This window comes from Megalops cyprinoides, chromosome 1, assembly GCF_013368585.1.
Source record: "Megalops cyprinoides isolate fMegCyp1 chromosome 1, fMegCyp1.pri, whole genome shotgun sequence".
Lineage (NCBI taxonomy): Eukaryota > Metazoa > Chordata > Actinopteri > Elopiformes > Megalopidae > Megalops > Megalops cyprinoides.
Genome location: NC_050583.1, coordinates 64,576,572 through 64,648,660, shown reverse-complemented (window position 1 = coordinate 64,648,660; position 72,089 = coordinate 64,576,572). Strand labels below are relative to the sequence as shown.

At 40.4% G+C, this 72,089-nt stretch overlaps 1 protein-coding gene across 1 annotated transcript; it reads left to right on the top strand.

The window, feature by feature from the left end:
* Positions 1 to 27,554: 27,554 nt before the first annotated feature.
* Positions 27,555 to 47,823, top strand: LOC118783163 (isthmin-1-like). Its single transcript, XM_036536882.1, has 6 exons — positions 27,555 to 28,701; positions 41,409 to 41,603; positions 42,965 to 43,211; positions 45,554 to 45,697; positions 45,991 to 46,080; positions 46,491 to 47,823. The coding sequence occupies exons 1-6, from the start codon at positions 28,564 to 28,566 to the stop codon at positions 47,006 to 47,008; spliced, it is 1,332 nt and encodes a 443-aa protein (XP_036392775.1). The 5' UTR covers positions 27,555 to 28,563; the 3' UTR covers positions 47,009 to 47,823.
* Positions 47,824 to 72,089: the final 24,266 nt, after the last annotated feature.

The following is a 72,089-nucleotide window of genomic DNA, read 5'->3' as shown; positions in this document are numbered from 1 at the left end:
AAATAAATCAGTGTCATTTTCTTTGAGAGCTTTGATGTAAGAATATGCTCATAAAGAGGACATTTATATTTGTTTTAAATCACACACCTTCGGTTGAAATCCTCTTGTGTTCTTTCTCAACTTCAAAATTGGGTGAATTCCTTTGCCATATTCTTTAGATGTGTGTAAATTGTATGCCATTGCTCTAGGTCTAAAACCACACCCAATATTACCATCAGAGGATTTTTTTACACATCAACAGCTTTTCATGACATTCACTCATAAATCACATTTGGCACTTTTTTCAGGCCTTAAACTGTATGTGCACATAATCAACTATTGCCATGGCTATTGGTATCTTGCCTTCTCCCGCCCAATTAATAGATTTGCAAAACAGGGCTTTTTGCTAAACAGTTTTGCTTGATTTTACAGTATTCAGGGTGTCTGTGTCTGCATGACACTGTTTTTGTCAGTCACGGTGAAAAGAGACAGCAGTAAAGTCAAAGCCACATATTACTATCATATATTGCTATTTGTTGACATGCATTCACTTATTCATATTGCATTATGCCTGCCCGGCTTGGTTTCAAGATTTCTGCAAACTTGCTTGCATAATCCCTGGCCACACCGAGCCACATTGTACATGTGGGAAAAACAACAAATTTTATGCATTAAATGTATCACATGCTTTCTTGGTCAAGTACAAATTTTGAACACATATGTTGCAGTAGGTAGATGCACATAGAATACCTTTAACTGCCATAGCTTGCACCTCTGATTCAATGAACCTTGCCTTGCCTCAAATAAAGTGTGTAGATGTGCTGTTGATCGTAGCTTGACTAAGCATGACATTGGCCATTGGACTTGAATGTGTGACTTGGGATGTGTTTTACATCTCTTTAATGATTCAGGGACAAAAAAAAATCAGTTATCCAGTTATTTATTTATTTATTTGTTTGTTTGTTTGTTTGTTCCTGTGTTGGGGGAAATAATTCTATCTTTATGCTAAAATTAATGTTGCCATAGAAAAGAGCTGTTTGTTAAATTCCAAAGACCTTCATGTGTTCTTAATATTCCATTTTGACTTTATGTATCCTTAGCTTAAGCATAACTGTTCAGGTCTTAACCTGTTAAAAACAAAATGATATCCTCATAACAGCCTCTTAAGAACATAAATAGTGTTATTCGTCTTGACAAATGAGCAGTTAGGAATTGTCAGTCCCAGCTAGATCATGCTTTTCCCTGTGCAGCTTTTTATTTGCCTTTTATGTATGAAGATGAAAAAGGCACAGCCATTTGTTTAGCTTTTTTCCATGGCTTCTTGACGCAGATGAATTGTGAATAATTGATCAGTGAAAATAAAATATAGATAAGCACATGTACTGATAATTTAGGATATGTCAGCTTTTACCGTTGTACAGCTGCATTTTTGGGAGGCTGGAAACAGAAATAACTCTCAAAGGGAGATGATAACTGTTTACCTGTCTGAATGTTGTATGCATTTGATTTCAGAGGCCTTTTACACTCTCTGTTTTTGTCTCTCATCTTCTCTCTCACACATACACACACACACACACACATAACACACACACACACACACACACACTCACATAACACACACCCACACACACTCAAATACACACACACACACACACACACACACACTCTCAAATACACACACACTTTGTTACAATAGCGGTAATGCTTGATATTCAGAGTACAGCCAGGCTAAGCTGACCTTATAATTTTCACCCTGAAGGTGGCAGTTTCGCACTTGACCATTCTGTCTCTTTGGCCATAATCATTTCTCCTGCCACCGGCTCCCAAGAATGGGAGAATTTAACATGCAGCACATGAGCCAGCAAAGGGAAAAAAATACTCATTTTCCAAAATATACCACCTTGTTCATGACTGCACTTTCCTAATATAGGGAAGCGTTTGATTAGTAAAGTTCAAGGATGTTCATTGTGTGTACATTATTTATATATATGAAATATGGAAATTGATTTTTGACTTGAGGTCCAAGGAAGATAATGATTACAGAACATAAAGAAAGCCTTATGTTAGGTCTTGTGCAGACTCCTTAATACAAGTTTTCTCACATAATAAATGCACTTTAACATTGTCCCTTCAAGAAGGGAGAAGCCCCCACTTACTTTTCATTGTTATGTATAGTGGTAGACTTGAGGACATATACAATCTTGAGATGGCCAGTTTAACCAGAAATTGTCTGTTTTCTGAAGCAACTGCATAGGCAAGATAAACTGTACTGTATCATTTCATTTTTTGGAAAATATAACCCGATTTCCTTATACAAATAAGGAATAATAAATAATACAAGTTGCAGATCCTGGGTATAAACTTTATTCCCCATCAGGACCCAATGAATAGTCCTTTGCTCACTGCATCAGATCCCTTTTGCTCACTGCATCAGATCCTCCACCATATTGACCATACATGGGTTTTCATGGTAATACCATATAGTACCATGCATTAACTGAAATTACATTGACAGTCATGGTTCTCGAAAACCTGTCAAGTGAAACAATGATCTGGCTGGTAGGAAAAGAGAAGAGTGGTAGTGTAGAAAAGAAAGTAAATTTACTTCTTGATTCGCTGTGAAATAATAACATATTTTTGTTATCAACACACTAAAGCCTAGATGTGTACAATATAATACCAGAAATATTGTTATAATGGACTTACTTTGCTAGCAAGCCAAGACTATCATAATCCAAAGAAAATTGAGCATTGCCATTTGGGCAGTGGGCAGCGTCATTTTTCTGTTATGTAGCTTCTTTACATTGATGAAGGTTTGCTTGAGCAATACTTCAATTCAGTTTTGACCCTTTATGACATAAACCATCTATGGCCCATCTATCCAGTCCGAGCCTTTTACTTTTGCTTCATTTCCCATAACTTAAAGTGAAACGATTTCTTTAAATGTACTGACATTGCATTTTGCAGTGAGCTGGTCCAGGAAATAGAAATACCTGTTCAGCTCTGTAGTGCTAAGTAAACAGGCTTTGGAATGATAGTGGACCTCAGTGAACCTCATTGACTCTCATGGTACTGGGTGTAGATTCATTCTGAGCAGGTAACCTGGATGGTCACAGCAAACTGGAGAACTTGATGAGAATCCTGCTGGGGTCTAGTCATAACATTTGGAATTGGCTTTGATACCAACTGCAGTTTATGAAGATTGCAGCTCTTGTAGGCAAGATGAGGTTGCAAAATGTAAACATGTATATTGTTGTACAGTATTTCAAGAAACCCACATAAAGCTTACATTGCAGGCATTATGTTATTCACAGTACAGTATGCTAATTTATTCTTTAGCTATGTAAATCAAAAAAAGTTTGAAGGTTTACGGAGGCCTAAGGGGCCATGTCCTTTATTTTCTTGCCAGCGTCTGATAATAAATAAATATAATGCATAAACATTAATTAATACATTAATATAAAGAGAGAGGCAGGCTGTAATTAATACATGCATAAAGACAATTAACGCTAGGAGGCTGTGATCTTGGCACCACTGCAGGGCTTGTTTGTTTTACGTCCTGGAAGCTAAACCCCTCGATGTTGACAGATACTACCCCCGTTAAGACAGGAGGCCCACTGGTCACCGTTGGCGATCTGCAACGTCATTGGTCATAAAAGGACCAGACAGAAAAATGAGGTGGCCTGGGGAGGTGGTCCTATGGGATAGGGCAGTCCCCTGGTGATAGGCCACCATCCCCAGGCCTGGGGTCCACACTGGGTCTGGTCTCAGGGAGTTTTTGGTGGACTGGACTGTTGAGGCTTTTTTGCACAGGACTTCTGTGTGAAACCTATTCCATCATGCCAAATTCTGTCTGGCAGCTGCTGTTTCCATAGGGACCAGTCCACCCTCAGGGCATGCTGTGAAAGCTTGTCGGGCCAACTAATGCTGCCGTAGTTCCTCCTACTTGAGCTACATTGCTGGGAGGTGCAGAATAAATGCTAGCCCTAGAATTTGTCCTTATAGATGTATCCTCCTAGATCAGGTGTTCCATAAGTGAATTTCCTGTATTTACATTACTACATGAGAAGAATTCCAGGAGGTAAAGTCTTGTTAAAACCTACTATTCAAGGGTTGCCTGAACCTGAGTGAGTAAAAAATCACACGTCACTCATTGTGTTAGACAGACACCTAACATTCATATACTAATGCAATGACACAGAGGAAAAGCTTTGTGCCTGGGTGCTGGCTGACAGCATGATTGATATAGATCCTACTCAGGTAGCCACCACTTTAGAACATTGACATTTTGGCTCAGAATGGAATTCTGAGTCTATAGTGCAAACATTGTTTTCATTCACCCTAGATCTCACTCCACACTATGACTTACAGTAAACATCTGTTCAATATTGTACAAGATCATATCTTAATAGTCTGAGGATAATCGTGAATGAAAAGCAGGCATCGGATAAAAATTAACAAGAGGTAAATATAGGAATCAATGGGTTGTATGTCCTAAACTGAATTACAACAGCTCCCAAGAAAACCTGCTCAGACATCATAAAAGCCTTCCTCTGTGATACATTAAAGGGATTCAGACAATAAGGAATAAAGAAACAGAGGCTTGAGGATTTGCCTGCCGCAGTCCAAATGTAAATCACTCCTAGAAGCAAGACAAACAGGAATATGTAATTCATAACTCTGCAGTAACAAAGTCTTGTAGAACCAGTTTTGAGCTTTAGGGGGTCTAGTACATTTTAAGTGGCCCCTCTCTTGTTCTTCTTTTGTGCCTACACTATTAGCTGATAGGGTAGACCTCACAATAAGAACCCTGCAAGAAAACCTCAGCCAGAATCAAATGGGAATTTTTCAGCATGGTCACAGAGTAGTGTGCGGCATCTTTTTTTATTCATCTTCATTAATTGCAATAAATCACAGAGCATGAGAGAACTAACACTGCAGGCATGAGTGCTAATTCACAGGAGTGGATTTTTTTGAAAATCAGCAGGAGCTGCAACCATGTCGCTGACTCAGGGACTGCATTCTAGATTCAGTAGATGTGATTTGCTATGTGCTAATGTTGGTCTGTCCTTCTGTCTGTGCAACCCATCAGTTGAGAGGAATTTGATGAAGCAATGTCCCCTTTCAGTTCACTCAGGTATAACATCTGTTGTGACAGAGCATCTGCTCTAGTAGTGCTGGGCGATAACTCTCGCTCCTCCTAATCTGATAGCCGAAACTTTGACCTTGGTTGTTCACGTTGCAGTTTCTTGGCAGGCAACCAAGAAAACAGCAGATACTCTGCTACACACAGTTTTACACATCCTGTAATCCATTTATACAGCTGGATTTTTACTGGAGCAAGTGAAGAACAATCTCATTTTCAAGGGCAAGAAACAGCAGTGCCCCATCAAGGGATTTGAATCCAAGTCACAGGACCAGACTCTAGTGGTCTAACCACAGCTCTGCATTGGTCAGCCGCTCCAGCCAATCGTATTTCTGGCTGCCTATTAAAATACAAGCATGAAAGAAGTGTTTTCAATTTCACTTAGTTAATTCTGTTTAAATGTTATATAATGTGGTGTGTTGCCTAATTTATTGTCAAAGCACTTTGATTTTTTTTTTTTTTTATCAGAAGATGAATGTACAGCTTTGATTAAGTCATTCCTTTGAAAATGTATGTTTTTATGAAGATTAAATCTGAGATCTGGCAGAGCTGTTTATAAAAATAGTGATGCACAGAGGTACAATCTGGTTTTGGCTAAAAAACAGATGAAATTTATCTTGATACCATTTAGATGTTTTTTTGCAGTCTCAAATATTTTGATTGATTAATGTGGAGAGGAAGCTTTTTTGAAAGCTTTAAAGGGATATTTGCACCACAGTTAGCTATAAAAAGTTTAAACAACACACTTGACTGGATTTTATTGATTTCCCTATTTCAAATTTGGACAGCCCCACAGATCATGAGTTTTTTCACAAATCAGTATGTTTTCCCTGATTTTGTAATGTCTATCTTCACATTCCGCCTCTATTATGTTCACAAATACGTCCATGGCGTATTTTTCTTAAATAGTTCATGGGGCTGTAGTCTTTTTACACTGCTTTACGATTCTCTCAGAATGAAGGCTGTCAAACTATTTGTGTCCACCACTTGTCTCAAGCCCCCAGTTCTAAAAACAGGACAGGCAGATTATCTACGTGGGAAGCCATCTTTAAAAATCCATAACAAAATAGGTGCAGGTCTTACATAAGATGAATGTTTTGCCTTAAAATCTAGGTCCTGCTACAGTGCAGAATAGCTTAAGTAGGCCTGTGGCTGGTCTCTCCGTTATGTCATGGTTTTAATAATGGATTTCCATTGACAGAGTTCTAAATAACACTGTTGTCAGCATGGAGACACTCAATTTCCACCCCCATTACAGTTTAGTGAGCTGACTGAGGAAGATGACATGCAAAGGTCCATACTGATCTGCTGAACACATTTAACACGTTAACACAATCATCTATGTTTATTTTTTTATTTATTCATTTTTTTGCTGTTGGTTCTGATGGCATTGTATCTACTGTATGTCAGACTCACTCTCTGTAGTTCAACACTTCCAGTTCAGCAATTCCAGTCAATCCTTTAGTTTCTCTGATCAAATTTCTCTTTCCTGATTCTTCCACTGCTCTATATTTGATAATTCACAAAAGAACAGATTTGTGGAATTATTGACCAGGCAAGCGGATTCAAATGATCCATGGGGAATACAAACGATCTTCAGTGTTTATGCGGGCTCGTTATTTGACCTTGGTCTCGTATTATAAATTATTTTTGTTTATTCATTCCTTTTGGGTTGAATGTAATGACGTGCTCCCTCATTCATTTGTTTTGCATTTTCTTGGAACAATGCGATGCTCCACGCAGACCGTCTCATTGAAGCGTCATACGCTGAACATGCACATCCTATGAGCTTCACAGAAACCATGTGTGATCATTTGCTATTCCATTCATGGTGGGCTAAGCTATCAAACCATTCATGGTGATGAGGCACGGCTTCTCAGCCATTTCACACTTTATATCTTGTTCACTGTCTTCACACCAAGGCTCATTAGCTGCTCCCCACCCTCTCGTATTTCTCCATGTTTTTCGTTGCTATTGGGTCACTTGTACAAACACTTTCAGTTCAACGGTTATTTAATTGTGCCATCTGCTGGAGAACAGTAGTATAACAGGAACTAATTTCAATCAATTTGGTCCTCTCTCCCATGTTTGTGTTTCTTTATTATTCAGCATGTACAGGGCAGAACCATGTCAGTGACAAACCAAGACAGGTTATGTTTAGTGTCTTACTTATACAGATCGACCAAATTGCTGTTTGTTTGTATGATCCTTCAACACCATCATTACAGTGAAGAAAAATGCTGGAAAACAAGGATGTTTTCCTGTTTACCACAACTGCCAGGGGACCCCTTGGCCACTGTTTTGGTCATCCAGAAAATTGTATGTAGGCACACAAATGCAGTATGTGCAAATCCACAAATGAAGGCTTTGCCGTTGTCAGTGGGTTCACAGGCTTGACTCCTGGTTGGCACCAAAGAGCTACGGTTTTCATTGTCACGTACAAGAAGAAGGGTGAGGGAGACCAAAATCCACAGGGAAAAGGCCAAGGAGAAGTCCTGAAATTCTGTCTGGCAGAAGTTTGCATAAGTGTCAATAGTTACTGATAGTATTTGCCTGTATTTGGAATTTGCCAGTATTTAAAATTACATATGTTGATGTTGATTAACATTATGTTCTTTCCTTAAGCATCTGTAGCACTCCCAGGCAGACTTGTGTCAATAATGAGTTCAATGTGTACTGCCTCAACTTTAAAAAACACAAGCTTCATACAGTTGCATTTTAAAGATTAATAATCCAGCTCTTCTACAAGGTCTTGATAGTATGTGCTCAACTGAAGAAAAAACTGTCACAATGTATTACTGTTCTGAAGTCATCTTCGTTATCTTCTTTCATTCTTCTGACACATTGACAGTGCTTCCTTCAACTGTTAAGTTATGGCTAACGCCTTGTTTACTTGCAGGTCATACTTTGTTCAATGTTTTTGTTACCCAAGTCGTCCATTTGACTTTTGCCATCTGTGAGCTGAAGCACCCTGGAGACACCAGATTCCCTGCAAGTGTGTTTTTATTTAATGTGACTTGATATCTGGTTCGAATTAAAGGTGTTGATTGGTGAAACACAGAGCTCTGATTGGTATTTCCTGTTGACAGTGCTTGTTGCTGGCGAATTGAGAGGTGCTCATGTGCTGTCTCCATTTTTGGACTGTGAGCTGGTTTCCTTTGTACCCTCGGATGTATTTACCCTGACACAGATTCTTAGTTTACAGTTTACTGCCATAGTGATTAGGAACTGCATTTACAAGACTGAGAACCAAAAGAGGCATTTCTGATGTGCCCTAGACTAGTGCTCTTACCCTAACTTGCATCAAACAAATCTCCGGATGTAAAGTACTTGCCATGTACATCAGGCTGTGGATGAATGTCTGCTAAGCACATTAAAGAATGCAACATGTTAGGCTTAAATAAATCAGATGATGACTAAGACTGATTGACAATTACAGATAGACAATCTCTGACAATCCCAGGTGCCTGTTAGCAATATCTAGGTTATGTATATTGTATCTTGAAGCCTCATACCAATTCACTGGGGGCTCTGGGAAAAAGTGTTCTTGTTGAACATCATTGTGCTGTGGCTAATGTCCGATTCCTTCTTAATTAACAGCTTTTACAATGTCATACCAAATCACCTCAGACATTGATTAGAGAATACAGATCTTCCTACAGAGCTTTTACAAAACTGACATGGTGATTATGAAACTTTTGCTAATCAGGAAATGTTGGAATCTTGCGGTCTTTAAGCAAAGGAATAGCATTCATTGGCAGCGTATGATCTCCTACATTTAGCCCTCACTTTCTGCTCAATATCCACCAGTACTGGATACCAGAAGGTACTAGATACACTATATAATCAGAAGTATGTGGACACCTGACCATCACACCTATATGAGCTTATTGGACATCCCATTCCAAAACCATGGGCATTAATATGGAGTCCCTCCCCCGCAACTATAACAGCCTCCACTCTTCTGGGAAGGCTTTCCACAAGATTTTGGAGTATGTCTGTGGGAATTTATGCCCATTCAGCCAAAAGGGCATTTGTGAGGTCAGGCTCTGATGTTGGACGAGAAGGCCTGGCTCGCAATCGGCATTCTTATTCATCCCAAAGGTGTTCAGTGGGGTTGAAGTCAGGGCTCTGTGCAGGCCACTGGAGTTCCTCCACACCAAACTCGTCAAACCATGTCTTTATGGACATTGCTTTGTGCACAGGGGCACAGTCATGCTGGAACAGGAAAGGGCCTTCCCCAAACTGTTGCCACAAAGTTGGAAGAATACGATTGTCTAAAATGTCTTTGTACGCTGTAGCATTAATGTTACCCTACACTGGAACTAAGGGGCCTAGCTCAAACCCTGAAAAACAGTCCATTATCCCTCCTCTACCAAACTTTACAGTAGGCACTGTGCATTCCGGTAGGTAGCGCTCTCCTGGCATCTGCCAAACCCAGATTCGTCCATCAGACTGCCAGATAGTGAAGCGTGATTCATCACTTCAGAGAACGCGTTTCCACTGCTCCAGGGTCCAGTGGTGGCATGCTTTGCATCACTCCAGCAGTCGCTTGGCATTGGGCATATTGATGTTGGGCTTGTGTGCAGCTGCTTGGCCATGGAAACCCATTTCATGAAGCTCCCAACACAGTTCTTGTGCTGATGTTGCAGCCAGAGGCAGTTTGGAACTCTGTAGCTTCAGCACTCGGCGGCCCCACTCTGTACGTTTGCGTGGTCTACCACTTCGTGGCTGAGCTGTTGTTGCTCCTAGACGCTTCCACTTGACAATAATAGCACTTATAGTTGACTGGGGCAGATCTAGTAGGGCAGAAATTTCATGAACTGACTTGTGGCAAAGGTGACATCCTATGACAGTGCCACGTTTAAAGTCACTGAGCTCTCCAGTACAACCCATTCTACTTCCAAGGTTTGTCTATGGAGATTGCATGGCTATGTGCTTGATTTTATGCACCTGTTACCAATCGGTGGGGCTGAAACAGCTGAACTCAAAAATTAGGAGGGGTGTCCACATACTGGCCATATAGTGTATTGAGCAGTGATTAATATCACTGTGCTAGCCTTTCAACAAAAGGAATTCTATTACACAGCCTCTCTTTAATCTCTCAATGGACTTTTCTTCACAATTTTCTCTTGCAACAACAGCATTGTGCTAAAACTCTGCATGTGGTGAAAGAGGCCCAGTCTGTTATTTAGAATAGTAATCAGGCTGTGTTTTTGCCCACAATTTTGCATAGTGTTGTTTATTTTTTGTTCTAAACCCCTGAAATGCTTTTCAAGCTTTCCTTGCTTTAAAGCATTATTCGCAAAAGGGTGCATCTCCTCCTAAGTGTTATCACTGGAACTGCCCAAAACTGGAGCAGAACGAGAGCCCTTGATGTCAGGAAATTGCGTTTCATGCACCTACTGCAAGGACATCAAAACGGCCTCGATAAAAAAAGGGGGCATGGTTCACTGGCACCAAGATCGGGGCCTCCCTTTGAAGTCCGCGACACTCAAAGAGAACTGAGTACTTGTGTCATTTGGTTTACATGAACTGCAAAAGGTGCCTAATCAGAGCAGGGTGGGGTCTCTAAAATCTCCCTAGCGACTCAAGCCTTCTATCTGCATCTGCCCTTAAAAGTGCAAGCTATGGTTGGGAGCAATAAAGGCAGCAGGATGGTGTGTGTGTGTGTGTGTGTGTGGGGGGGGGGGGGGGGGGGTGCTTTGAAGATACTGCAGAATAAAAGCTAACAAAAAGGAGACTGATGAAACCGCAGTTTGTATGTCTAAGATAACTGTGTCTCGGTCTGCCTCCCCTTCTTTGCCCAGCATGAAAGACTGCTGTGCATAAGCTTGAGGACAAATGAGGGCTGTTTTTAACACACCCGGGAATCTGTCACGTGTGCCCAGGGTGTGGCCAGGCTCCTCAGCCAGCTCCCCCTAGATGTGAATATTTTCACAAGCAGAGCTTTCACTGTTGAAGTTGGTGTGAGTTGAGGGTGATAGAACTGCCCTTGCCGTATCCTGGCTGTTTATGGCTGCTATGATGAAACACAAAATGGACCCAGCTCTAGGCACAGTCCTCAGTCTGTCTTTGGTACAACTAAGAACCCCCCCAGCACATTACCCAGACACCCTTTACAGCTGGGTCCAACACTGTGCTGTGACTTTAAGCCAAGACACACTCTGTCATCACCCAGCACTGTCTCTCTGAGCGCTTGTCTCCCATCTGCATCACGCATCGCTCACATGTCCCACAAATGGGACTACAAAGTGTCTGGTTTCAGTGCCCTTGTAATTCATTAGCTGAAAATTAGACAATGCGCTTTGGCATGTGACCACATCATGATCTGTGGTGGCTTGTTGAAAGGATCCTGAGATTTTCAAACAAAATGACCAAAGTGTGACTGTCCCAGCCCCTATCGGGTGTCAGCTGGTCCTTGCTGAATTTTAATGGTAGAGTTGGCACCCAACCAGTCTTTTCTTGTGGTGTAATGTTTACAGAGATATGTGCATGGTCCTCAAACATTTCAAATTAATGTTTTGAACCTTCAGTGAATCTTTCAGAATACAGTTATTTTTCTTTAGAACATTTGGTATTGCCCTAGTTACATTTCATTACATTTCATCACATTTCATTAAAAGGAAATACATGTAATAACTTTGGAAGAACAGGGAATCATTTCTAACACTCTGGTCACTTGACAGTCATTTGACAGAATATGGTAATATTCAAAAAGAATAACATCTTTCATTGATTAAGACAGCATATTGAAACCTTTCATTCCTTTAGCCTTGTCTATGAACAAGTGAGTGTGGAACTTTTGTATTTCCATTAACAAAAACACTTTTTTAACTCACACACATTTAAATACAATCTATTTCTATCTGAAATGTGCATTTTTTGGAGCCATGAGTTGATAACTCCGTCTGTTAAAAATGAAGTCACTGATATGCCATTCCACTGTGATTAACATATACATCTGTGATGATATTGTTGAGCGAGTTATATAAAAATTGCAAACAGAAGGAGCTTTCACTGATAAAGAGAATACGCCAAAACAACTGAAACTTTTAGCCTCATCTTTACATAAAAATGTAAACATGGATGTAGTTACTTTTATAGCTTTTCTTTTGATCTGTGCACAGCTGTTTTCAACTTATGGTGGAAATCCATTTCTGTGGAAAATGAACAGGTTTTCTTGGCCATCCACAAGAACACAAGCCCCAGCACAAATCAGACCACAAATCAAGGTCACACATATTTGTCAACCACACGTCTGTTCTTTCCCTGGCGGGAGGTAGAAATTGTGCTGAGAAGGGGTCCATGCGCATATCATTTTATGCTCATTATATAATGCTTGTACAAAAATAGGTAAGTGCATAATAAATAATTTAAAAAACCCAAAACTTCAGACTGTCATATCACATTGCGTGTATGTATTGTGTGTATGTTCCCATAGATGTAATATCATGTTTATACGGTTTATTAATAAATGAAACATCTTGTTTTTATGTTAATATAATGCTTTGTATCACTACACACATACACACACACACACACACACACACACACACACACACACACACACACACACACAGGAATACTTTTAATGTCTCACAACTCAGGTCAGGTGCCTACTGGTTTGCAAAGATATGTAAAAGTTACAGTATGTATTGTGTCAAATTGCCCTCTCTAGTGGTAAAATTGTAGGCTTGCACTGCCCTGTATGTGTATTGAACAAAAATTAAATCACTTCTTTATCAACAATTAGGCATGCCAGCTGTATATTTTGATGATTCATCATCATAAATTTATTTTCATGAGTTTATTGTCTAAGTAATAGTAGTAAATATGATCTAATGATGATTGATTCATGCACACATTCTCTACATTATTTGCAAGAGATCATTTGTTATCTATGAAATCACCCCAAGCAGAGACTTGGCCTCGATCATGTCCATAACAGATCGTTAGGGCTGTGAAACGCATTATGAGACTGGACAGAATCACAAGGGGCAGGTACATAAGTAAAACCCTATAGCCACACAAACAAGTCAAAGGTAAACTCCTTGCCAATCTGGTGCATACAGGGCCATTCAAACCAGAACATTTGCAGATAGTCCCCATCTTTCAACAATGTGCTAGCTATTACCGAGGTCCATGTGAGGAAAGAACAGTGTTTAACTCACAACACACGTGACCTCTGTTTCTGTTGAAATCAGTTTTGTATGCTATTGGGGAGACCTGCATTTTGACATAGTCTAAACAGAAATAATGTTGAACACTGAGATAGTGCATTAATCATCTTGCTAGCCTGCCAGGATTTGAGGGTAACTGTTGTCATATATGGAAAGAAAAAAAGAAGAAGAGGTGGAAATTACTTTCAACAGACAATGTTATATGTGTCATAAAACAACACTCTTTAATGGCTTGAAGAAAATCTCAAACTTCAAGTGGTATATTTCAGTCTGGACAAACCATGTTGTACATGCTGGAGAAGAATACTAAATTTATTCTGTGAAATATTCATAATTATACTACCTAAGGGGTGATTATGACCAATTATTGAAATTAAAGATATATTAAACTTGTTTTCTAGTGGTGGAGTGAATATGGTTAGATGTGTTTGGAGGGAGTTCCTTCTGTGCATTCAGTGGTCTCCTGGAAGAGCACTGACCGCTCACAGGGTAGCAGACGTATATATCTTGAGGTGGTGCTCAAATTTGGTGGGCTAGACAAGTAAAGCTCACATATGATCTCAGGCAATCCCATAACAGTCTGCAAACCCCTGAGCCCACTTAGGGCTTGTTCTAGCTCAGACAGATCCAGCATCACTCAGATGTGTCCTGGGGGAACGCTTATTTCAACCTGATCATGGTCAGTTCTTATCTACAGTACATCTGCAAACATAATGTTCTGAGAATGAGGTCACACATCACACAAAGAGCATGGCACTTTGGGAAGAAGGAGGCCATGTCTGTCAGCACCAATAAAGATAACGAGGGAAATGGATAAGCTTTAAATTTTGGGTATTGGTGAATCAATGCATTGGTTGCAATGTATTCATCAACTTTTTTAACAAAATAAATGAGTTTGAGTCACATCTGTGTGCACACTATCTAAGTATCGTGTTACTTCTTTGCAGTTTTGACAAAATGGAGCTCTCTGATTGCCCGTTGCAAGATTATCTGTTGGTTTATTTGATGAGCATTTTCACATTATTTTCACATTCTTTGAAATATCTGCCAATCTATTTCCAGGTAATCAAAGGGAAAACAGAGGGATGTATCCAAAGCACACAGCTGCCAAAGCCTCTGAGGAGAGCAGGCCGTCTGCTGTTCCAACATGAAACATCATTAAACAACTAGGAGAGGGTGTCTGTGGTCTACATGCTGTTACAGGCTTGTTTTTCATTACATGCATATACGTATCTGAGTGGGACGCATCTCATGTGATGCTTGTTGCTCTTTGTATCCGGTTTCACTCATGGCTGTATGCCAGCAGCAATCCAGAATTGGGCTTTGTGTGAAATCCATCATATCCTATTTACAATCCAACAGTCCTGGTGCATGTGATGCAAACACCAGCCTGCCTAAGAAAACAAAAACATCTGCCACAGTATCAGAGTCGTAATCAGAGCCGGCGCAAATGCAGTTTCTGAAAGCAGAATCTCAAAGTCCCGGTCTGGTTATGCACTGGGTGTGCTCTCTTTTGCGTGTTTTTCCAAAGGGTCACAAATTTGAGAATGAGAGCAGACGAATGAGCCTGGTCATCATGACGTAGCTGTGAAAAACTTGATAGTTTTCCATTTCTCCAACATGGAACCTCTTATGTGAAAACTGGAAGTGGATGATGATGCCATTTCCTGCTATGTCATTTTCCTAGAAACAGATACAAAAACATCATTAAAGGAAGAGCACACCTATCAGCAGTCCGCTTTTTTTCTCAGTGTTTCTTTGTCCCGCTATTTGCCTCTCACACATCAAGTATGACAGACCAACCTTATGATTCCGAGTTTCTCTGCAATAGTGTTAGTTGTCCAATAATATGTCGCACTGTCAACACAAGCACTCCAGCACATTAAAAGGTGAATGTGTTCCCCTTCACAAGCCAACACAAGTGGAAGAGCAGGTGCTGAACATTAAAGCAGGTGGAGTCAACCCCCACCACACACACACACACACACACACACACACACACACACGCGCACACACGCACACACACACACACACACACACACACACACACACATCACACATCACGCATGCATTCCTGTAGAGTTCAGAGTTTGCATTCCCTGGAAAACTGGACCGCCTCCAGGCTGTGCTATGTCCCTCCACACTGCACCAGAGCTCCTGCTGTTATTGGTCTTTGGAGCCCTGGGTTACCCTCGGCCATGGTGGAAAGTGGGAGGAGTCCCGCTTCATAAAGTTTCCTCTCCTCTCAGAAGCAACAGAGGCGATGCAAGATCAGGTAGAGCTGTCCTTTCCTTCTGCCTTAGCTTAGTTTGACATATGGTGAGAGGATGCTGCCAGCATTGTAGAAAGCGTGAAACAAAGCACACTATTGCCTTTTTATGTACCTTCCATCAAAAGACAAAAAGCAGTATGTTGGCTGGGCTCAGGCCAACCCAACCAGAGGTGATCTGCTTATTAACATATTGGATACTACTGCACAAAGAGCTAATGCTTTATTGGGAGGGATAGTAAAAAAGGAAAGTCAAGAACACTCTCCCCAACAAAAGTCTTCAGCAGAGTCCAGCACCTTAAACACTGTGGTCTGCTTACCCCCTGGTGTGGAAAGACACTCAAAGGAAATCTGACTATAGCAGATATTCAGGACTTCCATAATTCTGTGATTTGGTGCTTCCGCATTTCCATAATCCTGAATGTTTTACATACATTTTTTCATTCCCTCCTGCAGTTTCTTGTGAACGTTCCATTTACACATTTCCAAAGCATGGTCATGAGCCAGTCAGGGGCCTATTCTTGTTAAGATTTAACTGGAAGCCCAGCTTGGCTAAAAGGAGGAGATCCCTAGCCTTCATCTGGAAGCTTCTAAAGGCACAGTCCACAGTTTGCTCAAATGTACATCACCTTCCCTTGGTCTTTGCCTGGGGCGGTTCCAGGGTGGCCATTAGCAGACCGGTCATCCTCTCTCTCTTCCTTTGCCATCATCTCTTCTGCACTTGTTTGGTTTGAACTTTAACTCTCTTTGGTTCAGTTTAACTGGCCAGATGGTTACTCTCTCATTTGTACATTATGGAACAGTTTAAAACTTCTTTTGGTTAAGCTGACATGAAACAACTGGAAGCTATGGAAAACATTTTAATCTACTTTGTGCCATCCGATAATCAAACATATGCTTGATGTGGGTGCAGCACATATGTTCTCATATTGTCCCCACTCTCTCACACAGACAAACAATGTTTATCCAGTTGTCCTTTCTCAGGGAAGGTATTTAATTAATTTTGTATTGGTAACCTCACATGTGCTTGGAGACTCCTTTGTTGACACAAATTTATTTCATGTCAGTCGATGTTGTCAACAGCTTTATGGCTGGGAAGTTTGTTATTGTTTGTTATTTCTCTGAATCCCACAGATACAATTTAGCTTTGAGTTCAAGGCTAAGGAACATAAAAAAACAATTCAAACTATCTGCGTCATCCATGAAAGTGACTGGCACAGTGTTTATTATCTTTTCATCATTACATCCACCACCTTTATGAGAAGCTGCACCATAATATTATCCTCATCACAGGCAGTAATGCTTCTCAATGTTTAAAAGTAACACAGTTGTGAGGGGTTATGATCATCATATTGAATAAGTCTCATCTGTAACAGTTAATGCATATGCTGTAGAGTAATCATGATTTTTTTTCTGTTTTGCTTTTAACAGGCTCTGTTAGAAACACTTATGTTAGAAGTTTAATAACTGAATTTTGGGAGGACAACAAATTACTATAACCATGCCCTCTCTTCCCAAACCAATGCAAATCAGCAAATGATGTATGTAAACCACCTACTAACCTTTCCTTCCTGTTGCATTCGCTGTCTGTGTATCCCACCTCCTCACCACTATCTGCCTTTCGATCCCATCGTCCTTCCTGCGGGTCTCCATCCTGGACAGTATTAAAGGGTCTTCTACCTGGCTTTGACCCTCTCCCTGGTTGGGTTCCGCTGTCCTCACCCATAAGCCAGGCCACTGCAGATGATCCAAGGAGGGGGAGGGTTGATGGATACCATTCGTGCTGATATGCTTGCCTCCTTGGAGGACTGAACTCCAAGTCGAGCCAGAGATCCCTGCAGACCTGCTTCCCAGCCATTTCATGCTGCTGTTTTTCTCACTGTGTGGAGAGGCTGTCCACACTAAAGGGGTGAGTGGATGGGCAATACATTTGACATTGATGTGTGGCCATGGCTCTGCCAACTGAAAATCTTCCCTCTTCTGGTTTAGGTATCCAGAGAGCACGTCAGGTCCTGTAAAACATGAGATACCTTGGGCATCGGCTACAGGAGTTGGGCTTCAATGTAAATGGTGTTGAGGAGTGTTCTGCGGTCTCAGTGCAGCTCTACATGCCAGGGAAAATCATTTAAGGGTGTAAGGTTTCTGACAGAGGCTCCAGAGGCACCAGGTGGGCTCACTTAAAACTCTCCACAGAAGACATCCTAGGAGGAGCTGCTACTGAAAATACAGCATTCCCCGGAGGCACCTCTAAAGGCCCTAAAAGCACACTTCCTGTGTGCTGAATGTCTTGACAGAAGATGGAAATACAAGCCTTTTGAATGAACTGGGTACAGAGGAAAGGAGAGAAAAAAGTTTTTCCTACTTCTTTTTGGCCTGGAATTACAAAAAACAAACTTATATAAACCTAATTCATGCTATTGTGATGCTGGCATTATGTATGTTAATATAGCTCTTATGGGTGTTTTTATTTCACTGTTATGGATGCTCCTATGGTTCCTTGCTAGGAATTGTCTAAGTAATGAGATAACAAAAAGGTTTTCCCTGTTTAAAATACTTTGTATGTATCAGATTTGCAGTTTGTTTGCCTTGACAATGGTTTTTAGCTGGACACTTTATTATTGATGCGTTACTTGCAATTCCGCACCTGTGCCCTTTTTGCTGCAGTTCTTCATATGAATTAATTTATAATAACAAAGAAAGGATAACTACAGTTTGAGTTTGAACCACATTTCATCCCTGTTAGCCTCTGTGGAGTGGACTTTTTTCAGGAAATTTATTAATAATTGTGTTTAAGGTAGCACCTAAATAATTTTATTTTGCATTGTTCATCAACTTAAAACCGAACATACTAAACTGAATTAACTGTTTTGTCAGTAGTCCAGTTTATTGGCTATGTACTTATTTAGTCTGGCTGATTACTTGATAACTTTGCCTCTGCAAAACTGCACTCATAACTGCAAGCAGCAAAAAATACTGTATACTTGTTTGTGTTTAAGATTTAATTTAAAATATGGATATTTTCTTATCTAACTTTTGGCTGATCTCTCATCTTGGGAAAATCATTTATTTCTACCTTAATCAGTAACTTGGTCATTATCATTTATGGTTTGTCAATATTCAGCAAAGCTGGCAGCTTGAAGTGACCTCCCAGAGATACACACTGAGAAACTAAGCATTGTATAGTTGGCTTGCGGTTTGCAGGCATCAAAACTATGGCACGTCTGCTGTGCTGGGGGAGCCATCCAACTAAAAATACCACAGAGTGCAAGGAAACTGCTGAGGTGTATGTAAGTCTATATTCCATGTGCGTACACTAATGAAGACGTGATCAGTGTTACATCACCTGCACAAACTGTTACCACTGTATGAGCTTCCACCCATGTGCTGGTCTTCTGGTAGGGAAATGTGCATTTTTCTTTCTCTTGAAAGGATATATACAGTATAGATAGAATCTGAGTTTTGCCCTCTAAATGTTTTTTGACAGAAAATTAAATACAGTATTAAAATTCAACTGATGCGCACCAACATTTGTCCCTAGACATGTGCTCCTAAATATGTCTTGTAGTGTTTTAAGAATTATTTGTTTCGGTGTGTTTCATTGTACAAATATAATGGATACAGGCTGTCTGCTCAAAGCACAATATATTGTGTTGGCCAACCTGAAACAGGTACATGACTGATGTTAGAGGCTTAGCAACAGGTTCAAAATGGACTGACATTAGAGCAGCTCTTTCTGATGCAGGCCTTCCTGAACGTTCCAAAGATAACAGCTTCCTGGCACGGCAACAAAGGTGATGGCAGCTGCCGGGCTAACAAAATAATCTCTCAGTCAGCACTGTTTCGCTGTTGTTTTCTCCAATGGAAATCTAGATGCTCCTCTCCAATTCATCTCTCCTCCCTGTTTCCCAGTGTTCTGGTTTATAAATATGTCCATGCAGCTGTTGTGTTCAGAATGGATTACACTCACTTAACTAGATAGAAAGGAGAGTGACCAAAAGCATCGTGTAGCTGGAAGTGGAACTAACTTTGCCAGGAAAGAGGAGGTTTGGGCTTGGGCAGAGAGCAGGTGTGTGTGGCAGTGTGGAATGGGTTCCTCGGTCTTATGCAATGCTGATATTTCCCCATGATTAAGAGTCTCCTGGGGGCCATACAGATGCAGAACCTTTTAACAACTGGAATTTATTATGCCTGGTTTCCTTCGCGTTGGATTTAAAAGCCCTCGCTTATTCTTAAGGCTCTCAAAACCTGCAGAAGCAAGGTTTCAGACATTGGGTAACAGGCGTAAGGGTAGACACCCCTCCTTACTGTGCAGCAACCTCTTGGTCCTGAGCTGTCCCACCATGCTGTGCCTGGTGTTACCCTGACCAGCCTGGCTGATAGTATCCAGGTATATCTTCCCTAAATCTGGCAACACAGCAGTACACTGCATTTCCCTCTTGTGTCCAGGGCATTTTCTTAAGCTGCATCAGTAGCAGCAAGCGTTCAAGTGAGGGTCTGAGCTGGGGAGTGAACCCATAGATTGCGTGGGTGATGGGATATTGCATTCAAATGCATTGGATACAGTGCATTACCATTAATAATTGCTATCAGATCCATGGAAAATGTCAGCTTAACATCTGGGATTCAGAGAAGAGATTCTGTGATACAGCCATCCAGGATCTACCATTTTGTTTAGGTTAAGAAAGTCCTTCTTATACACTGTATAATTGTCACAGGGGTCTGAGGTAAGTCTTAGAAAATGAGCATGCTTCTAGCATGCTTCTAGCATGGTGATAGGTCTGAATATTCAGTTTACTTATTAAACTCAGGTGTTCTTTGGCAAATGACCATTAAGGTGTCCATTAATGAAAAAAATAAGTATTCAATCAATGCCAAACATGTTAAACTCAACATGTATGCAACTACTAAACATTTTTTTTTATTATTTTATATGCTGTTCTCCAGTTAAAACTGGCATGGTTGACATAATTAAAATAGTGTTTAGTTGTAAAGGTTTGTAAGATTAACTCTCTAAAAGTCGGCAGAATCACTCTAATTGTGTTGAAAGCTCTTGAAGTTCCTTCACCATTGTTGAATATGATTTAAGCATTGATTGAATTAATGGCTTTCGGAGTACTTGTATTGGGGGCAGCTCTGCTGTAAGGACTGAACCTCTACCACTGAGTTATAATGGGGGCAGGCCTGCTGTACTGAACTGAATCATGACCATTGTGATAGCACAACAAAAGATAGTCACCTTTTCTAGCAATCAATCCCTAGCCCATTCATGCCTCAGAACTCCACTGTATTCCCCATCTTTAAGCATCTTCAGTGAACTCAGATGACTGATAGGCATCAATTTACATTATCTGAGTCACTGGCATCAAAGTTATAACCGTAGGCACAAATGGAGGCATGATTGGCTCACGAAACTAAAGGGGCCGACATCACCTTTTTTCAGTGGCTATCTGTGTGCTTACTCACATGTCTAGCAGGACTTTCCAGGTTGTTCAGTCTCTGCCTGTTAACTGTCTTTGCCTGTTATGACCCCACAAATTGCAACTTCTTGTTTGATAAAAGCGGTAATTGTTGCAACATATAGTTTCTTGGCACTCTGCCATGTTGAGCACAGCACTGAACCGGCTGAAAAGAGGACCAGACAGGAAACACTGCCGTGGCTGCTAATACTCAAAATCCTGCTTTGTTGTTCTTTTCTCATGGCCTTTTCCTAGGCTGAAAAGGAGGCTCAGAGAGATGGAGGTAGGCTTCCCTGCCACACCTGTCACAGAAGCTTGTCACTTTTGCCTTTCCACCATTTTGCTCTCTGTCCTTTTTCTTTTGGTTTTCTCAATTCATTCTTTTCTAACTTGCTTTTTTTCCACTGTACTTTCGTTCCTTCTTTCATCCTCTTTCTAATGCCATACGATTTCCCCAGAATGTCAATGGCACACACTTCCCCCAGAATTGTTTACTAGGGCCTGGATAATACTTTTGACCCCCAGGGGTCCTTCTCCTGGTGTCGTGCTCTGTGGATGAGCTTGGCAACCACCTCATCCCAAAGCTCTGTAAATGGATATGTGCTCCCCAGCTAAAACTTTATGAAGAGACAGAATTCTCAATGGACAGTGGAAGTACAGCCTCTTTGTTCTGCACAAACAAAACAAGCTGTTGATGACAGTTATGGTTGCTTCTATTTTTTGATCAGGGCTTTTGTCTTATCCCAACTCATATATGTATTGAAATAATAAGGCATCTTGGTACTAGACATAAAAGCTGACAATTTATGACAAGACAGGGACACTCTGTAAATACATTTGTAATTAATAAATTACACTTCTTTTTAGTGGATTCTGTTTTTATGAAGACTTCTTGAAGGGTGAAACAATAAAGAAAAGGAAGGCTTATGTTGATGAATGCATTTCAAACCCGCCCAGTGGAAGACTGCAATAAAATCTGGAACAGTTAATTTTCCAACTTTGAGATCAAATCAGAACTTTGACCCACCCTACAAGATGCAGATCACAGTCCCCTTAAAGTGGTGGCTCATTTTTGTTGGTAGCTTTCTTCTGGTCTTGAAAGACCACCAGCGTGTGCTGGGCTGTAACTCGAGATGAACAGATGGGAAGAAGCTGTTGATTTTGTGTTGACCGTTGTCACCAAGGACACTGACTCCAGTCAAAGCACATGTAGTGGAAAGAGACTCTACGTTACAGTCTCATTCAGGGTGCACTAATTCAACTGTATTTTCCGGGAAAACATAAATTTAACAGATGAACGGTAAAGTCTATTTCTGATTTTAAAAAGATAATATTTAAAGTATCTCTGTAGTGACTCTGTAGGTGCCTCTGTATGTAACTGTAACTATGACCGCTATATAACATCACAGTCAACATATTTTGTTTTTGCTGTAATGTGTGTTGATAATGGACATATGTTATAATGAAAGCTCCAACTGCCTGATGAATTGATGCATGAATGCTCTCAGTATATATTTGGTAGGCATAAAAGGGCTCTAAAAACAGCATTATTTCCATAAATAACATAATATGCAGCAATTACCGCTTTGACTAGCAATTAAACAGAAAAACTCTTATATGGTAGAGAATATAATATTTAGCTTGTTCTTTGGTAATACCCTCTAAATCATGTTGACTGCTTAATGGCTGTGTTTTTGAAGAAGCACACCACATAAATGTTCTGTCTGACTTAAGCCTTCATAGTATAGTGTCACATGAATAAATGTTGACTTAAACTAGTGATTAACAAAAGCAGGATTCTCCCCTTTGCGTCGAATTTAGACAAATGATGTATGTGTTTGTACGTGTCCCAATCATCTTTGTCTGCATTTTTTTAAGGTATAGTGCAATTTTATTTATTTTATTTTATTTTTTTTAATTTACATTTTTAGTGGATTGTTTAGGTATGATCACATAGACAGCAGAAGAGAGTCAACCACAGATAACTATGGAATAGTTTTGACTCCATTTCATTGCAAACACAGCATTGACTAATTCATGCTCAGTGCTCCAGTGCCCAAAACTGTTATGAGAATGAGTATGTGAATATCAATTTGCATATTCTGAAACCTTACAGATAAACAGGTAAAAAGTAAAACCAGGAGAAGGAACCCTGAAAATAAATTAAGCTCTGAAAATCTCTCTTTTTTCCGCCAGACATCTGACATCACATGGATAAAATGTAATACTCCAAGCCATACTTGACCATAAGTGGAAGGCATCACTCAAATGTCTACTAGCATTGAACTATGATGCAATTCAACCCAGCGGAAAGAGTTTATTTGCATGCACCGCGCATTAATAATAAGTTTTTTTTTTTTTCTAAAACACTTAAATTTATTTTCAAGCCATATTTAATACATGTAAAATTACTTTTGCTAGGGTAGGACAATAACTGCAGTGTCCAAAAGGTCTGACATGCCGTGTAGTTGATCTCCACTAGCACGTGCACAACAGGAACTAGAGGATAGCAAGTGTCCTGTCACCGCATGCATGGAGACTCTGGCAGTGTGCTACCAGGTGACGCGTCACACCTGCTGGGTTCCGGACACATAAGGAGAGCGTGAGCCTTTGATCTGTCACCAGGGTGTTGCCTCACACAGCCACAGAGCTGTGACACTGCCACTTCAGCAAGACTTAACGCTTCTCTCCCGCCCGATATGCGGTGAGCGGATAATGATGCCAATGTGACATCCTGCCCAAATGGAAGTACCAGTCTGAAAAAAAAGAAACACGGGATGATCTTGGATTCCTTCCCAGGAAGAGGTTTGTGCTGTCTGAGTCTGTCTCGTACATATGGCGTCAAAGTGCTACGTTTGTTTTTTTTTTAAAAGGTGTCATCTTAAACAGGATATAAGGGTTTGTAGCAGAGTGACAAAAGCTGCCCTGGATCATTTTCATTTTCCCCCTGTATTTTTCCAAAACAGTCGGTTAGCTTTTTAGACTGAAGCTTGACTGCAGAGAAAATAAGCACTGCAGATTGTTTACTCTCAATAACTTCTCACCTTCCCAGTCCTGATTTTTACCAGGCCGAGTTCATTTTCTACTTTGCAGTAGATTGACTCCATGTTTTGAGACCAGATCAACCTGGTTGCATCAATCACAGGATGTTGTGGCTGTGTGGCCTCACTGGATGGCAAGCAGACGAACGATTTGTGGAGTACTTGAGGTCGATTTATGGATAGCCTCCTTCCACGTACAGCCAAACTTGAAGCACACAGATCAGGCTGGTCGTATTTCCATTTTTATTGCAAGCTGTTTCACGTGTCATCTTTTGGGCTACCTCACATGAAGATGACTGTGATCAGCTCGCTGTAGGCCTCTCAGATATGTGGCTGTTGATCTCCATTCTTGAACTACACTGACCCCAAAACAGTGAAGAGGACTATATATTTTAATAGCAACATGAAGCCGAGGAATAAAGTAGCCAAAGTTCTTACGCATTGACTGTGATCCTGGAGTTGGAGCTGAGAGTGTTGAACACATCAGGCTCATTTGATGTTATTATACACCGAGAGGATGCCTCCTGAAATGGTGGAAATATGCAGGGTGGAGATCAAGGCCTGGATTTATTGTTCGATGTCCACACGCCCTGCTCACAGCCTGTCAGCTGCAATAATGTCATAAAGGAGCTGTGTCTGGCAAACAGATGTCTCGCCAAAGTTTCCCCAGCTTTTCAAAGGGGTCGACGATATTGGAAACACTATGCAGTCTGCCTGGCTCAGGGAAACATCTGCCCGGGCCATGGAGTATCAGTGACAAGTCGCTCCAAAGCACCCCTTCCCCACTCTTTTGAACTGCAGACCTGCGCTGGGCACATTTATTGGAACGGCATGTCCGCCGTTTCCATGGAGCGGATACCTCAGGTGATGCTTTGAAGTTGGCTGGTACAGCTCCCTGTTCCTTGTATTGCATTTGGTGAGATTTGGAGGTGAGACAGACAAACAGCGGTCCGAAACAGCCATTTTATGTAATAAGAGTGAAATAACATTCTTCTTTTTTGTGTGATAATGGTGGCGATAACCATTAAAATAAAAAAAAAAGCTGGTGAATTAGCCTTATGTATTGAAGAGCTTTAATGGCTTTACAATGAAAATGTCAACATTTTAAACTTTCTGCTTTGGAGATGTTATCATGTGCTGAATGAATTTTGGACCTCAAACAAATTTCAGACATGTATTTCATGTTAAGAATTCTGACCCATAACAGCACTTTAAAATGGTTTATTTCTATTATGTTGTGACACAGAGTCTGCTACAAAGCGGAATTTACAATATCTAAATAAAAGCAACAAAGTATAATTGGCCCCTTGCCTCTTTTAGATATAGATCAGAAAGACAGCTCTGTGCAGGTCACATTATAAAATCTGTTTCTGCCATTGTTGAAGCTGTAAATGTTCTGATTGGCTGGCATATTATGAATATTCTTTTAGGAATCTAAAACAAGGTATATAAAGCCAACGTAGGAATGCAGATAGCATCATAACCTCCTGTTACCAACAGGAGTCTTCTAGACTGAGGATGAAAAGAATGCTGAAGATGAATATCTGAACAAAATACAATATCTATGATACAACTCTGATGGCATTGAGGATAACAATGCAGATAACAAAAGTGTTCTAAAACACTGGGCGGAACAATCTGCTTGTATTATTATGTATTTACTTAGGAGATACACACTTATCCAAAGCAACTTATATAGCTTACAGTTTACATAATGTCTGTTTATACAGCTGGATATTGCACTGATTCAATTCAACTTAAGTAGCTCGCTTGAGGGTACGACAGATGCGCCCCACCTGGAACTGAAACATGTAATATTCTAGAAGTAGACTTCTAAGAACTATAACACACCGTGCCTTCACTCTGGAAGGGTCAACTTCCCTTTTATTCTTGGAAAGGAGCAAGTACAGATGAATATTTCTTATGTGTAAAATATTCTTACCAAATATCTTTTCAGAACTGGCAATAACGATAATAAGAACATGAAGGAATTCTGCCTTCCCAGGATCACAAGGATCTCTATGGAATAAGAAACAGTGATATCATTCATTTATAAGCTTGTTTCATTACAAATTTTGACAAATGTTTTTCCTAATTTCTACATGTCCCTTAAAATCTCTATTAAAAATCATAGATAAATGCTAGAATTAAATGTCCTGCGCAGAAATAGGGGTGTAAAATTTGTTCCAAAATACTAAAATTTCCTCAATGAAGCAGTCATCAGGACTTCAGGCCGATCATTGAACTGGGGCGGTTGGCTGACAACAGGAGATGGAAGTACCCATTTTACCAGGATTCTCTGTATAAAATCCAGAACACATGTCAAACAGCCTGAGTGAAAACCTTTCAAACAGTATGGTTAAAGTCCAAAGACTAAAGAACAAGCGGCAAATAGTCGTACCTACATATATTTAAACAATTAAAAAATAAAAGGCAGCAACAATGAAGGAGTGTTTAAATCAACCCCTACTGTTTAGAGGAGTCTACTGTGCTCACAGTCTCAGGTACAGACCCATTAGGACTGTGCGGGTAGATGCAATACATTGGTCCTGAATTATACTAAAATGCTAGGCAGTCTCTTAGGCCTCCCTAAACTGGGTTGATGTACTAGAAACTTTAAGGATAAAGCACTTTAAAAGGCATGACTGAATACCCCCCCCCCCCCCCCCCCAAAAAAAAGGTCTTTTGAAGTCTAGAGCAAACAACATGAAAGAGTGATCAAACTTGGATTACCATTTGTTTGAGAGAAGCGTTGAGCTGAGCCCTTCTTGTCATGTTTTGTCGTCTGGAGCATTACAAGTGTATTGTACTAATACAAACTAACTCAAGCTCATTAAATCAATGGCTCATCCTCTCCTGTTGCTCTTGGCTGGGGCACTACACAATGTGTTAAACCTGCCCTTGGCCTCAGGGCAGAAGCATACCAATCCAGTTCCTTTCAAAATATAACCACTGAAATCTGGAGGAGAGGGATGCCATGCCATGTCTTATCAAGTTTCAAAAAATAAATAAGATTACATTGTGTCATTTCCAAGCATTAACAATATGGATGGAGTGACTGTTAAGGCTCTTTTTTCAATAACACTCTTAATAGTTTTATGATAATGTCTCCTTCAGTTTACAATTCTGGACCTATTCAGTGATTCATACCCCAGTTAAAATTCAGTCAAAAACCTTTACAAAACAATAAATAAATATGCATAAGCAATAACAGCAGTAAATGCATACTGTTTATATATGATCACTTGTAAGCAACAGGCTCTCCATACGAACACAGAAATGCACGGAGAGCCATGTGCAGTGTGTTTTGCAATGTTTTAAGTTGGCTCTGGTTACTGACAAGCAAAGGGAATGTCCATCAAGGCGTTTAAGGGAGAGTGAAGGGTTAAAATTAGGGGGAGGGGTACTTGACAGCAAACCAGTCGAGTGGTATAAAACCATGCATAGAGTGGCGTATGCGCTTACTAACCTGATGTGAGGGAAGCATAGTTCATGCGGACGCATCGAAGCACGCGTGGCGGCTGGACAGCATAGCCTACTTCAGCGGCGTTCGACAAAATGGATAATCTCTGCGGAACAACCGTAACACTTATATAGCCATATTATTAAGAATCATGGGAGCGACTAAAGTGGCAGGACCGGACTATATCACAACACCTCATTTCGAAAAAAATACATGATTTGTGAGAGAAAAAAAAGCAATACTGGAGACAAGGCACATGAGCACTGAACTCAGACTGTGGTTTTAAAGCACTTCAGTTTTACACAAGGTAAACTATGTAATCTGTGCATATCAAGACATCCATGTCAGCAGAGATGAAAGAGGGACCTCAGGAAGACAGTGCTGACAAACAGAGGAGATTAGGAGAACCGGGCAGCCACTGAACCTTAGTGGAGCTAGTCGATGGGACATTTACCTGGACGCTAATGAGCAAAAGAATTTTCTGTGCATTACAGCTTGTTTATTATTTATTGTTTTGTAATTATCATATGCTGCTATACACCACCTGATATTGGACACTAGACGCCAAAGAAATATTTCCATTTCGCACGGAGAGATAATATAGATAATAATAGTAGAATATATGTGTATGCACGTACTTTCTTTAAGTAATGTCAGTATCTGCTGACATAACACTGTTAAACATTATTTGAAATATACATACATAAATAGTGGCGAAGGTCTGATATTGTCTCTTGTTAAAACTTTTGTTTTAATTGGAGCGTATAACAACAAACTCTTTTTGAAGAGCCCATAAACACCCACACACTGGATCTGGTTGATATTTTTTCAGCTCGCAGAGTATAGTCATTAGTTCTTTATTTCTTCAACATTTTTCCTGAATTTGTAATTTTGAAACCCGAAGTGGCTCCACAGTGGTGTTGCGGCTCCTCGTCCGCGGCGGATCCGGAGATCGGGGTCTCAGCAGCGGGAGGAGGCGGCGGTGGGACTCCACCGCAGGGTCCCAAATCCGGCCGAGTAAAAAGGATGATTCGGTTGGTAGCAGAGTTGGTACTACTGTTGGGACTCCTTCTCCTAACGTTACACATTACGGTGCTGCGGAGCACCCCGCTACAACAAGGAAATGTCACTTTGGACAACGCGAAGAATCCGTTGCTTGATGAGGTAGGGTGGCACATTTATTTTTACTGTGATTCTTAAGTGGTAACCTAGAAGATAATGTCTTTCATTTCTTTTTCTTTTAAACTCACAAGTCTGATCGGAATATGTGCACTTCAACAAGCTAATGGTTACGTAATTCCATTGCCACTTATTTAAATGTTAAACAAATCTGGGGACCACATGTGAAGATGGACTCACCTTGCAACGCACAAACACAGGTTGTTTAGAAAACAAAAAAGCATTTTATACTGTCAGAAATGAGCTCCAGAATCCATGCGGTAGTTTATGGAGTGTTGTACACCAGTTTCTATGTCTGAAACAGTGTAGGCTCCGATGGTTAAGCTTCACCGGTAGGTCCCCGAAACTGCGCAGTGGCTCTATGTGGTTCAATCACTGGACTCACCTGACATAGCCGTACCACGAGCTGCACGTTTTACTAATTTGAATTTTCAAATTTAAAATAGACATCCTCGTTTAAACAGCTTACTTCGCCCAATTGCTTATTTGAGCTTGTTATATATTTTTGTTATGATAGTAATACGAAATCAATCGCAAGGCAACGATATCGCTTAACATTATACTGTTGTACAGACTCACGCACGGGTCTGCGAATGGGATGCTAGGAAGCATTGTTGTGAAACGCTTAGTTATTGAGCTGTCGAGGAAATGTCTCAGTCTGGAATGCAGGTATAGAGACAGACAAGAAAAAAAGATCTGAAAAAAAAAGACTGCAGAAACCAATAAATACGGGCACTCTGCTCATACTATGAGAACAGGCCTGTGGCTTGGGTGTTAGAAAACCCATTGAAACCAAGAATGAAAATGCAAAGAAGAGTGAGGAGATAGTACTGAGGATTGTCTGCTGGGAATATGCCATTGCCATGTGACATTGTACACAGTTTACAGCTGTATGTATGCCTGAGCAGCTGCATTATTTGCTTAACAGATGCTTGTATCCAGAGCAACTCACACAGTTTAGATATCATGTTTATACAAATAGATATGAAGTAACTTTAGGTTAACTCCATAGCTCAAAGGTACAAGAGGAGTGCTCCACCTGAGAACCAAACCCTCAACCAGGTCATAAGACCTGCTTCTTCATGCAATGCCACTCCGCTGAAGGTGATGCTCTAGATTATCCTACCCAGGATTCAAATACACAGTCAGTAAAGTGAGAGCCAGTGGCAGTCTACAAAATCCCAGGCCCCCCCCACGCAAAGCTGGGGGGTTTAACAGAGGAGAGGGGGGTGACCATTTCACTGAACAGCATGACCAAAGTGCTGTCCAGCGAAATGATCTACCAATGTACTCACAACTGTCTGGTAACAGCCTGCACATTTTCACTGTGTGTCACATTTTATTAAGTAATCACAGTGGTAAAGCTGATCTAGATACACCTAATCAAAAATGTGGTTTCTAATTTGGATCTAGACATTGGACCTCTGACATGTTAGGGTCGAATGTAATAAGGTACCCCTCACATATAATTCCATCCCATAGCACAAACTATTAATATTCATTCTGAATGTATTGCTCAGTGTTAGGTAAAATACACTTATCTTTTTTTTTGCCATTTACCTACAGTCCTGCTGACATGTATGAAGTCAACTGCATTAGCTGTATGTATTATGGAAGTCACCATGCAGCACAACACTGTCAAAGCAAAGTGGTTATACTTGCAGTTTTGTTTCATATTTACAAGCTGTGTAGGCATATACAGAAAACATTAAGGTTGACAAAGGTAAACTTGGTAGGGTTTGATGCACAAGTCCTGGTTCATCTTTGCACTACAGACTTTATTTACTGATGAGGAAAATGCTCATTTGTGGAGGCTGATTTTTTTTAATTTTTTTTTTATATATAAAAACTGCATTCATTAGAAATGCAATACTACAATTAGTCATCTGTCAGTGGTATAAATTCCAACTGCTGGCTGGTTTATGCAAAGGTTCTCCATAATTAGCAGTCAAATATTGCACTTTTATAGAATTTGCAATGAATTTGCAATTCTTTGCCTGCCATTGTGGAACTGAAATGCCCTTATTTGAACAACTTAAAATTGTACCTCCTTAACTTAACCAGGAAGGCATGTGTAACATGCATGTAATGTAACATGGACTCCTTGTTAGTAAGTGGTAAGCAGAGTAGTCATTCTTCAAATGTTACCATGAAGTTATTCTTAGAGGAGAAGTCAGTAGACAAAAGCTCAGGGTGAGGAACTATGTGCTTCCAGGACAGGTCACTGAACTGTCTTCACTAATGTGAAAGAGCCACAAACAAGACCGTGCTGCCTTGGAGACCAATGCATTAAATAGGATTGAACAATGGGAAGGCTAATTGGGGCACAGTGCTGCTTGGTAGAAGTGGGGAAGAAATTCTCTTCATGGACCTATTGAGTCCAGAGAGCAGGAAATAGCCTGCATTGAGCTGTCCGGGTAGCTGACATGAAAACAAAGGAAATACTGAGCGGTAGAAGTTAATGCTGCCATTGTGCTGCTTCCCGTCTTGTCATCACAAGCTCCTCGATGACTTTTCTCCAGTACCAGGGCTGGGAGTCTTGAGTTACTCGCATCACAGAGGAGTCAGCTGTTCTTTTCTAACAGGGCAATGATGTCATGTATGTAGTCTACTTCTCCCAGCCATACTACCAAATTTGGTTAAATTAAACTAGTTAGACTAGTCAGTTAGATGAAGATATGTGTAATGCATTGCATGTCTTTTATACTACAAATACTGATACCTGAGCATAAAGTAGTAGCTAATGCTATTAGAATTGTGAAGTAACAGATCCTTTTAAAATGAAACTTGTTCCTGCAGATATGAGACACTAGTTTGTTAGGAAATTAGCAGCATAGATGTAATGTGTGCATAAACAACTGACTGAAAATGTATCATGTAGCTAGTTACTGTACAAATCTGGATGCCTTGATTAATTTCCATATGCCCTTTGAATTACAAACAGAACATATGTTTATTAAGTGAAGGGACATTAGCTGGGCTCACCAGTAGCAACAGTATAGTTTTGCTGATTTATAGACAGACATGGATGGAAATGTGAGTTCTCTTCCCATTGTTGGAGACATGCAATGCACTGTCTTGGAAATGTGCATATAATGGAAAAACAGACATCATTCAACTCTCTCCCCACCCCTACCCCCTGTGCTCATAGTACCCCAGGCTCTTTTTCCATGTTGTTGACAATGTAATGATATATTTGAAAATCTATGGATGTTCTTTATAAAACCATGCATTGTTTGTTGGCCCCTTTCCCCAGGAAATTGTGGGGATGGCGACAAGGAGGGGGGCAGGGTCACAGATTCACATCTTCACATCAGCCCCGTGGTGATCAGTTCACTGCAGGTCCCTGTCTGTCATCGTGGTCTATGTCACTGAAGCTTTCTCTTGATTCAACAGAAGACAGACTCCACCCCCCCCTCCCCCTAAAACAGCAGACGTTTTGAGTAAGGTTCCCAGAAATAGGTGATATTACATCCCTTGGGAGGGAACAATGGATGAGAAAAAGTAAGAATTTTAGCATCCCTTAGATTTTATGACTCCAGATCTGAAATCTGGCTGTGCATGTGTGAGCTACTACATTTATGTTATGGTGAATTTCACATTTATCGCATGTTGAATTCCATATATACGATGATGGTTTCATTTAAACATTTCCCAGTTTCATTTTTTCCCCAGTTCAAGCACTCAGCCGAAATGTTCAATTCTTATTGATGTGATTTGGCAGAGCTAACAAGAGGAGAGATTTCATGTGTTGTGTGAGCTTTCCACTGATTGTTATCCATTGCTCCCATCTTGCTGTTGTTGGGAGACCCTTGCCAAGAAAAGCCTGTCATTTTGGCATGGATGTGATGCATAGTGTGGGGGACCTATCCAGGTGTGAAACACCATTGAGAAAGTGGGGTAAATAAAAATTTGAGTTTCCCTCAAATGCCCCCTCTAAGGCTGTAGGCCAACAAAAAAGCTGAGCTCACATGGGCTGCATACATGAGCTGGCTATGGTGACTTTGTACAGACATAGCTAATGATATCTTGGTGCTCTCCATTTTTAGGTGGAATTACAGTCTTTTCCAAGGAAGATGTGTTGCCATATATTGAAATAGGATTCTGCTGAACACGGATTGTTTCTTATGAAAATGTAATTTACTGTGATAACCATAAATATAAATTTTATTTATATATTGCAATCTTTTGCCAGTTTCTCTTTACAGGCTTTAAAAAATTACCTTTAAGACTTTGTAGCATTTGCTCTACACCTGAACACCATTGCAGAAATTGAAAGAAGTATCATTTGTTCTATGTTCATTCATTAGCACAGCATAGGTAAAATGTAAGGGATCTGTTGTTTCCCCCTTGTATTAACACTGATTAATTTCAAAATTACATTTTATGTTAGGGATCTAAGAATGTGAGCACAAAAGTGACATTCATATTTTTGGGGGCAAACCACAGCACCAATTAGCAACATGATCAAATCTATAGAACTAGGACAGCATTGCTGAAGAGGTGTCACCCAGTGGGTTATCCAAGGGGTGATGACCAATTTCCTAGGGGTAATAGCTGAATATTGGCAGATGGCTGAAAACAAGGGAAAGTCACTATGCTGCTTGTACAGAATAAACAAATAGCTGGATATTCAGAGAAGAGCTGGCTGCTGAAAATAAATTTGCATTTATTTCTGAGAAATGACTTGGTTTCTTTATGTATAGTGTTTATACACTAGGCCTGGGAACAGTTGACTCAGTCACAGTGACAAATGTACAATTGATTGGTCAATGTTCGCATATTAATTAAGGAAGGGAATAAATTGCATCAGCCTCCATGTGAGAAAAAAAGATTAATAGTAAATATTTAGACCTCTTTTGCACTTCAACTGCATGAACTTGAACTTGTACTACATTCTTGTGAATGGCTCTGTTTAGATGTCATATGTGCAGTTTCCAAGTGCAAACACAAGGCCGAAACTCTGCTGTCAAGAGGGTCTGTTCCAGTTACTTTGGCATTTAAACAGTGCTGTTACACATGGTGCAAGTGCCTTTTGGGTGGGGAGTAACACTTTAATGATTAGGATGTGTGACAAAGTATGATGCACTGGCCAATCAGAACGCCTGCCACATTAAAAGAGCACATGTGCCAGCCTTGTGTTATTTACATATTTAATGGGAGATTGGCATAGATATACAATGTTTTGTAAATGGCATGCAGCAATTGTAATAGCTGTAAAATATAGTTAAAATATATGAAACTGATCAAAGGTGGACCTGAAATGCAGTGCTCTCCTTGCAGTGGTGTAAGGAACGCCTTAAATATGTTTAATGTTTCATTCGTATTAATGGTTCAATTGTTTTTATGTTCAGTTGTGCAGTTTATATAACCTTTCCTCAATAATTCAATGTTGACTATTCATGATGACCCGGGCCTAACTGTCATTAGGAAGGAAGGAAGGCCATGCCTATATTAGTAGAAAGGTACACGCAATATCAAGAATATGTACAGATAAAGCCCTATACTCATTTCTAGTGAGAGGCATACAGTTATTTAACAGTGGACTACAATCGCAATGTTTTCACCCTTGTTATTATTACATTTTATGTATTTACTTGCATTTTTAGAATATATGCATTGACTTTAATTTTATATGATGACATGTCAATGTACAAACTTGCAAAGAGGTGATTTTTTTGTTAAAGGTCATTAATTTGATTTCACATTTTGGGAATTCTGTACATTTTCCTAATAACACAACTTGCTGTTGAAAGTGAACAGTTGAACATTTTCTGTCTTTCAGCTGTGGGCACAATGTAACCAGCCACAGTTTTGTTGGGTAGGCAGTATCCCTCAGCAGATTGTCACACATCACTGTAATCATGATTGCAAGGCTATATTGATGTGACTGACTGACTAGATGATCTCTAGAAAATTGGGGCTAGAAAATTAATATTATTAATTATCTGACAATTATTCTACTATGACCAATAAGTTATATTTTGTGCTTATATTTACATTAAAGGTAAATTTCGCATCACAGAGATGCATCAGTTCACACCCCAAAAGGGTAGGGGTAGCAGGGTAAGAATGGGAAGCTTTCAGTTTTCCCTGTATGTCTAAAAATACTGATATAGCACTCGTATTTTGTATTTGATCATTGTGCTGTGTTTTTGCATCCTCTAAATATGGCCTTTAGTGTTTCCTAGTATAAATTAAACTTGGCCCATCCCACAGCAACATTTTTGCCATCCTCTGGTCATATATAACTCTCAGGACCATATGGCAACGATTTCATTTCAAATTGATTAATGGTGGCCTGCACGCCTTATGTTTACAAAGAGACTAAGCGCTGGTGACGGCAGTAGCCGAAACATGTGTTCTTTCTGGTCAACAGCTACCCTCAGCATTAAAAAAAAGAAATAAAGTATCTTTAAACATTTTCTTAAAAATAAAATCCCTTTTCCATGTTGACCGATGGCAAATGTTTTAATCTATCATAGAAATAAATAAATAAAAATCATGCATTTGGAATTGATTATAGCTTACCACATTGCATGTATGGTTTGTTGACCATTTCAGGAAATGTGTGTGATTTGAAGTTTAAATGGTCTCTCTCCTCGTGGGCATAGTGAATGCTCTGCAAAGTCTTTACTGAAGACAATGTAGTTCTCTGATGGCATGAAGATGTATTGAAAACCACACTTTGAGTCAGTGCCCCATTTATTTTCAAGGAGTAATGAGAAGAGTCTGTCACCAGGCTGTTATTTACATTGTCAGTGGTAAGAGTTGCATGTCTTACAATCCCCTAATGCAGTATGGATGTGCATTTACATAGAGTCATTCACTGTATTGATGGACCATGGGCTTGATGCTGAATCCATGGCAACCCCTCTCCCTCAATCTGTCAAAGTAAATCTAATTTAACACAAGGCACCCAAAGATTAAGACAGGCATTTACACTGCCATCAACAAAAGAATGTCTCCTGTTTGCATTTTGCACCAGGCATCCACATTTTACACATTATACACTGTCCAAGAATTAACAAACAACTCTCCCCTGCTTGTTCAGTGTCTCAGCCTTGTGTAGTCTTGTGAAACTCTATTGTAAGGACTGGTCCAAAATACGTCCATTTTTTGAATGAAATTAATTTTGTCATAGTTAGGAGCGTTGTGTTAGCGTAAGCTGGACTGTACTGCTCTCCCTGCATTTATACTGTGGTCTGGCCAGCCATTCCCTAAAAGGATTTTTCCCCCAGATTTGTTGTATTTATGGTGCTTTACAAGATTAAGGGTCAGGTGATCATGCAGTGCAGTAGGAGTGGGAAGAGGCCTTAATATTCAAATAGTTCTTTTCCATGCCAGAAACAATAGAAAAATGGTGAATTCATCTCATGCTAGAAGAGTTGAAGTTTAGCACCCCGAAAGCACCTTTCCCCCTGAGTTGACAGAAATGTAACCGATGTACAAGGTTGTTAGAGGTGAATGTATAGTGTGAATGTTTTGCTATTTGTTCACATGTCAAAAATGCATGGAAAAAAGCTGGCTCCGGTGTGCGGTGTATTTGCTGCCGTTGAGTTACGCAACTGGCCAAAGCCTCCTGGTTTTGCTGCCTTCCTCTCCACTGTGCTGCCTTGAGTTTCTCCGGAGAATCCTGATGGAAGCCAGAACAGTGGCGGAACACATGGATCAAGCTTCCTCGCTGAAGACACTCAACCCAGGCCCCAGACGTGAGGCAGAAGAAAGAGATAATTTTCCCCCCTCCGTCTAAGTGTCAGATTCAAAGGCATCCTCCACCATGTGTATGGCATTCATTTCCTGTCCAGGCTCCCGCTGGAATGCCCCCTGAGTTGTTTCCAATTGAAAATGGAGTCATGCTCCTTTAATCAACCCTAGCAACATGGAGAAAGGGGCAGAGGAGAGAGACAGAGTGGGAGGGGAAATGGGAGGGGTATGAGGGAGTTTCATTCATTTCTTTTGAAGGAACTTCCTGGGACATTTGGTCTAATGTGATTAGCCCAAGAATGGTACATCACCTTTGATCTTCCAAATTAACAAGTTTTATGGGGTATTCTTAGTCAAAGGAATCATTTGATAGGTGTTTTGGTTAACTCTGGCATATATTAACTTTATTTCATTCAAGAAAATGTATGTCTTGCAGTGAGACTCCAAGTTTTGAAAATTAAAAAAAAATAAATAATTGGATTTCAACACAGCAGTGCTTCTTTTTTAACACATGTAATGTCAGCTCTTTGGTCGTCGTAAAAGGCAAAAGGAGATAACTAGGGTCATCGAAAAAGAATCTGACCTGGAATGAATGCTGGAATGGAATGAAGTACCAGTGTGCTACTTGTTAAGTCATGGTCATTTGTTGAATGTCTGGGGTTGCCAATGTGTATCAGAGGAGAGGCAGAATAATGCATGAAGGAGATTAATCTGACGTATATGGCCCGGTTTGGGGGGACTGTATGTTTTACTGCATCTTCAGCCCTACCATACCCACTGCCAATGATGAGAATTTAAGCTTTATTTTTTTCTGTGAGGATAACATAAGTTTGACAGCCTGCGCAGCAAAAAAACAAGAGACAACTTGTTGCAATGCACAATTCAAACAAATTTAATCCAGGCCTAATATCTGCAACATGAAGATATATGAAACAGGATTGACTTAGAGCTTCCTCTGCTGAAATGGTCTTTCCCAAAGTTCAACAAATAAAAAAGCCATTGCACTGTTCTGTTGCAATGATGCAGTACAGCAAGATGGGGCTTGACATGGGCTCCCATGCTGTGTTGCACCTTTAGGAATTTATGAATATTAAGCAGTGCAGCAGGTCCTGGGCCATGGACGTAGCAGGTGAGGACTGGGGAAAGGGGGATGGTGGTGGGAGTGGGGGGTGGTTATAGTGAGCAAATTTATCCATATGCAACAGCCTCATTTGAATGAGCAGGCGAACGTGCTGAACTTGAGGATGCTTCTTGGAGAAGCATTGAAAAGTGGACCGCTGAGTCAGAGGGCACACAACTGGAAAACCAATTTGCAAGGGGTCATTGAGCCTTGCTTTCAAAGACCAAAAGATGTAATGGAATGATAATCACCTCTTTAAATCATTTTACATTGCAAGCTTTTCAAAGATGCCTTTGAAAACAGACCTGACCATAACAGCTGTTTCACGATTAATGGAAATGTACATCTGGCGGCTTGGTGCCCCCATTGGGTGGGGGGTTAGATCAGCTGGCAAACGATGAAACGGATTTGTGCGTCGAGAAGTTCACGGAGATTGCTGGGTTTTAACCTTGAAAGTGAACCGTGACGTTAGTATTCTTCTAAGACATGAGCAGTGTGAATGATGGGCTATAATTGCACATGAAAGGATCAAACAAGCTTGTGAAAGGCTTTGGTTGCATCACCAAGGCCAAAGGTAATTTATCGGGTATAGGACAGGGGCGTTTCTAGCTATTGTAAAGATCAGGGGGCAAAGTCAAGTTTGCCTGGGGCTTTTCTTTTTTTGTTTTAAGGGAGATTGGCATGGGTAGGTTGGGGAGGTTATATCCAGAGTGCAAATTATACAATGACAGTTGGGGGGGTCAACTTTTCCTCCAGGGCGTAAAGGGAACCCAGTACAGAGCAGGCACATGCTTCAGTGAACTGAAGTCTTACAATCCTTACAGTATCTTGCTTGTTTAACTTGTTTAATGTCTGCAGTCTGTAGATGATGATAAATCAAATCCGTTACACCAGCTCCTGGGGCATGAACCACACAACAACTTTTGTAGTCAGGGGTCACCAACAAAGTATTCTAGAGCAAAACTGGCAGCAAGTCAGACCCACACACACACAACAACAGCAGACCATCATTTCCGCTCAAACACAGACCCACACAATGCTGTCACGGTTGTCTTATCCTCATGACACGCATGAGGATAAGACAACCATGATGGTATAATGCTTTCTTTACTATCAATAGCCAACACTTTATGAAAAGTCCTAGCATATTAGTTGACAACAGTAGGGTGTGATTGTTGTGCATCCCATCAGTTTCTGAAAGTACTATTTGCCTAAATATCTGGTATGATGGCATATATCTTTAAGTGCAGTCTCCTTTCTAACTCACCTCTTTGCTGCTAGTCCTGCCTGCTCACTGTCCTCCTGACCTCCTCCTGCCTGCTGACTGTCATTCTGACCTCCCTCTGCTTCCTTAATACAACAGCACATGAATGTAAAACTCACCATCGCCCATACTATCCTGCTCAGTATTAAGCCTGCATGACAACCACAGAAAATACTGGCTGCATTATCATCTCTAAATTCTAATTCTTACAAGTTGCAAATTTTTTAGCACCAAAAAAGTGCTGAATATCTTCTGCCTTTGCTGGACTAATTCAACAGGGCTCCCTGATGGCTAGTTGTAAATCAATGAAGATTGCATTTACAACAGTTAACTAGTTGTAAGCAAGCAGTTGTATGGTTAATTGCTTATTGCTTACTGTATCATGTTATTAAGAAATGTGGGATTACAATTGTCAAAACTTCTCATTGTCATTAAAATGGTAGAGTGTGTATGAAGTCCAGTAACTGTATAAATATGACATATTTCCTGTTGGTGAATGCCAGTGTAGACTGTATATGATTTTTCCTGAGATTTGTCCATATTTCCATGCTAAAAACAGACCCATAAGATCTTGAATCAATTTAGTCATTTAACATAGTTTGTCATATTTCATTTTGTTGTTGTTCCTGCATAATTATTTGAGATAAGCAAATCAATTGGAAAGCAAAGGCCCACATTACGTCTGCCTTTGAGTAACAATAACCAAACAAATGTCACTTTTTCATGTTTTGGAGTTTTATGAGTTTGACAGTCACTGCAATGAAAATGTTATTTTATTTTGTTGTCTTCCATCTTTGAGAGTTAGGAATTTTATTTAGCAGCTATTTCAACTGCTGTTTAGACCTGCACATACAGCCCAACCACCAGAACATGGCCCTTTATAGAGTTTTTATTTTCCCAAGGATCTGAACTTTCATTGGGTAAACCTAGCCTGTGCATGGGCGGGGTCTTTTTTATGATCATCAGTGGCTAAGTCAAAACTTGATGGCTGGCTGCCACCGTTGTATGACAGAGCTCCTATACTTTCAGGCCTCGGTACATCTAGAAAAGCAAAGGTAAAATGGCTAAAAAGATTGATGGACTTCTTTGATCTCATTGTCCACCACAGAAGTATAGAAGATTACTGGCTGCTTCTGGCTGTCTGTCCAATTGCAAATAATTGCTCCTTCTGTGTGCGTGTGATGGAGACCACATGTATCAAGAGTCCTTGGGGACACATTTACAACCTCTGACAGATGGCAGGGTGTCTCACTGTCAAGTGTGAGTGTCACGTCAATGCTTTCACTTTCTTAGCTGAATGCTTCAGCACCTTAGAACTTCCTCCGTTTGCCCCACAGATAAGAGTGTAGGACTAGGGACTTTGCCCACACATTTTCTCCAGCTGACAAGATCCGATATATTTCTCATATGCTGTAATGGAGGAGAGGACTGCCTTTTTTCAGTCAGCTTATTCTCGGGCCTTCTGGAGCAGACCAATATGTGAGATACAGTAGATAAGTGGAGCCATGAGAAAAGAAAATTGGCACATAGACAGGAACCCAAACACCGAGCTGCCCCAGCTAGCTCTATAGGGTTTGGCCATGTGTCAAAAGGTATTTCCTCCAGTCAGCCTGATCAGCAGTCAGCCCCATTTACACCAGTAACCTATTTATTGTCCTAACCTTTAGAAAAACAGGTTCTGGATTTGAGTTTAATGCAGATTACTATGTAATTTATGAATTGTATGACACATGGTTTTATGTGGTTGAAATGCAGATGGCAGCTTCAGTTAAACATTGTATTTCCATTTTGTTGTGGTTCCGTTCTTCATGCCAGTCTTCCATTCTTTGCATGGTGGGCAGGAAATGCTCCCCCTTAATGTGTGCAAGATCAATAGGTCCTTAAATAGTCTCTTTGAGCAAGAATCGCTCTGCTTGCTCACAGACATTGCATCAGTGGTTGCACAGTGCAATAGAAATAGAAATTTTTTGAAAGCAGGTCTACAAATTTGTGAATCAAGCAACAGGTTTTGTTTTGTACCCACAAACAGCAGAATTTGAAAAAGGTATACCGCGTCGTGAACAAAGAATCGGAAGACAACTGCAGATTTCCGTTTGTTAACATGACCTAGCATGCCCTGTGCTAATCATGGGTATGGGAAGAGAGCTGTGCTCTCCCTCCAAAGAAAGAGGCTCTGTCCCAGGAAGTGTGGTTTGGGCTCTCCTTTGACCCAAACTGACAGACCCCATTCTGCCCTCCCTTCCACCACTTAGATCCCCTCCTTTCCAGCCAGCCCTCTGCATCCCCCAGCAAGATTTATGGCATGGGTTACTCCCATTTGAACTCCTGTCAGCCTGAAATATTATTTTAATGGTGCTAAACAGCCTTCTTATGGGAGACATTAGTCTTTATCGCATCAATATTTTAGCATGGTTTTTGTTTTGCTAAGAGAGGTCATGGTTTGCTTCATAAATTTCTCTTGTCCTGTGTAGTTTTTTCCCCTTCTCCAAGCATCTTTGAGCTCACTGGATGGGATTCATGAGGGTTTAATTACGATGGTTGAAATCTCACATAGCGTTTAAGGTTCTTGACCCCCTCTTTTTGTCTCCCCTGTTTCATCAGAGTAATCTCGATGTGGAGAGCAGCTTCTCCTCTCGCCTTCCGGCAGAACGTCAGTCACAGCAGTGGCCTGTCCCCAACCCACCAGGCATTGGCAGCACTCTGCAGGGGGATGGACCTGGTGCCTTCCTCCTGGACCTCCACAATTTCCCCGACCTCTCCAAGGCCGATATAAACCGACAGAACCCAAATATTCAGGTTAATTTACTCCTTTAACATCTCCTTTCTGTCTTGCAAAAAAGTCACAAGGCTTGTTCAGTGTTGTCTGTGATGTCAGTGGTGAGCTCATAGACTCATGTATGAGTGTATTGGGCCTATATATATATATATATATATATATATATATATATATATATATATGCATGCTGATATTGTATTTATGTTGTCTTATTGTATGGGACTCATTGAAAACAGGATGAGAAGTAAGGAGATAGTGAGCCAAAAACAAAGATAAAAAGAGCAGCAAAAGGAAAGAGCAACTGGTGTGTGTATGTGTGTGTGTGTGTGTGTGTTAGAGAGAGAGAGAGAGAGAGAGGAGAGAGAGCAAGAGAGAGAAATGTTCTCCTTAGTAGGGCAGTTGCTTGGCAAACAGGAAGAAGCTGAATGCCCTGCTACACATCACTACTCCCTTTCAGCGAGGAGCCTTGTAGAAGTACTGAACTAATGGCACTGTAGACACACATTAAGTCACTTCCTCTTGTTTCATTCATTGTCTCTTGCATACACACACAGACACACATGTTTATATTGGCACTGCAACGTAGACTGCTTGTGGCTTCCATTTGTATTTGTGAAAGGTGTAGGTGAATACCATTCTACCAGTGAATTCCTCTACCTTCATGCATAGATTATCAAGAGTGTAGAGACAACTTGCTACGTCCTATTTTGTCCATTTCTGCTGTTTCTTGTGTCTGCGTGTAAGTGTGTGTGAGTATGTGTGTAAGAGATATTTTGGTTTCGCATTAGAAATGACTGTGTATCACATGAAGCCTGGAGTGAAGAGCCTGGTGTTTCCTGGTTCATTTGAAAATCACCTGAACCTGAACTTGTAAAGGGAGAGTAAAGCTTCATGAAGCCCATAGTAGGTGGAGCTATGCTATGGTTTAACCTCCCTTCAAAGTGTTTTTTTTTGGAGAGCAAGCTGGTCTGTTTTTGAATGGTCACATGAATGATTGGAATCATGACTTACTCTTGTCTTGATGAAGCTTCTTTTTCCATTCACTGCTTTGTGTACAAGGTGAGGACCTGCTGTGGTTGGAGGGTCATGAGCGCAGGTGCAGCTACCTACAACTGCAATGTCCATCCATTGAAATTATAGAACAAATACACTTTAAGTGTACAGGTGCACATTCTGATGCTCAATTCATAGCTGTACCTGCAAGGACAATCATGCCAGACTAAAACGTAGTTAATAGTCACATGATGTCCGCATAGCAGCTCATTGATTTTGGAGCCTTGGAGTACTCTGAGCTGTAGAGGTCAACTTCAAAAGGTCAGTAGTAGCATGCCCCTCACGCAGGTCAGGACTTCAGTCTCACTGGGAGTTTGCATTTCCTCAGGTGACTATTGAGGTGGTGGATGGGCTAGAGGCGGCAGAGCCGGAGAGGGATCCTCACAAGGAGAACAAGCCTAGCTGGGGTTCGCCGAATTGGAGGAACTGGTGGAGTCGCTCTTCCCCTGTCACCATCGGCAACAGCAACGACAGAAACTCAGAGGACAGCAACTCTCTCAAACCTGAGTGGGAGCGACGTGGGGGTGGGGCAAACCAGAGGGGCAGCTTTGAGAGCAAGACTCAGACTGAATACGGTGAGTGTGTGTGTGTGTGTGTGTATGCGTATGTTAGAAATAGCAGTGAGGGACTCATCTGTTTCATGGAAAAATGTGAGAAGGTTGCCATTTAGGATTACATCTGCTGGCCCCTGGAGGGATTGCATCCAAACACCATCACATGCCTGGCAAAGCAGTACATGTTTTAAAATACGAGAGTATCAGTTGTTGACAGACAATTTTGTTGCAGTGAATTCCTTTCTAACATTGAATTTAACATTGTGTGTCATTGTGTAAGCACTCCTTCACTGTAAATCATAATCTTGTGAAAGGATCAGTATGCAGCCGCTATGCCTTTCACATGGCATAGAGATGGGAAGGGTGTGAGTGTGTGCGTGTATGTGCGCGTTGAGTGGTGGGGGTTAGATAAATAATCTACGATCCCATGAAAGAATGTCTACTTCCTATAAAACACATTCTCACAGTGTCTCAGCATGCCTGGTCCATTCCTGATCTCTCACAAACAAGACTGTGGAGGAGTGTTTGTCAAAAGCTCCACTTAACTCAACCATATGGCTGTTGGCATCAACAATCACCTTACGTCAACTGCTGCAGACGTGTTCTCATTGCACTCAGATCCTGTTTAATTGCACATGCTTGTCTCTGAGGGCTAGAGTACAACAATTAGAGCTGCAGGTCAGGGGCGGGTGCCTTATCTTTGTTGGTTCCTGATTGCACATTACCCATACTGCTAATGAAACCATGGCTAGTGATGAGCTTGAATATTGGGGCTAATTGCTCACCAGAGTAAAAAAAAAAGAAAAAAAAATCTGTGAAACAAATAAACTGAACCCCACTGTGATTGGTACAGTATGCTTCTGTGAGAATGCAGCTATTTCTTTTGTTTCCATTCCAGCATGATCTGCCACCAGAAAAGGTGTTGTTTGTGTTTAGCTAGGGGTCATAGTCAGATAACTGGCTCTCCTCCATATTTAATGATAATAATATGTGGCAGATGCAGGGCTCTGACTAGACTCAGGCCTGAAAAAAGCTTTAGAGGCATTCACCCATTACTACTATACTGTAATGATATCATATATCAACAGGCTATCAAGATATTACGCAAAAAAGTTTCCTAAGCATCCGGTAATCAGAATAGATTCCATGCAAGATTTATAGATATCTATATCCATTTTGAAATCATGTATCCGTCATTAACCTTGTGGTTCAGAATTATAATACGGACTTTATAACTAGATGAACTGTGTTTTAATGATCTTCCCACGTATGAGAATGGAAACAGAAGCATTGAATAAAGCAAGTTATAGATAAATCACAGCCATATGGCTGGCTTTACTGTTAGCTCCTTGCCAGAGGTAGAATGGCTTTTCTTCTAAATCTGCGGTATCCTTACTTAAACACACTGCTGGATTTATTCAAAAATCACAATTAACATACCTTGTAGCAATTGCTGACTGGATCTTGTGTAGTGGATGCCTAAGGGAAAATGCTGAATTATACGTCTGAGAAGCCCCACCTTATATTTATCTTTTAAAATGGCCTCTGACTCACATATGTGATGCATGATTTATGATAAATGTCTCAGTTTTAACCTCCCACACTCACTCAACCCCATACCCCGGTTTTGCTCAAAATTGCTAGATTGGCATCTCTTGCGCAAGTGCCTGGCAGCTAGTTTATGAGGAAATGTTCTCCCGTTTATGGGGATGGAGCTCTGCTATAAAAGCTGCCCCCCACTGAATGTTTGAGTTGCATCTGAGTAGAACCTGTGGGAACTACCATCTGTATCAATGCAAGGACAAATGTCTTCTGTTCATGTCATGTGACTCCCAAGCCAAGGGTCACCTACGACAATTCAGTGATGATGGTCATGACTGTCACACTGTTTGTCTGTATCTGTACCAGATTCACTTGGCATAAGTGGATCGGTGCGTGTGTCAGGCCTTGGGGACCAAATGGATGTTGAAATTGCAAGTGAGGCAAAAATCAGTCTTGGCAGTTGCATAGCAGGGAGAAATTCCAGCAGTGAACAGCAGGGGTGCTGTTGAAGACACCACTGAGTTTTACTGAAGACAAATGCATTTTCTTTAAGCTCAGGGAAAAATACCCCATGGTGTTGAAGGCAGCTAGGAAAGACAGCATACTGCAAGGTATTCCTGTGTGTATTGTGGACTGAAAGCTAAGCCCATGCAACTCCTCGCAAGTGTGAAAACCATTTGCAGAGGCATGCTAATGACTCACTGATTAGTGACTGGCTGGGGCCTCTGGTACCAGCAACATGTGGCCTCAATCAACACTGCCGTGAAACTACTGGCAGCCTGTTGACTTTTTCCCACGTGCCCCCTTTCTCTCCAATGCAGATTACATTGACGGGGAAGGGGACTGGAGTGGATGGTCAGCGTGTAGTGTCACCTGTGGCAATGGGAACCAGAAGCGCACCAGGTCATGTGGGTACGCCTGCACAGCCACTGAGTCTCGTACCTGTGACATGCCAGGCTGCCCAGGTAAGTCAATCTCTGCGGCTGCATGTGTACAAAACATTGGTGATACGTCAAGCCAGTTCACAATTCAGTGACCACCATTACCACAGTGACTCTGTGGGTGAGTTTTGAGACTGCGAGGGAGTGAAAGTTATTGTCTGTGAAGTCAGTTAGCTTATCTTCCTTTATAATGTCAGCTAATGGTAGCACTTTTATTGACTGCAATCTAGACATGCTGATGAGGGCTCCTGCTTGTCATCTTTTCTGTACTGGTTCCATTGCATTACTGCGACCTTTTTGTTTTACTTTGGGACTAGGAATTGAGGATGCCTTCAGGACAGCAGCCACTGAAGTCAGTCTGCTTGCTGGCACTGATGAGTTCAACGCTACCGAGCTTTTTGGTGTTGGTAAGACTTTAGCTCTTGTTATTCATATTTGGGTGATCAGTTATCCATTTCATACTGAGGTTCTGGAGATCCACAATCTTGGTTCAACTAAGACAGTGATTAGTTGAACGTGGTGGTTAAGTGTCTTATTGAGTGAATGCCTGTAGCCACTGTGGCCTTCTAGGACTGAATGCCCCCAATATAGGTGTCCTATTTATGGGGTGTATAAATATATCACAACTTTGCATCCCCTCAAAAGATGAAATCATTCCAAAACCCTGTATAAATTCAACTTCTTTATGCATGTTTCCAGCACAAACATGAAAATGTAAATGAGAGAGAATCAACTGGATTCCTCAATGTCCTTTTTGTCCTTGTTTTCCCCATAAACCTACCCACACACCCTTAACCTAGCTAACAATGTCTTACAGATACAGACAGCTGCGAGAGATGGATGAACTGCAAGAGCGAATTCCTGAAGAAGTACATGCTGAAGGTGGCTAATGACCTTCCCAGCTGCCCCTGTTCCTACCCGACCGAGGTGGCCTACAGTACGGCTGACATCCATGACACTGTCACTCGCAGGGACTTCCGCTGGAAAGATGCCAGCGGCCCCAAGGAGAGGTTGGAGATCTACAAACCCACAGCACGCTACTGCATTCGCTCTATGTTGACCCTGGAGTCCACCACTCTGGCCGCCCAGCACTGCTGCTACGATGACAGCATGAAGCTCATCACCCGTGGCAAGGGGGCCGGATCGCCAAACCTTATCAGCACAGAGTTCTCGGAAGACCTGCACTACAAGGTGGACATCCTGCCCTGGGTCTTCTGCAAGGGGGACTGGAGTCGCTACAACCAGGCAAGGCCGCCCAACAATGGGCAAAAGTGTGAAGACAATCCTGTGGATGAGGACTACTACAAGCAGTTCGAAGAGGCCAGGGAGTTCTGAGTTCTCCATCTGCATGAGAATATGAGAGGAAAAGATAAAAACAAGATTTGAGTAACTCTACAAATTAGCAGATGGAAGAAGCAAACCACTGTCTGTTCTGTTTTTTTTCTTTTTTTTTGGTTTTTGTATAGTACGACAATTAAGCAAAACAGAAGCCTGCAAGCTAACAAGGAAAGCTGTTCAACAGAGATGCAGATCCCTGTATCTGATACTATATCATTTCCACCCTGGTGACAACAAACCACTCTATTTTCCATGCTGTAATTTTGCAATTTTTTCATTGCTATTCCATATAAAACAACTGATTTTCTGTGTAATTCTCACAACAGTGTTTTTCTAATGTCCTTCATCAAAAGGAGAGAATGTCCTTTTTTTTCCTGCTGCATAAAGGGAAAACTCCTTAATGGATATAGGGGTATTGTAGTTTTGTGGCTCTTGTGGTGTGCATTATATTGTCAACGTGGAAAAAAACTCTGAGACAAATAACAAATGTCTTTGTGACTTCAGATTTGCAATGTGAGCATCTGTCTATTGTTTACCCAGCAGACAATCGAAGGGAAACAATTCTTCATTCTCCTTCATAAGACGAGGACATCAGTATGGTGGCCAACCACAACAGCCAAAGAGTTGACTGTGAATGGAAATAATTTACAGGAACTTAAAACCATAAGTATCAGTAGCTTTTTGTATTCAAAGAGTTTGATCTTTTCCCAACCTTGGTTTGGGTATAATATTCAGGTTGTATGGTTATAAGATTGTTTATTTAGCATGCACCAAATGTTACAAATAATCTATGGCCCTATTGTTTTTTTCTATTATTGTCTCTGGCCAATGCCATTCTTTTTCATGTAAAAAAAAAACTGCATTATTTTTGTAAAGTATTTATTAAGTTGTAGCTATCCCTCACTCGTTGAGTTTTTCTTAAATGGTCAGTGTTTGGTTGGGTAGATGGAATGCGTGCATATAAATGTACTGAGAGACCTCAAAGGAATGAATGTTTAAATAAATACATTAAATGGCATCTTAAATGCAAGACCTTTTTATTTCTGCTATTCCCTATGTGTTTTCCCAAGGTTAACTATTTCATATGTAGACCTGAGAATGACCTAGTGTTTTTTTTTCTCCTGTTGTATGCAGTTAAATTGATATTTTTAGCAGCAATGATTCAGTTTTACAGCATTGTGCAACATTTCCCAACAGTTGCGAATGAAGGCTCCTAGGTTTTCCCTCTGTTTTACATTGATGCAAGAAAGTAGTAATCTGCAAAAGGCAACTCTACCTTAAGATATCCCAACAGCTGAGGCAAGATTTGTGTTAGTATTAGATCCATACTGTGCTGCAGTAGACACATTCTTCTTATGTGATTTTGCAATGTCCTGTTTTATTTTTCTCCACTGCTCAATCTATCCAGTCTCTGGCACGCATACACTCGCAAATTCCACTCTCCCTTTTTTCAGGGAATGCTTATCTGTGCACATACCATGGGTTCAGGGATTACTAAATCAAAGAAGGTACTTCAGAACATCCCTTCCTATAACTGGGTTTGTAATTACGACATGTGAAATGCCATCACAAAGTAGCAGAAAAGCTTCGCCTTGTTAGTATGACCATAACTGACCTATCACAGAACCACACAGGCTCCAGCATGCAGAGAATCCCTGGAACACTTTGCAGTAGTACTACTGAGAAGCACACATTGAAGTAGCTTCCTGTCAACTTGTCGTCTGCCAAGAATCCAACATTCTTTTGTTTCCAGTGACGTTGCACGCAAACCGACAGAACAAATCCCTCTCATGGAGTTATGTCATATCCTTTTAAAGCTTGAGCTGCAAAGAAAAAATTTCTTTACAATGTTCTGTTTCCTCTCATTAATTGTTGCGCCCTGACAACATTCCAGAACACCCCCTGCCTTAGGAGGGAGGTAATGGATCTCCTGGATTAAAACAGACCAGTAATGAGCACACACAAAAAGATGGGTGATATTTCACCAAGGGGGCTTGAAGAAGTCAAAATTAGCTGAAGTTTCCTCTTTTGAGTTAGTGCAATATATGATAACGTATACTTCACATGGTATTTTTTGTATGCTATTTTTCCTTTTTATGCAGCCCTGTTTTTGAAGCACTGATTGTACATTAGGCTTGTCATGACAACCTGGGCACACACGTTGCAGCACTGAGTCAGTCACTTGTAAGTCGCTTTGGATGAAAGCTTCAACCAAAATGAAAAACTGTAAATGTAAATGCAGTCTTCTGGGCCATGGGGCTCAGTCTGCGTTCTAAGCAAACAGTTGCCGACTTAGCCACTTGGGTCCCAACATTTTATATTTCAATTCGGTTTTCAAATGTTGCTTTTTATGCATATTTTAACGGATCATTCTTTAAAGCCCCGTTTAAACACAACTCTATGGCTCAGAAACTGCAGTAACTGCTCTTGCTCCTGTTGTATGTTCATTCACAAACGCGTGTAAGACTGGAACAGGGATGTCAGAGTTGTGCTAATTTTTGAGTTGTACTAATGGACAAACTGGATCTATTGGCTAGTTTTTTGTCATTAACACGAAACACATCCATTAAAGACAGCATCTGGGAGGCTTCATGAAAAAGAAAGTAGCAAGAACTTTAGCTCTGTGTAACTCAGTGTTAACATTAAAGCCAATGTTATGAATACACTTCATTAATTTAATGTTTGGGTTCTATGTTTTTATTTTTTTGCTTACATTTTCCGGATTTTTAAAATATTTTTTCCCCTCCCCCCTCCCCAAATGATACCTTCGGTTGTTAACAAGCCACTGAGCTTTCTGCATATCAAATGTCTACTACAAAACCACAACTTGTAATAGTACAATTAGTTGAACAAGTAGTGGTCACCTGTGATTTCTGGCTACACACATGCATTAGCATACAACCTAGCTTGACAACCATGCCATTGCCTGTTACCAGCAGGACTGACAGCCACGTTTGTTGTTCTTCCTTTTGACCAAACTGTCACAACCGTATTTAGCCACTGTGTGAACAAAGCTGTAGGGAACCGACAGCTCACGTTGTGCGCTGAGTCGCTGAGCTCACATGCAAAGCATGTTTCGTAAACCAGGATAAGTTTCCATTAAAGTGAGCCAGATTGCTTTACACACAGTCTAATAGAAACAAATTTCTCTCTTGGTCAAAAGCACATAAATGGCTAGGGGCAGGTTCTTTGATGTTGGATGTTTATATATTTGCAATAAAAAGGAGGTTAAACAAAAACATGATTTGCAAAATTTCACTCAACACAGGAGATGTAAACAATAAACAGAGAACAAATTTTGTGGTCATTGAGATATGTTAATGAAGCTTTTTTTTTCCTTTTACATGGCTAAGAATAACATTTAAATGGCTATAGGAGGATTGGTGTGGCCCTCTGTTTCTGCAAAGCAAGGTTTGTAGCTCATATCAATTACCAATCACCTCCTTAAAAGCACCTCTGCACCAGGGCTAAGATTACAGTTTCCTGCAAGAAAAGGCACAACTGATCTTTATCTAATCACAGTCTGCTGTGGAGGCCTCTCACATCAAAGGAAGGTGCCTTTTTATTTTGAGCTGTGTCAGACGGAGGCACGAGTGGCGGCAGACTCCCTTTCTGGACAGGCTCCACGCGTCTCTCTTTCGGGTAGCATGTCCCTATTGTCTGACCCTTCTCGATCACAACCCCCCCCCCCCACACACACACACTCTTCCCTGGTTTCATTCAGCACGACTCCCTCTTTTGCAGAAACAAACACAGGCAACTCAAAGGAAATCGTTCCTAGAATCGATTTTTGTTATTTTCTGCTGGAATGTCCACAATGCTGAGATGTTGTCTTCAAAAGGCCCCAATACGACAAGACTTGTATAAACCTGGCCTTCCGTTTGTACCCTGCATTGTAAAAAACAATTTTTACAAGAATAAAATTGCACTGGAGTGGCTTCTGCAATCAGTGGACATTAGTGGACTTAGTTTGTCACATAATCTGGAATCTAGTACAAAAAGTCATATGTGCATTTACATTCAGCTGTAAGTACCAATAGAGAAATGTTACCATATATTCTGAACGTATCACTTTTAAGGAGTTTAAGCAATTGTTTCCTTCCACACTCAATGTAAATTCATAAATTCAACCATTCAACTGGAAACCCCCCCCCTCCTCCCCCATATATTGTCCTATATCTGCACATTATGCAGGGTGTCCAAGTCACTGTGGACTGGATGTGAAGCGTGCCATGGTGAGCAGCAGGTGAGGTGGAGAAGCGCAGGGCTTCATGCTTCATGGGTTTCTCCGGATCCTTGTGGTCTGCCGGAGCTCACCATAGCCCACAAGTTCTCTGCGGTTTGAGTGCAGCCCACTTACACCGAGGTCGAGAGTGGAGAGCAGCTGTGTGCGGTTGTATGTTTGACTAATCACCAGTAATGAGCCCACGGCTCGACGGAGCATGACTCCCATATGAGAGCCATCAAGGGCACACAGAAAGGGAGAGCAACATGACCCGGGATGCAAGTGGATGGACTGCTGAGGTTCTCCCACCACCAGGCTTTGCCCACTTCCACTCTGTTTCTGGCTTTCCATGTGATGCTCACAAGCGTCTGACACATTCAACTCCACGTGGTGGATGAGCCAAAAGTGAGTCCTCAAACCAGCCATTGGAAAAACAAGTCAGGCAAATAGGTAGGTCTTCCTTAGTTTAAGTATGTGTGGGGATTCCTAATCATCTCCCATTCTGCAGATCTGGCGGGCCATCTTAAGCCTCTGTTTTCTGTCACTTCAGAGGTGGTGTTTGGCATTAGAGGGCTTGTCTGACTGTGCTTATTGTATGGGAGTTATCATGGAAAGGCTGGCTTTCTGACTTGGCCTGCCAGGTCAAAGAGCCTACCTGTGAGAGTATCACCACAATCACCGCTCTGCCCTCTTCCTGTGAGTGACTTGGAGATGGTAGACATTGCATTTAGGTGACAGGCCCACAGTCGGGTTAAGCGTAGCATAGCGGCAAGGAGCAGTGCTCATAACTGAAAGGCTGCTGGTTCAATTCCCTGCCGTGGCACTGCTGCTTGGGCCAGGTGCTTAACCCAGAATTGGCTCAGTAAATATCCAGTTGTATAAATGGATAAAATTGTAGCCTTTGTAAGTTGCTCCAGATAAGAGTCTGCTAAATGACAATAATATAATGTGTCTACCATTCTGCTGAAAGGGTACAAGCTGCACTCATTTTCCATTACACCCTTCAATCTCAGTCATGAGAGCAGCAAATTCTGAACTCTGTTCATTTTAGGGCAAGAGATAGAACAAAGGCGAGCGGACCTGCGCAAGTGGTGTTGGCTGGGACAGAGGAGACCTGAATGTGACTTCAAAATGCTGGCTACAAAGGTGTAAAGTGTGTACAAGCTGTAAGCATGTGCAGACAACAAACGCACAATCAACACAAACTACAAGATTACCTGCCATGACCTGACCTGAAAAAAAAAGAAAAGAAGTCCACGAAGTTTGTGATTATATCATAACAATGTTTACTGCTCTCTCTTTCAACTTTTTTTAAAATCACACAAAGCGATACTTGTTCTCTTCAAATCCCGGCACTTGTGCGGGACAAGCTGCATTGCCTGATAAGGACCTCACAGCTCTTTGGAATTATGAGTACTTCTTGTTAGTTTAATTTAATGAGTTTAAAGTATCATAAACACACTCACGTTTAACACTTTTTTTTTAAACAAGATTACATAAATGTAATCTTTAGTGTTATTGCTTACATGGCCAACAGCGTATGGGGTGCAACACAGCATTGCACATCCTAAATGTTCTGCTACAATCATTAAGTTGCTGTTAACTCTGGAAAAGACAATCACGTGAAGTTAGAACTCTTTTGTTAAGGTTTGGTTGGTGCTCAGATGCATGAATTAGGATCTTCATAAACAAAGAAGCTCCTCCTAAAAAAAGCGAATTGTTCTGAAATGTGTTGTATACTCCAATCATTAAATGATCCCTAACACATTGTACTGGAATAAATAAATGTGCACACCAGTTAAAGTGTGCTTTTGACAAGTCTGCCAGACATTCTTTGACCAGTCTGGGATATACGGTTGTGTAATCTCTGAACACTATACTGTATATCGGAAATAAGATGTTTATGTAGTATTTTGTGTTCTCATTTCTAGCCCCTCACTATTGGAATGAGTATCCTCAAACTATCAGACCAAGAAGTCATTCACCACCTTCCATGACAATCAGAAGAATCCCCCCACCCACCTGTCTAGAAAATGCATCATGATGGAGGCTCAGAGGTGCAATCAGCAAGCTATTGACTGGCCTGACCTCAGATTGTATTTTTAGCTGCATGGTATTACAGGTACTTGTCAGATACTAGAAGTTTCAGTAATTGTGATTCTTATTTGCGGTTGTGGACTGTTCAAAGTCAATGCTGCCATGCTGTCTCCAGTTTTGCATTCTCTTGTGTGACCGTGGCAGTGGCGTGCCAGGAGGCCTGGGACAATTTTTGGGGCGCAGGGAAGGCAGGCTGTTGTTTCACTCTGTCTGGAAGGTTATGTCGACATGATTTACTCTGACAGAGGCCTTCCACATCTGAGAAGAGCAGAAGATGGTGGGCAATGTCTGCCTTTGATCCTTCTTCTATGCAGCAGTCTGGTTCGAATTTAGGGTCTTGCTGAACACAAAACATTCGATATACCCTGAGTGACACTGGACTCACGTTAAAGATGTACGAACCCCTCAAAACCGAGGCGACCTGAGAAAAGAAGTCAAATAGAATCAGAGGATCATATCTGGGCTGAAAGTGACACTGGGTCTCAGTGGACACAGATGTTGAAAGACATTGAAAGATGTCCCACATTGTTGCTTGCTTGGTTTTATTGGAAAGGAGAAAGGCATACACTGCTGACACAAACAGTAGTAATACTCCTCATTGCTTGGAATATAGCATGAATGTCTCACCTAACAAGTATTCTCGCAAGATATCCTGTGGACATGGTGAGCTACATTTAAAACATCCAGGAATGACAAAGATGCTTTACCCAAGACAGATGAATATAGCTGAACATGTGAGGATAAAAACTACACCAACTCCCTGTAAAGACGTTCCGCTGTCCATGATTCAGATCCAGCAAGTGACCAAACAAGATATCAAAAATGACCATGCCATCCTTTACTGGTAATTGCACTCACCTTTTCAGTTTGAATCAACCTGACATAAAGTGAACCACTTTAAATATATTAAAACATTGTGGAAACAAGCATGCATGGATATGTGAAATCCAATATTATGTATGGTGGCTCTGAAGTGCAAAACAAAAAAACAAAAAGAAAACACAGAAACAGAAACTTGAGGTCCTGAGGTGCAGATGCAACATACAAAAACAAAAATGTGCAGCCCTGAAGTGCAAAAATGCACCTCAATCTGCACCTCAGGGCCGAAAGGTTTTGTTTTTTGTCTTTTTGTTTTTCCATGTGATTCTTTTTACACCTTAAACAAAAAGAACTCAACAACTCATCATCAAATAACCCAATAATCAACCAATAATATTAATTTACTTTTGACTTCTTGAAATAATAAAGCTTCCTCTACAGCGCTGATTAAATCTGCCAAATGCAATATGCAACAAAAATAACTTTCTCAGGTTGTCTCACAAACAACATATAAACAGCAGCAGATGGACTATCCATTTTGAGTATGTATCTATGGTCACAATAAAAAAGAAAAAAAAAGAATTGTCATAAAGCTGTCCATTATGTGTAATTCGATGGATCAAGTCATTCCCATTTGTACCAATTTTAGTTTTTTTTTTCTTCTGGAAAGGTCTATTTTTGCTCTAGGTTATTGTCTAGTGTGTAATTTCTTTCAAGTCTATAAATCTCTCGCAGGCCATGTTTAAGATTATATACCATATAGAAGTCAGAAGCTCATGGAAACATTAACAACAGCCATGGTCTGCCTGCTGGTCCCTGAAATCATATGCTGCACTGCAACATGGGGATCATGTACATTTCAATATGCACATATTTTAGGAAAAACACAGAGACATAATAATCCAAATGGTCCTTAACTTTAGCTGTGATGAACTATGAAACCAAGCATTAGTTATTGTTAAAGCATGTTCTATACAACAAATTATGTCTGTAATTAATGTGCAAATAAGTTTTTTTTTATCATAATTTTGTGAACACATTTGTAAAAGCCTTAAGCAAGTTATTCATTAAAGCTTCCTGGAACAAAGTGACTACAACACACCAGAGAAATGACAGCATTTTCAGATTGCTTTCAAATGTAATCGAAGAGGATTTATAATGTGTATACCAAAAGGAGCATTAGGCCTGCTTGTATGGCTGTTGAAGGGCTGGGGATCAGCTGACCGGGCTCACCAGCTGTCACACCCTCCCAATGACCAATGAAAGGTTGTGTCTCACTGTGTCATGTGAATGAAGGTTGAATTAAGAGCTGGTCAGTTTGGGATATACTCCATCTTTACTCATGATGGAACAAGGTGAAACCCTGGGAACAGAAATGGCAGCCTATAGAAGACGTATAGAAGATATCTAGAAGATACAATTGGTAGGCTCATTGTAATGCATTCATTCAAGGAATATTCCATATGCTTAGATTAAGAAGACACATGCTCTCTTCCCTAGAAATCTGCATGATGTAAGCACGATGGATGCCACGTAAGCAGGAATTCACAAAGCTAGTAGTTGCTTTCCATTGGTTCTTGTTTTTCTTCAGTGTTTAACACAGAGGCTGAGGTCTATAGCTGTGTTAGCTACCCTTTCTACTTATTTTTCTATTTCTGTTTTCTTTTTCTATATATATATATATATATATATATATATGCAATCCATTATTCCTATTCCACATACCATAAATAAACAACTGAGCAAGCAGGGTGAGAAAACCTGCAGTCAGTTTAGGAAAGACTTAGCCAGACAAGATTAATGCAGCTCAATTCCACATATTGTCACAAAGGAATCTTAGCTTCCTTCTGCAGAAAATGATGTATGACAGAAAATGTTTATATTCATAATCCAAGTACTCATGGGAAAGAAACATGGGGAACTCTGGGATATAATAGGAAAGGAATCCTTTGACACCAGACAAGCAAGAATGAAGGCTACATGCATGCAAACTGAGGTGAAGGGGGTAGCAAAGGGCAAGCAAAAGTTCCTTATTTTAGATTCGGACGCCTTACATTAAGTTGTTCTAAAGGCAGGTGAGGGAAAATATCATTTTGGACAGAGGCTGAGCCTGTGGCTAAATAGAGCATACTGATGTTTAGTGTCAGGATGAGGGCAGAAAGGGGGGGGGGGGGGGGGGGGGCAAACACAGCTGCAGGGACGGACGCTTCCCCCCACAGGATCAAAGCCACCTAGTTCCCTCAGCCAATAATTGGCCAGTGCTTAGTGCTTCTTCAGAGGGACAGAAAGCCCCAGGGGCACACAAAGTGCCAGCCACTAAGTCCGCACTGACCAAGGAGAAAAATGGACCTGACACTATTGTGGCACTAAGAGGTGTAATCTTTACTGTTTTTTTTTAGGATTGAACTCTAGCCTTTTGGCACAGAGGGGGCAGCTATCACCGCTGCAGGACGACAGCCAACAAAGACCAGGAGACACATGGCAGCACTCAGAGGAAAATTACACCCAAATTGTTTCCTTTCTCCCACTGTGTTTCTCCCTTTCCAGGGGCGAGTTGAGTGAGCTGAAGGGAAAGAAGAAGAAGGACTTAATCGATGGAGAAAGTGAGTCTAAAATTGAATCAGAAATCATTCAGGGAGATGACAAGATAATGGTTTCCCTTTTCACGTGTTTAATTTGTGGGGGATTCTTTGTACTCATTTCTTTGTACTGGGAAGGGTACATAAAACACAAGTATCAAAGTCAAAATTATGCTGCGATGATGTTTGATCCACTGGTATCTCCTACCATTGTGCTGCTGCTCTTTTCTCTTTGGCAGACAAATTAATGATATTGAATAAAAACCATTTTGTTATTTCTTATTTACATCAGAATCAACTTCTGTGGCTCCGTTCCATAATATTGTCTAGAGAGCAGCTCATTTCACAGGGCTGGGTGTATGAGTGTGGCTTTCCCATTTCCATAATCACAGACTGCGGAACGATAAACAGCAAGCTGAACTTCTGGCTTCCCCATTGAGTGGCTGGATAGCGCTCCTCCTTCACTCGGAAATCTCAAAATCCTACAATCGAACACTTGCGCTGACCCCACAATGAATCACTAACAAGACCTTTGGCAAATTGTTCTCAATAATATACACTTATACAAGCATTCTCTATGGAGTGTAAATAAACAATTGGTCTAATATATTAGAAAACTGGAAAAAGAAATATTGCATTCAACATGAGGGACCTGAAGTGAGGACCAAAAAAAAAAACTGAAAAAGTATATTTAATTGTATATAAAACTAGAACAGCTCTAAAACTGCACACCTTAATGGCCAAATAAACCAAACTTCACCAAGATCTTTGCATTACTCAGGCAAAGGTGTTATTTTACTGCTTTGTGTGATACACTTTGCATTTGTGTCCATACTTTATTTGTAGTTTACCTAACAGGAACTTTGAAAAGTTGAAATGTTTCACTTTGTCCAGACAACACTTTGCCCTGACTGGTTGTCTTCCATAAATTACAAATTCAAATAAACTGCTTTAAATTTTAGCTACTTTTCTTTTGATGGAAATAATTTATAGGCATGGAAAGGTCACATGTAATGTAAATTAATGGATGGATTTTTTTTCAAAGGACTGAAATTAACAGGAAATAAATGGACAAAAAAGCAATTGTTACAATAATAATTGTATAAATACAAACATTAACCTAAAACAAGTTGGGGTCAGGACAGCTAAGGGGTCAGCTAAGTACAAAGGTGATAAACAGCTTGAGCTTAGGAATCAGATCTCCATTATATTAGGCAGTAAGAAATCCTTATTGCCTAAGTGTAGTGTGTTAGTCTAAGTTCTTGGCAAGAGAGTGAAATATAAATATATACATATATACTTTCATACTGCATAAATTGCAGTGGACTACTGCCATCCTAATATAGTCTTTGACTTGCTCAATAAAAAAGAGAAAGACATTGGGGTGATGACAATGTTATAGCACTTGAATCACTTGAAATGCAGTCATTTTACAATATAGTTGATTATGTTGATCACACGTAAACAGTTGACGGATAAACTGATTATGTTACACTTACAGGTCAGATGGGGCAGTTATTAGTGACAAGGCCATTTCATTCTGCTCCACAGTCTGGATCATCCTGACAGCTGAACTCTGCTTGTTGTCAGTGTTCAGGAAGATCTGTGACAATCATGTCTCAGAATTATATTTCCTCAATATAACATCCCACACACAGAGTTGCCAACAAAATGTCTATCTTGAAGGACCCAGTTTTCACTAACTCTTGTTACCATTGTTTCAGACTCTTCAGAGACACATAGAACAGAAGGAAATGCATGTGTTTGTCTTCCTTAAGGGGAGACAGTAAAAATTGTCAGTGGTAAAATGCAGATTTAAAAAATGTACTGTCTGTAAATCCTAGGATTAGGGAAACAACTCACAGCACTGAATGAAACACAAAGCATGGATTTACTACTGGTCCCAAAAGACACCAGACAGATCTTTAGGACAGATGTGTGCTTCCATAAAGCAATTGAATTTCATTTTTTGAAATTAAGATGGTTCTGCAAACGTAGCAAGATTTTGTCTTCATCCCCCAGTCCCAGCATAATGGTCTTGTTTACAAACCTATTTGCAACAGTACAGATAGGTACAGATGAAACAAGTTATTGCTAAAACAGGAGACACAGCTACAAATGAGTATCTGCAGATGTGTGACAAGGCTTTGCACTGATCCTATTACCGTTGGAGTGCACAGACTATTTTAAGGGGAGAGTGGTCAAAATCAGCGGTCCCTTTTGCATTACCAACAGGACAAGCCCTATGACCAAAGAACAAACATGACATCACATGTATCATTTAGCTAGACAAGGAATAACTATTCTCCGTCCCCCTTTCGTCTCCTCTTTAACATGAATGCAGTTGTCTTGGATAGTGCTTTTGACCTTTGAAATGAAACAAAAAGGCTGGAGTACAGAAAACTGCAACATGGTTGAAAACAGTGGGCTTATATCTTGGCAGCTCTGCAAGGTAAACACAGATGACTGTTTAGAACTTCGATTTGCCTCTCCGCTCTCATCATCTTGATGGGCGAGCTTTAAGGAGAGCTGGCTTTGCCCGTTTTCTAGAGGATTGTTTATTTGTCCTGCCACACCTTCACAGCCTTTCCTGAACACTGCCATTTGAACCCATTCCAAATCCATCACCTTTCTGGCCCAGTGCGCACAGCCAAGCTTAGCAACCAGATGAAACACAAAAACAGGTTTAAGACATTTGAGGGAGAGGATTCCGGGAACATCACATACACCCCATTCGCCCTCCTGGCCTGCCAGCCATCATTGGGATAACTGAAAGGAATTACCAGCATGCATCTGTCAAGCCATCAGGCCACATGAACCTAAACACACATTCACGGACGGAATTGAATAAGACAGAAATGCACAGAAAGCAGGTGGGGAATACAATCTTGGCTCCCATACAGGAATTGAACGGGTTTTCTCAAATGCTGTGTGATGTTTAAACACAGAACACCTAATTTAATGACTGGACTTGAAAGTAACACATTGAATACTCTAATGAGGGCTGAAGGGAATGGTGAACAAAAAATGGCTTTATAGTCTCATACCTTTAGCTCAACAACAGAGCTATAAAGCAAAGCTATTATTTCTGCAAGCTTGCCAAAACGAATTTGATGTTAACTTGTGTTTTTCAGAGGAGAGTAGTTTGCGAGGTATTGGCTGTACATAGTCACTGAAAAAGAAAGCATGTTTCTCAGGTTATGTATCACCACCAAGGCAAGAATAACCAGTGCATCAATGCAGTAACATAAATGATGTATCCTGTTTTGAAGAGCCCTATTCATACCACAGCCTTAATCACTGACAATGACATGAACATCATTTAAAAGCGAATTCATATTCATATGCTATGTGGATGACCTACAACAAGGCCTCAACCTCTGTTCACGTCATGGTAGCCATATCTTTCATGTCCCTATGATTTGACAGAGGAACAAGGCGATCTCCATTCATTAAGTTATGATACAGCTGAAAGGAATGATAGGAATGCTTTTGGAATGGTAATGTTGTTTTTCATTCCCGCTCCACTGCAATCTAGGCTGCGCTAAAAAGGGCTTCTCATGTTTTCGGTCACAGAGGTGAGTTCACTACATGTTTTGCAGTACATCCTTGTTGACAACAAACTGGATCAATGTCACTCAACCTTCTAACTATGCAGGTACAGAGTACTACACATGGTACATACAGTATATGCATACAGTCTATGCCATAAGGCCACACTGTGGACATTAGCATATGGCATCTGCTCATTAATGAACAGAGGCTACTACCAATTTTAGAGCTGTCAGATCAGTCTAATTAAAACCCTATGCATCCTTGATTACTTTTGGATGTGTTGTACTCCCCTCAGTTTTATTCAGATTACTCAGTGTGTGTAATAGCTATACACATATGCCACATATTATTTTGTTCAAAACTAATTTGTCATATGTAATATTCCAAAGGTGCCCTAACCGTGCCATGGAAAATTTGACATGCCCTTTTATATGAGATAAATTCATCCTTACTCATCAAAAAACATGTGTTTACTTGGATATATCTCCAAAAGCAAACATGTTCACTCAATTACCTCCAAAGAAACTGATAGTATAGATTTACATATGAAAATGTCAGAGGGAGATTCCATTGATTTGTAATATGATGAATTATCATTTGACTACCATGTAAAAATAAGTTTAGAAATAAAGTTGTGTTGTCATCATTTTAACACATTTACCTAAACACTGACAAAATAAATGTAAAATAACTGTACATCACAACAGTAAGTAACTAGTTACTTAAATAGTGATATAAAATCAAAACAAAACACCAAATAATTATATACTTTTTACATTGCTGCAGTTAAATAGATATGATAGTAAATTAGTTCATATTACTGTTGATAATATTACTATAAATATTATTATTGTTGTTTGTTGATAATATATTATTGTATAACTATATTGCTGATAAAAAAGAAAAACTGCTGTTTGTGATATTACTTAAATATTAATCAGAGATGAACACATGAGTTCTTTTTGAAGTAAATGACAGATCCACTGGTGATTTAGAACTATAGGTTCCACTGTTGTGGATACGGTTTTACATTTACTGATGATGTATTTGACATCAGCCTCCCATAAACTACAAAATAAATGGGAAGTTTCAATGTGGAAAATGAGTTATTCAGCGGAGAATGAGGTGCTCTCATAGGTCCACAATCTGTGACTTTCACATGGTAAGGATTAAAGGTGGGGAAACACCCCACTTATTGATTTCTAGAAAGACTGTGCATTCTTCCACAACCATCAGATTTTAAAAAATAAATAAATAAAAAAATAATGGAAAAAAATGTAAGGACATGGGGATATATACACATCAAAAGTGGAGTGTATGTGCCAAATGTTCTCAAGACACGAGAAATATTTTTCTCAGAACGCAAGCTACATGTGTAATTTCGAAAGAGGAGGCACGTCTTCAATTTGGACTTGCTCACGATACAACCGAATTCCTGTCTGTATGACAGAACAGATTATTTTTTGATCAATCGAAGTCGGCGGCTCAGACGTCGGCGAGTTCCCTCTGGAAATTATTTTGGGCCACATGTTCAAAGGAGGAAGAAAGGAGGGGGATTAACTCCTTTCAGGGAAGGTCAAAGGCATCATTCAAAAGTGAAGCGTGAGGTAGAGCTGTATCTATCAGCCTGGCCAGATGTCCCGACATAAGAAGTCTGGCAGTGGGCCCCTGTCCTGTGTGCCTTTTTCCTCCTGTCCTTGAGAACAGGGCTGCTCAACTCTGGTCCAAAAAGGGCATCAATGTCTGCAGGCTTTCACTTCCACTGGGAGCCCAACCACCTGCTATCTGAAGCTATTCATTATTCAGTCACTGGGCCACAGTGTGAATGGTTGTTAGGGAACTAACTCAGTGCCCAAAATGTTTTGCATTCAACGTCCGGCATGACACTGTTGTTTCTTGCATATTTAACATGTTTACATCTGGATACAATCTTGAATAACATGCTGTAGAAATCGTAAATGTATAACATGCAAGTTGCCCTGGATAAGGCTGCTTGCTTTGCAGATAAGCTATGCACACTAAACAAGGTAACCAATCAATCAATCAATCAATCAATCACACAATCAAACCTTATGAATCCTTGCAGTGAAAATTTAATTTAGGCTTACAAAAAGTATTTATACAATGCAGTAAACACTAATATATACAGTAACATACTAGCCAGTTTTTTTTTATGTGTTTAGCAGCTGGAGAATTTGGGTGCTAACTCTTGATATGTAAGCCCTATTGATCCTAGACTAAAAAGAGGATTTATCAATGGATCCCTTTCAAACTCAGTGAAGAACATGGCTCCTCTAATGCAAATTACTATCAGTGTTTCTGCTGTGAGATCAGACACACCGAACACATTGTTCAAGTGCTCAGGTTGACACTGGCATCCCCAATGGTGCACGACTTATTGGAAAACCATCACGTAAATGCTGCTGATCCAGGTATGTCCAGTAAAAGCATGACCACAGCTCTGAAACACAAAACCAGTCCCTTTCCATTTGGGGTTGACAACAGTAAATCATAGCAACGACTTCAGCACAACATGCTCTAAATGAAGATTTAGAGGGTGACAGTGTATGTGTGTGTGTGTGTTTGCACAATCCACCATATCTTAAAATGTCTTCTTCTACTCATGTTCTGACTAATGACTCCCAGCTATACTTCCCTTTCCAAAAGAAGTAATGGATCCTAGAAGACATCATTCATGCCAAACAATACAGCAGGTTTTTATAATATTCATTCTTTGCCATAAATCCATTGTCAAGATATCAAATTCATGGAAAAAAGCCATTAGACAGAGAATGATCATTGCAGGCAAAGGTCCGCAATACATGTTTGTCTTGACTACTTGTGTATTTTTTTGTAATTTTGTATAATTGTCTAAATGCCATTGTTTAAGTAAACTAAGGCAGACATGTTGAGGACCTATATAAAGGCAGTTTACAACCGCCATTTAACATGAAATTGATTTAGAAATCAGAGCTACTAGCAAGTCCAGTCTTTGTCTAAAATGTAAAATGTAAACACATCCATTCCTTTATAAAAACCCCTTGCTATGTCTAATCAGAAAGTTTCTCTCCAGGCACAGATTAATTAATTAACTAATAATAATTAAATCAAGACCCCTGTGGTCCAGTTAACAAGGAATGTAATGTTCTGGCAAAAAGATCTAAAGCTTTCCTTTTAATTACAAGCCAAAATGAACTCCTCATGGAACCAACATACATAACAAAACTACAAACTTCTCCTTCCACTCCTCTTTGTCATCAGAACTTTCAGTTTCAATAACTTAACAAATTGAGGAATTTGTTCACTCTGAATAATCAAACACCAGGCCAGGGGTTTGCCCTTTGTGCAATCAATGCCCAAGTCAGATGGTTTTAACTGCAAGAAAGCACATTACAAACATGCCTAGGAACTCATGGTGACACTTTTCAGATGAAGATATTTGGTTCTACAGTGTAGCATAGTGTTTACTGAGCAGGTCCAATTCCCCACTGGGGCACTCCTACTGCACCCTCAGACAAGGTACTTAATCCACAACTGCTTCAGTAAATATCCAGTTGTATAAACAGACAACATTGTAAAAAACTGTGTGTAAATTCCTCTGGATAAGAGTGTCTTTGGCTCTTACTGGCTAAATGCCAATAATGTAAAAAAAATGTATGTACATTTAATTAGTTCAACTGAACATAAAATAACCTTCAAACTGCAGCACAGCTAGTCTCAATATGGCAAGCTATGAAAAGTGTAAACTATATATATATATATATATATATGTTCAATGTAGGGCTAAAGACCACAAATGCTTCAGAAGGGGTTACACGTCTTGGCATAAATGGATGTGTTTACCATTTTGTGCATCTGCAGAGTACCATTATGCTACGCTTCCTAGAGGGGTTGTTCATACAGGAGAAGAAAGTGAAACTGAGCACTGTCCTAATTTGAAACTGACTGTGAGTGACCCAAGGGATCATGGGGAAATAAAGTCAAAGAAAAATAAATACAGAGGTAGGGAGTAAAATAAAAACTGAAAGTTCCATTTGGGAACAATTGACCCTCAGCACAATATTTTCTTCATTCACATTTCACATTGTTCAGTGAATATGAGCATCGTATCACTATTTACATTCAAGGGATCCATGGTTGATTTATAAGGCCTCTTTAAAAGTATGTCATAAATGTATTCACATACAGCCATTACCACACATATGGTTTTTGCCATCCAAATAAAACTTCAAGTACGTCATCCTCTGTAACTCAACCACTGTTTTATTTCTGTAAATGTCCACCTTGTGAAATATGCCCTTTTTATAATTGCATTAGAATAGTTTGTTTTTCTAAGGGAAGTAGATGTGTGAGAATTAAGGCTCTTGCTGAACTGTGTCTGACACACAAATCACAAAGCACATTTTTGTGGGTTCTAAGGAAAACATTTAGAGGTTTGAGGAAAAGTGCTGGGACTGAAAGTGAAGGTATGGCCATGATGGAAGATCTAATATATCTCTACTTCCTAGATTTTGGGGATTCTGAAAGACCTTAGACTCCGGAATTCTCTCTCTTGCACAGTCAAACACACATGTGCTTATGTACACCCACCCATGTGCATACACAGACCATGCTCTCAGGCCATGCTAAATGAAAAGCTTGGAATTCTGAAGGGTGCTTATTTAAACTTATATTAAAGCTTATTTTAATTTTTTACAGCCTTGCACTTTGTTCAAAGAAGAAAAAGACAAAGACAGTGAGATGTCAGCTTGTGTTTTTCTTGCTGAAGAATGACACATGATTGTGTTTATACCCTTCAAAAGGAAGGCCCAACTGCATGACAGCTGTCAGAGAATTCACAAAATCCCTTCATACCCATCTCTAACAGATCTGAAGAATACAAGAACATTAATGTTCTGAGAAACACTGTAGCTGTGACTAGAATGCAGGGAGTGCAAGTAAGGCAGAAAATTGGGTTCAGCCCCTCGTTAGTCTGTTATACCAAGTTTATATCCCATTGCATGTCATGTTTTGTCTTATTATTCCTGTTTGAAAACTGCTTGTGAAGCACAGGATTCCCTTCCCCTTGTGTCATAGGCCTCATATAGAAGCATATGGACCTATGGCACTTGAGCACATTGTGATATAGAGGAGCAACACAAGCCAGAAAGGTTACTAAATTGCCTGTAAGCACTGATCTATTACACAGCAAAGGCGTTTACACAAATCACTCTCATCCATATAACAACCATTACATCCTGAAAAAATATTATGATGTTTTCCATATCAGTGAAAATCCATCACCTTGTGACATGCTGCTATTCAGCACTTACTGTCTGCTGTTCAGAACTGTAAGGTTTAGTATATTTGGTTTGCTGGAGAGCTGGTATGTATTAAAGTTTGGTTTCCCTCCCAGTTTGGTGTTTGGTTTTGTTCTGCATTATATTTCTTCATAGTTTCCCTTGTAGGCAGCATATCCATACTTCCATCCATATGCCTACTTTTCCTTTTTGACTGTGAAACTTGTGGATGTCTTACAAACAAGATGCCACTGAACAAGACACCATTTAATGCAAAGCTAAAGCTACTTAACTTTAATATGCCTGCAAGTTTGGTGATCTTGTTAAAGAGTGTACCTTAAGGACTGATTTCAAAATTATGTACGCTCCTGGACTGGTAACATCCTGCTAGATACTCAGCAGGGAGTTTTGCCTGCAAAAAGACAGTGTGTTTACAACACACCTTGTACCACTGCATGCGGGCAACAAAGGAAACTTAACGGCTAATTTATTCAGGTAAATTTTACAGCTACAACAACACCTTTCCTAATTAATTTTGTATCTTCGAATATACTAAATATAATTTATAAATAATATAACACTTTCTCAGATCAATAATCTGTTTCATATGCAAGCTATGTTGCCTGAATGTGTCCCATCATGAAAATATCTCAACACATTTTCAACAGAAGTACATTTTCATTACATTACATGTCATTTAGCAGATGCTCTTATCCAGAGTGACTTACAAAGTGCATTTGATAAAGTGGCATGAAACACTGAAGAAGTGTCTATGCCAAACATGATGCTGAGATCACAAGAGCATGCCAGGATAAACAAGTAAGTGCAACCAAATATGCATGACAGAGGAACTATACCACTCCAAACACAAAGCTAACACATACCATGAAATAAACCTCACCATATATAATTACACATAACCCTGAAGTACATGTCAACATTTCGAATTTCACACAAATGGGATGAAAGGTCATGTTTGGGCAGGAGGGCTGAGGTGCAGCCTGAAGAGGTGAGTCTTCAGTCTGCGATGGAAGATGTCCTGTTGCTCTGCTGTCCTGACCGCAACAGGGATCTTCTTACACCTCACTGGGGCCAAGACATTGACATTCAGAGGATGGCACCAAGATGCGAGGTTACGGGAGGGGGCACAGCCAATTGTCCTGAAGAAGCTGAACACAGCGGTCTGGCCAGTGTGTGTCTGATGATCGACTGAAGACAAGATGGAGCCATTCCCCGCATGACTCTGTAGGCTAACAACAGCATTTTGAAACGAGCTATTGGTGGTAGCTAATGGAGGTAGATTAGAACAGATGAATCCTGGGAAAAATTTGAAACATTGGGGAGCAGCAGTACATTCTGTATCAGCTGCTGGGGTTTAATTGCAGGAGTGGGGGGCACAGGGGGGGAGTTGCAATAGACTCGGTGAGGGAGAAGCAGGTATTAGACCAGGAGCTGGGTTCAACAGGTGGTGAAGAAACAATGAATTCTTCTTATGTTGTATAGGAAGTATTTATTGACTTGCACCATGTGGTCCACAAATGTCAGATCCCTGACAAATGTCATCTGATAGTCCAGAAGGCTGACACTGTGGTGTTTTCCAGGGTGATAGTCTGGTCTTTGAATAGGAGCGATTTGGCTAGATTATACGGAACTTAGTTTTGGCAAAACTGAGTATCAGATGATTCTCAGATTGGCCATCCACAAAGACAGATCAACTAAGCAAGAAAGGGTACATGAAAAAAGGTGCAGGGGAAAAGAGAGGAGCAGCTGGGTGTCATAAGCATAACAGTGATATAAGAAACTATGAGAAGAAATGACAGAGCTATATCTTCTCTATAAGGAAGGGGGAGGGGCTAAGGACCAAACCCTGACTTCTGTAGAGAAACTGTAAGGGGTTAATATGGCATCTCTACAGGCCACCCGATAGGTTCATTCTGAGGGGTAAGATGATATCCAGCTGAGAATGGTGCTGATATACCCATTAACTCCAAGGAAGACAGGAGAACATGGTGATTTACTGTGTTGAAGGCTGCAGAAAGGTCTCAGGAAATTATGAGGACAGCATATTGGGTTGCAACCCTTGCAGGGCATTTGTAACAGACAGAAAAGCCATTTCAATGGAACAGCCTGACTTGAAGGCAGATTGATTGGGGTCATGCACACCATTCTGCATGAGAAAGTATGAAAGCTGATTAAAGCTAATGTTTAAGAATTATGCAGAGGAAAAAGAAAGGGGAAACAAGGCAGTAGGTTGGGCAGTAGAAGGGTCCAGTGTGAGTTTCTTGAGCAAAGGCGTGTCATGAGCCTGCTTGAAGACAAAGGACAAAGGACACAGTCAGTGGTCACAAAGTTCGTGATAAGCGTAGTGATGGATGGGAGAATGTCAGGTGAGATCTTCCAGAGAAGAGGAGTGGGGAGCAGAGCCAAGAAGCAGGTAGTTAGGTGATGAGGCATCAGGAGTAATACTGACAGGAACCAACAATCTTCACATAAACTGTGGGGCTGTTTCTCTGAAAAGATTTAGGCTGACTTCTCAGGCATCATTTGAAAGGATTAGGCGCTATGTTGTGCAGCAAAATGAAATTGAGACTTTTTATTTTGACAGCTTGGTCTGAATTAGTGGTACAAACAGGGGCATAAATCAACATACATTAAGTGAAATAAGCACAATGCATTCAGTTCTGCAATGTCACTATTTCACTATAAGTAATACTGAGCCGCTGTACATTATTTCCACTTTAGTATAAGTTAATTTACAGCTGTATATATTTCTGTTTAACAAATATGGTGCCACTAACAGTTTCAATATATAGTCACCTCCATCACTGTATCAAAACAATTTTCTTCTAAAATTATTTTTTGTCACTTTCATAATTGTATTTATAAACCTTTTATGGTATAAACCCTGTATTATGGGGTATGATATGATGTTGTCATGCTTTACATTGGATGTGTAAAAGTATTGTTTTTGTCTTTATTTGACAATATTCAGTGCATACTAGGATAGCTGAAGAATCCATGTGATTTTTTTTCTGTTATCAAAATGGGAAAGTAATTTTAATCAATTTAGATGTAACATATTACAGTTACATGTATTCAGAGAATTAACAGGAGTTCTGGATGTAATTAGAGTTCATTCCAATACAATCCCTATCTTATCTTGAGATCTTATCTTAGGCATGAACGTAGTTTAAGGAATCATAGATACCCTTCTGAGATCCAAATAGATGCTCCCCTGTTTCAACAGTAAGGAGGCCAAACAGGATTGGATGGCACTGTAAAAATGCATGGTATTTTTGTCCAATCTAATTACTTTCTATAAATGCCTATAACTTTGGTTTTCATTTCAAGGGGCACAAAACAAGTTAGACTGAATATGTTAAATGTCCTGGCTGCTATTTTCAGGTTTTGACAGGAAACTATTTGCCCCAACCAGGTGACAAAAAAAAGAATCCCACCTTCCAGGGCTACTGTCCCCACCCTCCTCAACCTGGTGTGCTGTCATAGAAAGGTTTCACTCCATATACTATATATACATTCAGACTGCAGTTGAGGGGGATCTATTCAGGTGAAGGAATTCACAAATCCAGGGATAAATTGATAATGATGTGGTAGGTCATGTTTTCTGAATGTGAGACATCATCCTGAACCCAAAACTATATACTGGTGTGTAAAATTGCCGACCACCCATTCTGAATACCACAAAGTAATCTCCTCCAGTCATTTATTTTCCAATCCAATGGTGAATCCAACTTGGACATAACCAGTGCGATGGACCTTCTACTTTTATTCTGCCTACAGCATTGACTAACCAGAACTTTGAAACAGTCACAAATCAACAATCCTGGCCAGCACTTCAGGCCAGTTTCATTTACTTAATTTCCTGAAAGGAAGCACTGGAAAGAACTAACCATAAAAAGCCACAGTTTTTTACCAGTCTGGTACAGACTTTGGCAGGTGGACCAAAGATCCAATTAAGATGAAATGAAAGACTAAAATGATCAACCACCTCACTGGCACCGGCTCTCCTCCATAATGATTAAAACCATGTGGAAGGCATTAAGCACTGTGTCAGAGGGTAGTGATCAACAGGTGGGTCAGTACATGTGGTCCACTGTAGGGTCTAAGTCTGGACTGAGACTTGTTACTTAGTGATACCTAGACATTCTCTGAGGACCCAATATTCACAAAATTGCTGCAGCTCCTTTTTCTTTCCTTGTGGCCAAAGTCATCAGTTTTATCTAACTGTGAACTTGCTACCTACCTTGCTTTGCTAGATTGATACCTAGCTTGGTAGATTAAATTTTTGTACTCTTACATCTTATGGAATGTTATTATAGCATACAGCACTACAGGGACTTACAGGACTCAGGTTGTGCTAATCTGAAAGCTATTCCCTGCAATCTTGCAACTCTCAGTTTAAGACACGTTGGTTTGCTTGATTGAATGGGCTCATGAGAGATTCTGAGCTAGGAGTCTGAACTTGAAGTCACCAAGAATGTACACACAGTATATCTGCAAGAATCAAAATCAAAGCAGAAAATTGTTATTTGCTTTGAAACTATGCACCAAGCGGCTGGGTCAAATTATTAAAGGGGAACTGTGGCCAAACTCCACGATATGTCGTAAATTATGTCCATTTGCTTCATGGAGGATTAAAAGGAGGCCCAGATTCAGGTCCAGTAAGCACAGGCTCAAACATCATGACCTTTAGCTTCCTTCTGTGTGTGTGTGTCTGTGTATGCCTTTTCGCATTGTTGAACAAGCTTGAAGATTTATAACCTGCTTGTAAATGGTCAGTGATAAGTGTTTATAAATACATCCTTTCAATGAAAGGAAAGAAATTAGTAACACTAATATGAAATGAAATGAAATGAAATGAAAATGTGAACTGAATTCATTTTAACACTTAACACTTATACAGCAAGAACCATATACAGAAGCATGTTCTGTGAGATAATCTGTCATCACAGGCTGTTAATGTCTCATTTATGTTATTTAAACTGCTGCCTGACAAAAAGCAGTCCTGGTTGAAATGCACTGCTATGTAACATACATTTCAAAATTTCTTCTAAATGTTCTACGAGCATTTTTTTTTTTCTGCTTTTTGAAAAAGACCACATGTGGTGAATTAATGAGTAGCTGTCTTAAAAGCATAAGTGTTGTACTGCTTCTTTTTGTTGCTGTGCTTTGCTGTCTTCCATATTTGTTTACAGTTTAAAACTTAGGCTCTACCCCCATTCCTTTTTGTCATTGTTTGTACATATTTGGTGTTATTTTCAGATCTTTGTTGTGCTATGCACACAATTGTGTAAAGGTGGGAAAATAATTAATCATAAAGGATGAAACTACAATTCCACATTCAGGTACTGTTTTGACACAAAGAAGGCAAAATACAAAAGGTTGACCTGTTATTAACAATATATGCAAGAGAGGATTAATTCATCTATGTAACCAGTGGATGACCTATTTACAGAAATATGCTCACAGCTACTCTAGAGAGAAATAAAATACAGGAAGGAAGTAAAAAAGGAGCAAAAATCGATCAGAGCCGGACATGCAATATGTGAACATAGCAATACGACCTCAGGAAGGACTCATTCTCAGTTCTAAGCCTCGCCGATGACTCCCATCTGTTCATGGGCCTGGCAGAGAAAAACACGGCCAATACTGTTTAACTCGACACTCTTGCAGCAGCAGTAGCCATAAGTATGTCACCAAACTATCCCTGGTCCCTGTTTTACATCAAGGAGGGAAACCCATCTCATTAATGGTCGCCTGAGTACTCAGACTTCAGACTCCAGGCCCTTCTAAAAAGATTCAATATGCTACAATGTGCAGTCAGCCATGCTTGCAGGTGTGGTTTCACACTAAATGGCAAAGCTCCCTTTCTTCTGTCTCTCACAAATGGTAGAGGGTTCGCACTGCAGATATACTTTCATATTTGGATTGGCAAAATGTGAAGTATGCAGATGCTGATATTATTTATGTGTGAATGAACTACCTGGTCAACACTTTGATAAATTTACAGTTATTCATTTGGCAGACACTTTTATTCAAAACGACTTACATAGGTTACAGTTCTTTACAATGTTATCCATTTATACAGCTGGATATTTACTGAAGCAATTGTGGGTTAAGTACCTTGCCCAAGCAGCAGTGTCTCAGCGGGGACCGAACCAGCAACCTTTCGGTTATGAGTCCTGCTCCTTAACCACTATGCTACACTGATACAAGAGAGACTCCATTTGTCAAACCACTGATTAATATGAATCAACATTTCAGGTAAACTTTTGGAAGTGATACGTTTTTTTTTTATGACTTAAGCAACTGGGAATTCAGTGTGTCAAATGTCATAGGAAAGCTAAACCACATCAACACCTGAAAGGCCTTCAATTTAGCTATTTGGCTGTAAGTGTCAAATTCATAATACAGACAGTACCAATGAACTACACAGTAAACATTTCCCTTGCTTCTCCGGGCTAAAAAAATAAATGTAATCTATTTTTATTTCTAAACATATT

Bases quoted from the DNA above. Each gene is read 5' to 3' on its own strand.
- LOC118783163 (XM_036536882.1), top strand. From the start codon at position 28,564: ATGATTCGGTTGGTAGCAGAGTTGGTACTACTGTTGGGACTCCTTCTC. The intron at 43,212-45,553 runs GTGAGTGTGTGT...TCTCCAATGCAG, and splicing joins CAAGACTCAGACTGAATACG to ATTACATTGACGGGGAAGGG. The intron at 46,081-46,490 runs GTAAGACTTTAG...AATGTCTTACAG, and splicing joins TACCGAGCTTTTTGGTGTTG to ATACAGACAGCTGCGAGAGA.